General features: G+C 46.2%; 1 protein-coding gene across 4 annotated transcripts; it reads left to right on the top strand.

Moving 5' to 3' along the window:
• Nucleotides 1-19,175: 19,175 nt before the first annotated feature.
• Nucleotides 19,176-68,276, top strand: LGI2 (leucine rich repeat LGI family member 2). 4 transcript variants are annotated; one of them, XR_007125293.1, is made up of 9 exons: nucleotides 19,176-19,609; nucleotides 21,529-21,600; nucleotides 23,373-23,444; nucleotides 25,474-25,545; nucleotides 30,987-31,058; nucleotides 31,847-32,016; nucleotides 37,940-38,104; nucleotides 45,834-48,647; nucleotides 68,233-68,276. XR_007125293.1 is itself a non-coding variant. In XM_047719027.1 (8 exons), exons 1-8 carry the CDS (start codon nucleotides 19,413-19,415, stop codon nucleotides 46,649-46,651), a joined length of 1,638 nt encoding a protein of 545 aa, XP_047574983.1. In that variant the 5' UTR covers nucleotides 19,176-19,412; the 3' UTR covers nucleotides 46,652-51,812. The 4 variants fall into 4 exon arrangements, 2 of the variants coding, with proteins under 2 accessions (XP_047574983.1, XP_047574984.1); XR_007125292.1 differs by lacking the exon at nucleotides 68,233-68,276 and adding an exon at nucleotides 49,648-51,812; XM_047719027.1 differs by lacking the exon at nucleotides 68,233-68,276 and having other exon boundaries at nucleotides 45,834-51,812.
• The last annotated feature ends 3,484 nt before the right edge of the window (nucleotides 68,277-71,760 follow it).

The following is a 71,760-nucleotide window of genomic DNA, read 5'->3' as shown; positions in this document are numbered from 1 at the left end:
TCTTCTGGTGAAAGAGCATTCAGCTGACCAGCTGGACTATAGTTAAGGGTGAAATGGGCCTGGGTTCGATTTGGGTCTGCTGCTTACTAACTAGACTTCCAATGCTGTACTTGCTAACTTGGGGAGATTAGGACATACCCTGGAAGGCTGAAGTGAAGTTCAGAAATGACATAAGATGCTTAGACATAAGATGACATAAGTGCTTGCTTAGGATCTGTCCATGGGAAGCACTCAGTCAAGGTTGAAATGTATGTCGATCTCTCTGGCACGCTTTTAACTCACCTGGATTGCCTCCCGCCATCAGCGAATGGTCCTGTTCATGCAGTGTTCTTACTCCTCTCTATTGCAAGTGACTTCAAGATTGGTGAGACAAGGTGGGAATGTAAAATGTTGGGACTGCCTATTTTTCATAACTCTTTAAAGTGCAGGTTCCAATAAATACATAAATAAATAAACACAGCTTCCGGATACATACATACATACATATATACCTACATACATATATAAAAAGTACAGTTTCCAGATCGCAAACCTCCTGGTACCATGACTTGTCAGAGCACCCCCAGCACATCTTCCAGAGTCCCTTCTCCAGGCTTTTCCCACCCTCTTGCTTGCTGTGTACAGTATATTCTTTACATGCCAGACCTTGTCCTTCTGCTGCCTTCCAGAGGCTTCCCATTGCACTTAAAATGAACGTAAGCCTCCTACTGTGGCCTGAGAGAGCCCTGCTGGCTTCCTGGCCCTCGCACCTGACGTTTCCATGTGCTTCCACATACATAGTAGGACGTTCCCAGATCCCTCAACCACCCTGCCTTATTAAATGCTATGTCCTCAAAGGCAGTGCTCTGTTCCTACTCTCCAAGGTTTGCCTGCTTGCATTCCCTTCATGATACTGACGGCCGGGCGTTTACTTGTTTATTGTCTGTCTCCCACACTTACAGAAGTTCTAAGAACACTGACTGCTTTCTTCACTTCTGCATTTCCAGGACCTAGAGCAGAACCTACCCCATATCAGGTGTTCCATAAATATCTACTAAATAAATGAGCAAATTCTTCGCAACAGTGAGGGTTTTTTTTCCCCTTCAATTCAAGGAAACCCACTTCTATACTTCAATAACATATTATGAATATCTAATTTTTCATTGTGCATGCTTGAATTATAACTGTCTAACAACACCACCAAAAAAGCATTAGAGGGGCGCCTGGGTGGCTCAGTGGGTTAAGCCGCTGCCTTCGGCTCAGGTCATGATCCCAGGTCCTGGGTTCGAGCCCCACATCGGGCTTTCTGCTCAGCAGGGAGCCTGCTTCCTCCTCTCTCTCTGCCTGCCTCTCTGCTTACTTGTGATTTCTCTCTGTCAAATAAATAAATAAAATCTTTAAAAAAAAAAAAAGCATTAGAAACTTCCTATTCTCCCGTCCCATAGACCTGTGGGCCACAATGGACAGAATAGACAGAAGACAGGCGTTTATGCCCCACACCCCCAAAACACCAGTGAGGAAAACCTCCTTAAGCCCTATGATTGCCTGTGAAAAGCCCAGACAGACCAAATGAAGAAGAATTTCAGTGCCAAGGAAATTAAATCTATAGCCAGAAAAGACAGGCTCTATAACTCCACAAAGAGGTACAGTACGTGTAACCTACAACACGCACAAGGATGTGGCTTAGAGGTCTTCAGATTGGCCACCGTGTTCCCCAGGCATTTGAAGAAAGTGACTTGAAAGTAAAGTAGCCTGGGTAGCAAGTCTTAACACTGATGGTTTGTTCTGGAGACAGATGCATGATCCAGCGGCTCTGATCCAGCGGCTGATACGGAAGGATGGCATGAGGCGATGCTGCTCTCAGTGTGCAAACTAGTTCTTGGGTGATGAAAACATCCTATTTTTATGTATAAAGCACAGATACACAGACAGATTTCACAGAGGAGGCAGTTAGGAAGAAAAATGTCTAAACATTACCCAGATGTAATTCACCTAAACAACCACTGTGAGGTTGGGATTGTTTGAATACTTTACAGATGAGCAAATTGACTCTCACGAAGAGTAAGGGGAACACTCAGGCTCACCCAACTGTAACTGGGGAGCAGGGACTGGAAGTTCCGAAGTGCCATGTTGTTCCAGAAAAACGTATTTCTCATGAAACCCCGAGGAGGTTCTTAGGTTCACTCAGTGCTGTTGGAACACTCTGCTAACAGAGCAAAAAATAAATTTGGGAGCTAGGTGTCCTTTCAACTTCCCACCAGGAAGCTTTCTGATGTCTCAAGGGTTCCAGAGCTCCTGCTTTGGGGACCTGTTTGTCAACATGTCGGAGACCTCCCAATTATGTCATTAGTGTCTGTGTCTCCTTATGAGAATACAAGGTGGTGGGGCCTGGAGGAATTACGCAGACATAACGAAGCACTAGGGGAGATCTAAAGGAAAACAAGAAAGAAATGCAAAGTGAAAAACCATCAGGCTCTCTCCACGTAGGTCTTTGGGTCTATAAATGACAGTGAAGCCAAGCTCTGTTCCCTATGTGCTACATGACCCAGGCAAGTTACTTAACCTCAGTCTCTCCATCCAGGAGAAGGGTGTGAGGTTTCCCCATCCGGGAGAAGGATGTGAGGACTAATGAGATATTCTGTGAGAACGGACCTCCTAGGCTCTGCTAGGGAAGGGGCTTGCGTCTCCACGACTGGCCTGCTATCCTCTACGATGAACAGTTTCCTTTCTCTGGGGGTCCTTCCACTTCATTCCAATGTTTGGTGTGTCCCAAATGATTCATCAAGCAGGCAGGACAAAGCTCAGAGTCCCAGTGTAAATTTTCAAATGGATCCATTTTCTGTGGGCATCACAAGAAGTCATCAGCAAGCACAGAACTACTAGTTGGGCAAAGAGCAAATCCAGGGAGAATGGTAAAATCATGTAAAACCTCAAATTATTTTCAATACTCTTGAATGTTTTAAGAGCCTCTATTTATATGCAATTGACATAATAATTCCTAATTACTTTTCCCCACTCATTAAAGCACATCTCTTAAGAGTGTTTACTCAGCCTCCCTATTTTAGGACCAGTTCTTTTCGTTCCATGTACATGAATGTAGTTAATTTCCATTTTTTGATGCACAGGAAGTAAATCCCATCCCCCTCAACACACACACCACCTTACACTTCTGCAGTCTGATTTGCCATTTTGTTGACTTTCCTCCTTTGTCTGGTTGGTATGTGTCCTGCACTTAGGCGGCAGCAGGGACTGTTAGAAATGTTAACCCTACTGGAGTCAGAAAGAAATAGGTGAATCCTAGCGCTGTCACTTCCTGGCTGGGTGAACTTGGGAATGTTGCTCCAGCTCTCTAAGCCTCTCCTTATCTGTGGGATGAACATGGTGACTCCTGACGTGTGAATTCATGAGATCTCGTTGACTGTGATATCATTCTTCATAGCAGGTAGCAGAAAACTCAACTCAAATTAACAGAAACAAAATAATATACTTAATTGGCTTATGGAACAATGAAAAATAAATCCAGAAGTATGGAATGTCAGAGATTCAGCTGACAATGTGAGTAAAAGGGACATCCCTCATGTCCACGGTGGGATAGTCCACTGCCTTCAAGACGGAACACCAACTGTGTTCCTGCACTCTGCAAATACCAAAGGAAAATGATTCTTTTGGTACTTAATTCAGTTATTGTGAAACTCTTTAAGTCTGCTTTGTAAAATTTGGACACATGAGTCTACTTTCCACTGGAAATTTTATGAACTCTAAATATAGATAAAATATTTCTGATGAAAATTTAGTGCTGTAAGAATAAATTATTTGAGCTATAAAATGCACCAGTATATATATATATATAAGTGTAAAGTACATCACTGAATTCCAAAAGGCTGAGAATGGAGAAAAATGAATCAATAATTTTTATTTTGGCTATATGATGCAACAATAATATTTTAAATTTGTTCAAGAAGGTGACAGAATGAAAAGATGGAGAGAGAGAAGAAGAGTTATATATTGAGTTACAAATATAATTTATAAATTATATTTATAAATTAATATATGTTATGAATTGAACTGTTATATGTTATGAATTGAACTGTGTCCCTTCAAATTCTTATATCAAAGTCCTAGTCCTCAGTACTCAGAATGTGACTTTATTGGGAAATCGAGTTACTGCAAATGCAATTAGTTACAATGAGGTCATACCAAAGTAGGATAACCTTGTCGGGTGTCCTTATAAAAGGAACAGCATGTGGAGAGGAAGAGATACACACAAAGGGAAGATAATGTGAAGACCCAAGAAAGAATATCACCTGTAAGTTAAGAAATGCCAAAGATCGACTGCAAACTGCCAGAAGCAGGAGACTAACATGGACCACACCCTTCCTTCCTGGACCCCAGAGGGAACCAGCCCTCTGGATACTATGATTTTAGACTTCTCCTCCACAACTATGAGACAGAAAATTTCTGTTGTCTAAGCAACCCAGTTTGTGGTGCTTTGTTATAGTAACCTTGAGGAGCTAACACAGTCAAGTTGAATAAGATATATTATTAAGGTTAATTTCACCAGTTTTGTTCTTACTTTTTAAATACGTAGTTAATAAAAAGTTAAAATTACACACATAGCTTGCATTATCTTTCTACAGGACAGTGCTTCTCTGGGGGATAACACAGGTATTAAAAACACAAAGACAGGGCCACTTGACCTACCTAAGGGAGCTCAGGAAAAGCTTCTTGAAGAAGTGGTGTTTAGACTGAAGTCTGGACCATCTCTAGGGCTTTATTAAGTGAGGGAATGCTGAGTGGGGTGTGGAAAGACAGAGGACTCCAAGTAGAGGGAATGGTTTGCACAAACACTCAGGCAGAAAAAAGCATGGCTCTCGCCTGAGCTGTCCCTAGTAATGACATGCCCTCAATTGCCAAAACACTCCTTTGGTGCACTCAGCCCCCATGGGGGTAAATTCCTCCCTGTACTCCCACCCTGTTGCCACAGAGCAACACCATGGATGTGGAATAGTAAAGAAGAATCAAAAGAGAGTCAAAAGTTGATGGGGAACTTTGGGTGCAAATGAAAGTATGAGTAAATAATTTTAATAAACAGATGTAAATAAACCATTCAGACACACATGGAAGATAAGATGAGCCTGTTACCAAGTTTAATGATTTCAAATTACTAAAACATTCCCCCATCATCACTCAAACGCAACAACTCTAGTGTACCCACATGAGTCAGTGGTGACTGTGACTTCCAGGTGTCTTTTTCATGATAGTCAATAGGACCTGTTTGTATTGGGTAATTGGAGATAACAATCCCAATCACCCCACAAGGGTTTTATTGACTAGAAGCCAAACAAGACACCCCCAGATCTAATCTCTGTGCCCAGAAGAGGAACCCATCATCCATCCAAACAGAGGATGTAAACCCAATACATCAAGCCGAGAATATGGATGAGCTAGGATATTTGTTCAAGAAGGTGACAGAATGAAAAGATGGAGAGAGGAGTTATATATTGAGTTCCAAGCTCAGTCTTGAACCTTTAAATATATCTGATTTCTTGTGAAAGAATTTCCTCTATACTTTGAAAAATGAAAATGTAAATGGTTAACACTAGAAGAATATCTTGGAGTCAATCTAATCCCCCTTTCATGTTCTGTTGAAAGTTTGAACCACTGAAAGTTCCTACAGCATCATTCATTAATTGATTCAAATAACCATTTATGGAGCCCAAAGAAGTTCAGTGATTAAGGTCACAGAGCCAGTTGGTGACAGAGTCTATCCTTTTTGTCTGGAGCATCAGTCCCCATGATGATAGTGCAGCAACTTTCACACCATGTGACAGGAGCCTCCTCATCTTAGACCAGAGATCTGAGTAACTCCAGGTGTCTAGAGTGTTTTTGGTCCTCCATGACTTCTCTTTGAGGTTTTTCTCTTCATTAGGGTCCATTCCAAGTGCTCCAATCCCAACTCTGTGCAGGATGCTTCCTCAGTCACACAACAGGGATGCTGGCATGAACATTGGTCCTTCCTTCCTTCTTTCATGTATTCATCCAACAAATATTTGAGAATCTATGATTCAGAGATCATGTGAGGCACGGGGACCAGAAGAGCAAACCAAAGATGATCGTCTCTTTCCTTGGGCCCCAGAAATATACCATCTTAATGCCATCCATTCATCCGCTCAATCTTCATTATTTACTGAGTGACTAGTCAGTGCTAGGAGCTTTTCTAGACCCTTAGGAGATAGCAGAGAATAAGACAGGCAAGGTCTCTGCCTGTGTGGAGGTGACATTCTATGAGAAAAACAATATTAAACAAATAAACCAGCCAATGAATATATGCTATGGTGAGTAGTGGGAAGTGCTTATGAAGGAAAAGCTGTGTGAACAGATGGAGGGTCATGGAGATAACATTTTAGATGAGTGGAGGTGGGGAGGGCTTGGTGAAGACAGGATATGGGAGAAGATATGAGAATGAAGGGTGGGGGGAGCCTCTGATGACTGAGGACGAGTGATGGGCTATTAGTCCACCCAAGGGCAGATGTGACAATGAAGGAGTCCTGTGTTGTCTCGGTACCTGGGGTGCCTGAGTGGGGGAGGGGCTTCTCAGAGAGGAGTGGGTCTTCCCAGAATCCCTCTGCCTGCCTCCTGGCTGATGAAGTTGTATGTGATGTTGCCCAGTGTCCTCTTTGGCTGGAGACAGGACAGCCTGGGGACTGAGGAGAGCCAGCTGGAAGAGTCAAAGTCAGAGTAACAGAAGGGACACTGACTGCCACTGGAGATCACAGTCCTCCCGGCCCTTGGAAGCCCTTTATCCGTTTAGGAGAGGGGAGCATCATTTCCCAGAGCTGCATGATTGGAACCTGCTTATCCCTGGAGCCATGAGTTTAAGCTGTGGGGTTCCTGTCACCTGGCTTTGTGAAATGGGTCAGCAGCCAGGACAGAATGTGCCGCCTGCCATGTGGGCAGGCTTACCCAGGACGCACCGCAGGGTCACAACCCTGGTACACAGACACTTTCCAAACTGGACACACCTTATTAAAAAGGGATTCATGGACATTTGATCTCCTAGGCTGGAAAACGGCCACCTGGTCCTACTACTTACTCTCCCAGAAGGCATCCCCCTCCACCAAGCCCAGGGGGCAGCTCTTAGCTTGTGACCTTCTCAGTCTCAGCCATGGACATTGCCTCCTCTAATGTCCTTCTGTCTGTCCAGCACATGCAGCTCTTTATGCTGCTCCTACCTTCCTATTTGATCTTCTGGAAAGCCCACGTGTCATAAAGTGAACAGCTCTGGGTGCTGGGGTTGCTGGAGCTTCTACATGGAGACACGAGACCCAGATTTCCAGTGCTCAGCAATCGGTTCAGGGCAGAGCCAGGCCCCAGGCTTTTCCCTCTGCTCAAAGTCACCTCCATCCTGTCTCTAGTTTGCCCTTTGCTGTCTTCTTCCCTGGATTGACCCCTGTTATAGCTCCTTAAAGGGTGACTACAGTTCCAGTCTCATCCAGTTCTTGCTCAAGCAAGGCCTCCCTGTTCCATAGAGAATTTGGTATGTCTGACTTGAACCTTCAGCTTGTGAAAGGCCAGAGCTCTCCCCACGATTGCTGCAAGTTCCCAGGGCTTGGGTTGTCAAGGTCTCTCCATCTTGGGTCCCTGCTCTGAGCCAGAGTCTCTGTGTCACCCAGTGTGGGTGACATGAAAGCTTCTTCTGTTGCCTTTTACAAAAAAAAAAAAAAAAAAAAAATCCTCATCCTGAAACCTGTGTATTTTGGGTAGTTATTCCAAAGATCAAGGAGTTTTGAGGAAGGGCTCCTAGTTAGCAGGAACTTCCTCATCTCTCTGTCTCCATCCTTCCTTCTCTAGTCTGCTTTAACCCCAGCAAAACATATTCTGCTCCTCTCCTCCCATAAGGCATTTAGCCAACCTCTGTAGTCTCATACTCATACTATTTTTACAAGCAGACCCCTAGATGTCCACCTCCACACAACAGTGATCTCTCCTTCATCTCTCCCAAACCCCTCCCTGACCCCACTGTCTTCCCTGCATTTCAGATGCAAATTTCCACCTGGCCCTTGGGCACATCCACCCAGATGTTCCAGTGCTAGACCCTCAGAGGGTCTCTCTGAGAGGCTCTCTGAGCCTCAGACTCTCCCTCTGCATGTTGGGGATCCCAACACCTCCTCGGTGGAGATACATCAAGTCTTAAGTAAGATAAACTTATTTGAAGTTCCTGGTATAAATAGGCATTAGAATAGTGCTAGCTGTTATTCCTGCTTTTGTTAATTATAAGTGGCTTTGCTCATTCTATTCCCTCCAGGGAGAACGTCCCTCTCTTCATATCTGTCTGTTCAGATCCTACCCATTCGTCATGGCCCAGCTCTGGCGATCGTGGCCCTGGGAAGCCGGTCCTGGGAAGCCTTCCAAGTTAGAAGAAATCACTCTCTCTTGTGCGCATTTCCAGCTCTCTGAGTTATTAACTCCTGTTAAGCAGTGAATGCGTAAGAAGAAATCACTGATAATAGTCTCTTGGGTTCAGAAAGACCTGAAGATCTCCTATAGCAATTTTTCTGGAATTCCTCTCAGTTTCTGTTAACTGATCAAGCCCAAATGTCATTCCTTTCAATAGCAATTGTCATATGATTTCTTTCATTTCTCCTATTATTTATTTGTTGCTTAAGTGTCAGCTCTTTCTTTTTTTTAAAGATTTTATTTATTTATTTGAGAGCGAAAGAGAACGAGAGCACGAGAAAGCAAGAGAGTGAGAGAGAGCACCCTGGGGGGAGGGGCAAAGGGGGAGGAGCAAAGGGGGAGGGAGAGGGACTCGCAGACTCAGCACTGAGTGCAGAGCCCAACATGGGGCTCAATCTCAATCTCAAGAACCCTGAGATTATGACCCTGAGATCATGACCTCATGACTGGAGCAGAAATCAGTCAGACTCTGAACTGGTGGAGTCACCCAGACGCCCCTAAGTACCAGCTCTTGGAGGGCGCGGCTTCAGTGTCAGCAAACTTCATAGCCTTAGTCCTTCACCCAGGCTTTGCCATATGCAAGCAGCTCAATAGATAGACGCTGAAAGTTGCCCCATGTACGTTTATCGAATCAACTGATGACGTATGAAAGGATGGAATCTAATAAGCGGCAGACATCAGCCCCTGCTAGGCAACAAATTTCTAGGAAGCAATCACTGCTAATATTCTCTTGCATCCAGAAAGGCCTAGAGATCTTCTGTAACAACTGTGTACCACATTCCCCGCTTGGCTCATGTCAACTGTCAAAGCCCAGATGTCTCTTTTACTATTTTTAGCTGACCCTGAGAATCACAGCCCAGGTATCTCCTTGTGAAAGGCCAGGAGTGTGCTTTGCTGACAGGTCTGCAGCTGTTAGGTCCTTTGGGATCCTCCTCGGCTTGCAAGCCAGGTCACTCTTCCCTCCAGAAACTCCTGGATTTGGCTGAGCTGGGCGGTGGTAGGAGGGCTGGCTATTTCTGCCTCTGGGAGACTCCAGTAACAGCTAGCTCTGTTTCAGAGCCCCCTGCCAGGGGTTGGCTGATCTTTGTGGGGTCTACATCACAATCTAATGGCTCTCCGGCCCCAACCTGTTCCCTATCTTTTCTTTTATGGCATTACCCATCCCCCTCCACACACCAAAAAAAAAAAAAAAAAAAAAAAAAGCCTTTGCACTTTTTTCTATTCCAGCTCAGCTTCTGCCTTGCAAAGATTCCAAATAGCATGCCACTGCAGACCAGCACCCCAAGAGAGCTTAGAAGGAGCCAGAAGGGAGGCTGACCTCATTTTCTGGGAGCCATGAGCATTTATGGCACGTGAGGAGATACAGAATCCTGAGGGGAGACGACAGCACCAATTACAGCCTTTGGAAGGCTTGTCCAGTGGCCTGTCCATATACCAGGAAGGACAGTAGCAATCCTTTGGTTTTTATGGGGGAGATCCAGCTGTAATTACATTGTCCAGAATATTATAGTAAAATCGATCAGAATGTACGCTATTCTTGCGGAAAATTTTCTGATTTCCCAAATGAGTCCAAGAAACAAGACATTATTGATGAATCCCATTATTCCTCTCAGATGAGATATAGATAAAAATAAATAGTGCTGTCTTGGCGTGTCCACCCCGGGGACCTGCGGGTTGGGGAAGGATGCAGAGGCTGGCTAGGGATGGCTTTTCCAGCTGGCCGTGTGGTGGTCTACAGTCTCCATAACTTGCCCTGCTCTCCAAGGGTGACTATGTCTGTTCCTCCCTCTGTCCTTGTCTCCCTTCAGCAGCTCTCTCATGGTTCCTGGGAATTCTTTTTTTTTTTAAGATTTTATTTATTTATTTGACAGACAGATATCACAAATAGGCAGAGAGGCAGGCAGGGGTGGGGGGAGCAGGCTCCCCGCTGAGCAGAGAGCCCGATGCGGGGCTCGATCCCAGGACCCTGAGACCATGACCTGAGCCGAAGGCAGCGGCTTAACCCACTGAGCCACCCAGGTGCCCCAGTTCCTGGGAATTCTTGCCACAAGCCGGGCCTCCTTGGCAACAAAAGGACTTTTTTAGGGGGCCTTCATTCTGCCCACTGCTCTTTTGCCCTCAGCTAGTGCTTCTGGGCATATTTGGAGAGGTTCATCATATAAGGTCACATATATCATCTAGAAATCATCTAGACCTGCCTCTTGAAGGCTTGAAGAATGGTCCTATTCACCACAGCTCTTGGACAATTGTCCAACATGAGAGAGAAGATTGCATCAAAGACACCTAGGTAGTTTCCAAATCTTGGCTATGGTGAATAATATGACAATAAATATCTCTTTGAGATTCTGATTTCATTTCCCTTGGCCATACGCCCACTAGTGGGACGGCTATTTTCCATAATAGCTGTACCAATTTATATTCCCACCAACAGTGGAAAAGGGGGGAAAAAAAAGATGTCTTCAAATAACTTGGCAAGATAGAGGAAGGAATATCATGGCTTCTGCTTTCTAGACTCTCGTGGAAAGCATTGATCCGTTTATTTCCAACTTATCCCTAATCCCTGCCCCAACTCCTCCAGCAGGATTGTGATGCGGTAGGACAGTTCTATTCAGTGCAGTCTTTGACACATGGACATTGGCTGCTTGATCTTGGGTAGGCCCTGTAACCTGTCAGGGCCTCAGTTTCTCCTTCTGAAAATGTCTTCTGTTGCAGGGTTACTGGGGGACTGCAGCTGAGATCATGGGGGTGAAAAGGCCTTCTTAACTGTGAAACCTCTACGTGAACGTCAGACCTCATCATGGCGCCCTTTAGAACTACTTCAGTTGTCTTGCCAGTTCTTCTGCCAAGAGAAATAACCCAGCAGGGATGCTTGAGATAGAAACCCTCCCCATACTTTGTTTCTGGGCCTTTGCCTGACATGAACCAAGACCGCCTGCTGAGGGCAATCGTGGGATTTACAACTGCCCTTCTCCTGAAATAACCACGCTTGAGTGTCAGCATTCAGGTGGACAAATCCTTTTTCCCTTCCTTAAATGATGGATCACCTACTCTCCTACTAAACTAGCAGTCTCTGGAGCCACACAAATTCTAAGCTCTTAACGATCAAGAACAAGGAGGCATGAGATTGGTTTAAAGGATGGATATTTGTCCTAGCATGAGCCTGGAGCTGGTCTTGCCGGTGTAAGGGGAGTACTCTGAGAGGGGGACTGGGCTGGAGATGCCACCCTCTCACCCCTTGGTGAGGATCCTGAGATCCTGCCCAGTTGTGGGTGGGTGGGGGCTGCTAATCCAAGGGCATAGGATGTCACCTGGACTTGCTGTATGCACAGGGCAGACCAACGGCAGCAGGAATCCACAGCTAGACCATAGTTTCCATGGCTGTCATTGTATTCCCAGAGCCTAGCACAGTGCCTGGCCCATGGGAGGCACAGAGTAAATATTCCCTGAACAATTAAACCAGTCTTTCCAGCTTTTGGATAAATGCATGGATTCTGTTTCTTGGGGGCTATGGAGAGAAAGTATTGGGGAAGAACCAAGACATTTCTAAGGTACTAGCAGGCTTTCTTGACATAGAAACGTCTTATTTCTTGGGGGTACATTTTAAGCTTCCTGAAGAGGATCTATTTATACCTGTAGCCATATCTATAGCCACAGATCTGGTCCTCAGTGAACAGATAGAGACCAATGAGCAAAATGCTTAATTAACAAACTTGCACTGCTTAGAAGAATTTTCACATTCTTCAACTGATTTCATGATTCAAGCCACCCAGGGTGATGTGCCCTGTCCTTTCCTGTTTACAGAGAGGAAATCAAGGCTCTCGAAGGTGACCAGATAAGGTCTCTTTGGTGATAAATGATGAAGCTGGGATTCTAATCAGGCCCTCCAACAACACATTCCATGATGTCTCCCACTGCCTCCCCGCTTCTTAGCACAGGATTCTGAAGAGTGTGGGAAAGGAGGCATGGGGAGGGCTCTGAAGACAAGTTCTGGACACTTTTCCTTGGAAACGCTCTTCCTGGAAGACATGGGTGGGGTGAAGAGGAGGCCCATAGCTAGGCCTGCGGATATCAGGGGAAGCCGTGGTCCATTTTCTGACTTCCAGACTCTGTCTAAAATTTCCCCATTGGTGTTTAGCCTATGCCTGCGAGCTACACTCAAACACAAAGGTCCCTGGGATTGACAGCCCAATGAATAAACAGCCATTGAGATGAAATGTGGATGCATTTCAGGTACTTCTGTCGGAACACATTTTGATGTGGGCTAGCCCGGTTGAGCAGAAAGGCAGGAGACCACAGATTAACTCAGATGCTATGGAATGGGAAAATTATAAGCCCCAAATATCTTTAATTTAGTCTTGATTAAAATTAAGTTGAGATGAGAGGCCACAGGCTTCAATAGCAGGAATCTGGAAAGGATATATATCCTCTGAGAATACGAAGCATTGAATTAACCATTGTTAATGGATAACAGAAGAGCTTAGAGGATATTTACAGATCCATTATTAAACATTTTAGTTAAATCTGTACTCATTTGGTAACTTGTCCTCTTAAAGTAGAATTTCTGTCTAGTCTGTTTGTTAAGAAGAGCAAAGAGATTTCCCGTAAAATTATCATACTGACTTACACACTTGAGATCGTGAAAGTTTGTTACGCAGAAAACTGTCCTTGTCTTAGGGGATAGACTTCACAGATCCACTGACTGTGACTCACAGATGTACTTCTAATTAGCTCAACCTAACTCAAAGATGGACTCATGCTCCTGGAACTAGAAATGGAGTTTCAGGCAGTTTGTTTTGTAAATGTAAACAAAGAGATATATTAGTCACTGTTCTCCAGAGAAACAGGACCAATAAGATACATACGAGAAGATTTATTATAGAAATTGGCTGACACAGTTTTGGAGGCTGAGAAGTCCCATGATCTGCTGTCTACAAGCCAGAGACTCAGGAAACCTGTAATTCAGCTTTGTCTGAAGGCCCAAGAATTGCGGGTGGGGGATGGGGAGTAGGAGAGGGACACAAGAACACAGGGTTAAGTCCCAATTTGAGTCTACAAGCCTGAGAAACAAGACAGCCAGTTTCCCAATTCATTCTCCCTCCTCCTTTTTGTTGTGTTCAGGCCCTCAGTGGATTGGATGAAGCCCACAAGCATTGGTGAGGGTGATCTTTACTCATTCAACCAGTTCACATCCTCATCTCTTCCTGAAACACCTTTGGACAGACATACCCAGCAATATTTTATCAACTATCTGCCATCTCATGGCCCAGTCAAGTCAGCACAAAAAGTTAGCCCTTACAAGGGACTCTTGTCAAATAAAGTGACTTGTAAAATAAATTTACTCTAACTGATTAACTTTGTATAAAAAAAAAGGCATAACATTGCATCATAGGTAGAAGAAAACAGATAATGAAGATGAGAACATATAGTAATGAGGGAGAAAACGAAGACAGAGTAGAGAGAATCAACACAGGCATAACGTGATTTCTGGAAAAAACTAAAAAAACAGACGAAATTCTGGCAGTATTGAGCAAGAAGAAAAATGACCCAAACGATGCAAAAATTAAAAATTTTCCTTGCAAAGGGAAAGAAAAAGGACATCACAAAGTTGGGGAATGAGGTCAAAGAGCATTGAAGGACCCAGCTAGAGACACGGAGATTTACCTGCTTCCTGGTTTCATCTTAGCACGACGGCATGCGGCCTGATGTCTGAATGGGGTGGTTGAGATTTGTTTGGTTGCAATAGAGCAAGACCCATACTGTGAGTAAAGAAGCAAGTAAGGGAATTTACGGTTCTACCTCACTGCAGAGTTGAACCAGGTAGTTTAATAGGAGGTCCAAACAAAGCCATAGAGATCTCTCCCCTAGGTGGATGTCTTTCTCAGGATAGGCAGGTTCTCAGGTTCAGTTCTCAGGCTTGTGACCACAATTCCTAGGCAAGTGGGAAAGCAAGACTCCTTCCTGATGTTTCAAGCAAAAACCCTGACAAGGGATTTTTGTTAGCCCTGATTGCTCCAGCAGGGTAATGTGTTCACTAAGCCAGTCAGTGAAGCTGGAAGGATGGAATGTTCTGGAAAGCTCTAGTCCTGACATTCGCCACAGGAGATGGAAGTATTTATCAAATAAGTCACATGGATTGAAGGTTGAGAAGGAGTCATTTCCTCCAAAGCGAAATCATGACCTACTGTCAGAAGAGGGAGCAGTTGGTGCTGGGTGAGAAACGTCCCATACTGGTGTTGGGGTAGAGGTGATAAGGGTCACCAGACACCACGGGCAGGGTCTTGAGGGCCTTTCCTTTGATTTAGGAAGTCGAATGAGATATCCACAGGCAGCCCTTCGAGAACATGACGGAATTCAAGAGGCCAGTAGGGGCAAATTTGGAATGAATTCCAGACTTGCAATACCTACTGAGTTTATGAAAAGAGGAAATGGCGAAAGGCAGAAACGGCATCCACATTTGACCAGCAGCCAACCACAAGAGCGGTATATTGGGGTGATGTGGTCAAAGAGGGATTGGCACACTCTTTGATTAAAAAAAAAAAAAAGGATGAGACTTTTTAAAATTTTTACTCCAGGGAATCCAATTTGTAGCCATTCAAACCAAGTGCTTTTGAGGTTTGGATGAATAATTTTTCTTCCTTTGCTGACAGCAAGCCTCCGAGCCAGAAATGTTTGACATTAGGGAAGCCTTTCCAAAGCTTAGGGTTCTGGGGAGAAGACCAGCTGGGGGGTGGGTAGGGTTTGGTTGGAAATAAGGGAGGGGGATTAGAAGCATGATGAGGTCTCTGAGATTCTTACAAGATTTACAGTTCGGCTTAGGATTTGAAGATCATTTGGGGTCTAAAAATAGATCCTCAAACAGCAATATTCTTAGATTCACACCCTCTGTAAGATTTCTCGAGCTCCTTGCTGATTGTACCTGAGAGATATTTTTCTCTTGAATGTTGGTATGTGCAAAATGTCATTCATCCACTCCCTCATCCAATCAACCAACTTTACGTTGAATGCTTGCTGAGATGGAATCAATGTTCATCCAGGGTATGAAGATTTCCCATCCCCCCCATCATTTCCTTGCTATCCCCACTGGTCAGTGAGCTGCCAATTTAGCCACATGTGGGTATCCGCTGGACATTTCAGAGTCAGCATCTCCAATACTAAACTGTGGCATCACTCTCCCAGCCAAGCTCTCTTCTTGGCTTTCTCATCTCAAGAAATGGTGCCTTCCATCCACCACTTGCTCAAGCTAGAACCTGGAAGGCATTCTTGACATTTCTTCAATTCTACGCCTAAATCCAACCCAGCATGTAGGGAGCTCTCAATCAACATTGACCAAAGGAACTGGCAGGTGGTTGAATGAGAAGGGGAATGAATGAACAATGCCTTGAGCTGCCTACACCTGCCATTCCAACCCCCGCAGGAATCCCTCATGTCAGGAAGCCTCAGCTTGAGTAAGTGTACATCTGAACAAGGATTTTTACATTTTGAAAAACTCTTGCTATTTCCTGGAAACAGACTGTGTCTCTCTGATTGTCTGTTGGGTTTTTTTTTTTTTTTTCTTTTTAACTGCTGAAGATCTTGGAACCAAACCAAAGTAATCTGCATTTCCATTTTTATATCTTAATTTATAAACTGCACCTTATAATTTACAAGCTTTCATTCGGTGTCTCTAACAGAGCCGAAACAAAGTCTTACCCTGCCAGCTTTGCTACCCTACCCGAGTCTTCTCTCTGCACTCTTCCCTCTCAGGAACTTTCTAGTTTTTCAGATTAGGGAAAGGAAGGACAATACTAATGATGATATGTCACATTTACTTAGGAAAGAGAGAAGGTCTGATTACCACCACCACCCCATTTTACAGATGAAAAGATAGAAAGATAGAAAGATAGAAAATGCTTGCTTACAAATAGTGAAGTCAGGTTCAGAATCTTAATTTCCAGAATTCCTCATGCCAAGGGTCTTTCCAGGACACTAGGCGAGGGTCTCTCCACCTCAGTATCAGTAACATTTTGGTCTGGATCATTCTTTGCTGTGCATTATGGGGTGTTTACTAGCATCTCTGGCCTCGACGCATTAGCTACCAGTAGCACCCTCCCCACTGTGACAACCCAGAAGGGCCAAGTGTCACCACTGACTGAGAACCACGGTGCTAGACCGTGTCCTTGTCCTTGATGACAATGGAGGCACAAAAATCAGGAAAATTCCTCTCTTTTTAGGGCCCCTCTTGGCCTCTGTCTCTCACCTCCAGACCCAGGGTTTTGCTGAGAACTGCACTGCCCACAAGATCACAGAGATTCCTGGACAAACATCCAGTCCCTCCTGAGCGGAATCGGGTGCTGAGCATTCTTGGTCACCATTCACTCCCAAAGGTGGATACCAGCTCCCATTTTACAGGTGAGGAAATTGAGGCTTAGAGAGGTTATCACTTGCCCACAGTTACACCCTGTGGGGGGCAGGTTGGTGATGGAGGGTTTACCTTCTAGACCCTTCCCCCCTTGCTCCACTCCGCAGGGCTGAGAACCCAAGTTTCTTCTCCTAGGACAGCAGGAAGACCCCACGCTAGGAAAGCCTCATCCCTCCTCTCCATAAAGCAGTAGCCCATCCCTCCCAAGCCTGGTGTCTTTCAGATGTGCAGCACAAACAGCCGTGATGGTGGGTCCACATGCCTGTTGCCTTTCTGAGAGTCTGTGTCCTCAGCTCCCAGCACTGGGCCCTGCTGAGGAAAGTCTCCATCCAAGGTCTGCCAACATGGCAGTGAGGGCCTGACACAGCAAAGGAGACACCTTCTGGCTATGTCCTATGTGAGCTTGGCCACGAGAAGACTGTCTCAGAGCTCCGTTTTCCCATCTTTTAAATGGGAAGACCCCCTTCTTGGAGTACATGTCACAGTGAGACGGTGATGAATGGAAACTGATGGACAGGGATGCTGGTGCGGGAGAAACCATGCCCTCCAATGAACGTCCAGCTCCCTCTGTGAAGCTGTCCATAACAAACCCGCTCTTAGCTCCCGAACTTCTCCTGGTCAGCCTGGAACCCCCAGGCATCGTGTGGAGTGACTTCTTTAGGGTTCTTTGCCCAGCTGGACTTCAAGCTCCCTGGGGATCCCTAGGGCCCGTCCTCTTGTCCCCTCCCACAGTGGCCAGCCCAGTTTGCACTTAAAATATTTGTGAGGGATCGATAATTGATGATTCCAATAGTAATAACCTTTTCCATTAGGTACCGCCTTTTCTGTGTATCTCTCTCTCTCTTTTTAAAGATTTTGTTTATTTATTTTATTTTAAAGAACAGGGAAGGGTAGAGGGCGAAGGGGATGAGAGAATCTTAAGCAGGCTCCATGTTCCACACTGAGCCGGATGCAGGGCTGGATCTCACCCCCCTGAGACGAGGACCTGGGGCAAAACCCAGAGTCCCACGCTCAGCCACTGAGCCACCCAGGCACCCCTCAGGGTACATCTTAACATACAAAATGATCTTCCTTGGCTAGTCGCCCGGATGGTGCCCTTGATACTTTAGCCCCAGCAGTTTGGGCTCTTTGCCATTATTTTACTTCTGCTTTGGCCATTTTCTTTGCTTTCCCCGGGTCACACCACCTTGTGGTAAGATTCAAGCTCAGTGTATCAAACGTGCTGAGTGGAAAGAGGGGCTCCGTAGGGTCCCAGTCCCCATCCTGCTCTGGTCCCTATCCCTGCCCAGCCATTCACTCCTCCACCTCCAGCCAGCTACTGTGCCTCGGTTTCCACATCAGTGAATTGGGGAGATGAACAGGACCTGCCTCAAAAAAGTTAGCAGAGGGGCGCCTGGGTGGCTCAGTGGGTTAAAGCCTCTGCCTCCGGCTCAGGTCATGATCCCAGGGTCCTGGGATCGAGCCCCACATCGGGCTCTCTGCTCTGCAGGGAGCCTGCTTCCTCCTCTCTCTCTCTCTGCCTGCCTCTCTGCCTACTTGTGATCTCTGTCTGTCAAATAAATAAATAAAATCTTTAAAAAAAAAAAAAAAAGTTAGCAGAAGACGAAATGCACCGCGCCTCGGATGTACCGGGCCGCCAATCTCCACTAACCCTTTCACTGGGGTCGGTGCGCTGCCCCCGAGCCTGCTGAGCGATGGAAAACTTTCCCGGCCTCTGTTGGTTGCTCTGTAGCAAGCCAGAGGCCGGCCCCGGAGCAGCAGGCAGGGGCGCGCACTGCTGCAGCCGCTCTCAGATCCTGCGTTCCTCCAGCAGGGAAAGGTGGCTGCCTTCAGTCACCCCCGGGTGCTGCGGGAACCCGCGCCAGATCCCGCCGAACTCAAGGGCAAAAATTCACTTCATTTCGTCTCTTAAAAATTAGTGAAGGCTGCTCAGAATTCTGTACTCTTCAAAGCACCCAGCCATCAAGGAAGGTCCCCCGGTGCTACTTTTTTTTTTTTTTTTTTTTTTTTGGCTTCACACTTTGTCCCAGCTGAAAGGAGCCCAGCGTCTTCTCTCCCAAATCATTTGCAGCTCTAGGAAGGACTGCGGGGCTCTGAGCCCCCCGCCGCCCAGCCGGGCCCCCGGGAGAGTGGGCGGGGGGTGTCTCCGTCCAGGGCGGCCCCTCCCCCAAGGTGACCCAACTTTGCCCCCCAGCGGGTCCGCGGCTCCCAGGAGGGTCGGGAGGGTCCGGGCGGGGCGCGGCGGGGGCGGGCACCCGCCCGGCATTATTCATTGGCCAGAGCGGGCTGCGGGCGCGAGTGCTGATGTCAGGCGGGCGCGAGTGCGGCGGGCGCAGCGGCGGCGGCCGCCCAGCAGCCCGGGCTCGGGTGGGGGGGCGCGAGTGGGGGTGGCGGCCAGCATGCTGCTCGGCTGCGGCTCGGCCTCCCACACCCGCGGCGCCCTCGTCCCAGCCAGCAGCGGCGGCGGCGGCGGCGGAGCAGCGAGCGGTGGCGGTGTCTGCAGCGGCTCGGGGTCCGAGCGCGCGGCGCGGCGGCGGCAGTGGGCGCCCGGGCGGGGAGCGGGCGGCGGGGACCCGGCATGGCGCTGCGGCGGGGCGGCGGCGGGGCGCTGGGGTGGCTGCTGCTGCTGCTCAGCGCCGCGTGCTTGATCCCGCCGGGCGCGCAGGTGAGGCGGCTGGCGCGCTGCCCCGCCACTTGCAGCTGTACCAAGGAGTCCATCATCTGCGTGGGCTCCTCCTGGGTGCCCAGGATCGTGCCGGGCGACATCAGCTCCCTGTGAGTGAGTGGGACCCCTCCTGTCCCCGCCCCACCCGGCGCCCGGCGCCGCTGGGGAGTTGCCTCTGGCGCTGGACCTTGCGACCCTGACCCCTACTTCCAAGCCTCTTTTCGGCGTTTGGGTGGGGGCGCGCCGTGGGACGTGGGTGGAGTCTCGGGCCCCGGGGAGGGTAGAGGGAACCCGAGCCCCAGAGCCTGAGAACCCAGATAAGTCCCCGTGGCAGTGTTTCTTAAAGTGTGGCCCGCGGGCCACCCGCCTCAGACCCATCTGGGGGAGCTCGTGCCAATGCAGATTCCCGGGCCCGCGTTAAATGAAGCGGGGTCTTAGGAGTGGAGCCTTAGAGTCTGCATTTGGCGTCCCAGGTGATTCTGGGGACGCATTAAAGTTTGAGAGGAGGGGTGTGTGTGGGGGGGAAGGGTGGTTGGGTGGGGGCGTGAATGTGCGGCCCAGCGTGAGTGGAGTGAACGTAAACAGGGGAGGGATGAGGCCTCACCGTCCCACCTCGCGACTGAGGCGGTGGTTTACACTGTGGCCTCCTCCTGACCCGTCCACCCAGCAGGTTGGGAGGAACCCGAGTAAAGGCAGGCAGCCTCTGGAAGTGGGGGGCCACCTCCTGAGGCCTGGAAGAGGGGAGCACAGGGCTGGCAGAGCTTTGGGGCATGTGGGGCACCCAGGCCACTGGCCAAGCTCTGGAAGCTCTGGAAGGGAGCCTGACTTCTTGCCCGGAGTTCACAAGCTTCTTGCCCCTCTCCCCACCACACATTAGGGTGGCTGCTTTTTCAGCGCTGCAGGAATTGACAGGAAGGGTTCACCTTACTTCTTCACCTGCTAAGAGATGCTTTCCACCTGCCCTCAAACAACCATTCAGGCCCTCCAGTGGGCTCTCCTAATGGCAGTGGAAGGGCTACTGGGCCATAGCTTTACTGCTGGGAAATGTTTCCTGCTGAAAGAACCTCCTCCTTCCAGGGCTGGGTGCTGGGGTGATGCCCACTCAGTCAGAGACAGGGAATCCCAGGGTGAAGTTGCTCAGGTCCCTGGACTATACAGATCCCCCGCCTCCCACCCCAGGCAAGGCCCAGGAGTGAAGGGGTTCCCATTTGCACTATAGAAACTCTGGATGACCTGGCTGGCAGGAAAGGAGGGCCTTTTTTATGCCTAATGTTGCTAAGTCGTGTGACATGGAGGATTCCAGCAACTGGAATTCCCCTTGTTAAATCCTTTAGAACAGCAGCTGCTTAATTGATCTGCATGTTAACTGAAATAATTTCGAACTAATGTGTGGAGGTCCTGCTGTGGCCAGAAAGGATAGCGGACCTGGTCACAAAAATAGTCAAGCAGCTTGCCCCCCGCATTGACCATTATATCTGGCAGATGGCATCACCTCCCATCGCACATTCAAGTTCAGGTGTCTCTTGAGTTTTCCCCCAAGGCTTTCACAGTACATTTAATCAGAAGTGCTCTGAGTGTCTTTCAAAGATGTGCTCCCAAGGGGAATGCTTAATCCTACCCCGGAGTTTCCCCTGCCAACATTAATGCTGTGTCTACACAAACAGAATCATGGCCAGAGGTGAAGCAATTATCCATTTTCAGCCAGGGCCTCCTGTAGTTAAGAAAAGGAAGTGAGGGGATTGATTTAAACTTGCTGAGATAATGTCTGTGGAAGGAGCTAGGCTGATGGTAAAGGTTTCTATTATTCAGACTAGTTTTCATATTGATCCAGTTCATTGGAAGAAGGCTTGGCTCTTCTCATTTCTACCCCTGAGAAGCTCCTGGTTGACTATTTTAAGCCTCATCCTGCATGGAGGAGTTTGAAATACAGGTGGAGGATAATACTGGTTGCCCAGACTGCAATCCCTTCTAAAAAAAAAAAAAAAAAAAAAAAAACCCAGGCCTTGTTTTGTTTCTCTCTTGCCTATAGGAGCCTGGTAAATGGAACATTTTCGGAAATCAAGGACCGAATGTTTTCCCATCTGCCTTCCCTGCAGCTGCTGTGAGTATGGGAAGTTCTCTCTGAAAATGGGGATCCTGAAGGTGCAGTCCTGGGAGAAGCCATCTCTGCCTCTTCCGTGTCAGTCCTTCCTTAAATACCCCAATAAACTCTTGGTGTTAACTGTCCTGTGGTGTCCCCACCTAACTGAGTCTCAGGCTCTTTGCTCAGTGTCCCCTTCTTCTTCTGACACATGTTTTCCTCGAGGATTTTATCATAGATCCCAACACTCATATTTGGCAACTGGGGGATGTGATTACACTGAGCAATGGCCTGAATTTCACCTAAATGAAGTGTTTCCCAGACACCTCACTCTAAAAGAAAACCTACATTTTAAACTCTTTATGTGTCTTTGGAAATAGAAGCATTTGTAGTTGACTGAGTATGTAAACGATTAGGCAGCATACTATACGTTTATATGGAAAATTTTATTTAATCATCCCTCCAAGAGTATTTTTATTCCCCCCTTTGACAGACAAGAAAACTAAGGCTCAGAGAAGTTGAGTAACTTTTCCAAAATCCCAGCCAGAATTCTTTTTTGTTTTTTTTTAAGATTTTTTTATTTATTTGAGAGAAAGAGAGAGTACGCACACAGGCACATGAGTTGGGGGAGGGGCAAAGGGAGAGGGAAAGAGAGAATCTCAAGAAGTCTCCCCACTGAGCGCGGAGCGCCTCACAGGGCTCCATGTCAGGACCCTGAGATCATGATTTGAGCCAAACAAAATCAAGGAAATCAAGAGTCAGACACTCAACCGCTCAACAAACTGAGCCACCCAGGCAGCCCCCTCCCCACACTCATAGCTGCTCCGCATCTAGCCACTCTTGGTGAGTACTCCTGTCATGCCTGGTATCCCAGTTCAGTGATTGTTTGCTGAAGAAAAGAAATGTCCAAAAAGCAGTTTTCAAAAGCAAGTTAGTGATAGGCAAAGTCATGAGTACATACCTCATTCTGTTTGTCCTGTTTCTTAAATTGGACATGAGATTAAAAATCAGCAATGCACTATAGAAAAATATGAGGAAATAGCCATCAGGAGGTCACTTCTCCTCCTAACTAAACTTAGTGTTGATATTTTTGTTCTTGAAATGTTATGGACCTACTTATAACATTGTACTTAGCATTTTAAAATCTATAATTTCTTGGTAATTGTAGTTCTATTAAAACATATTTTCCATATGCTGGAAATACAATTTTAGGTATCTCACCAAATAGACTTAAGTGGTGACTAATAGAAACCTATGTGCTGAAAAAGGAGGCTTCTGAAGATTTCTTAGGCTTTTTTATTATTTCCCATGGGAACGTATAATATAGAAGAAAGGATTTTTTAATATTTTAAATTTTTATTGTTTTGGTCTCAGCTGTGTGACTTTGGTCAAGTCACTTAACTTCTCTGGGTACAAATATCCCCCCAAAATAGAGTCGGATTAGGTTATTTTCCATCTCTGATTCCATGGTTACTTGTGCATGATAAAGCATTCACTGGCTGATCAGTTGTGCTGAGCATTGGAATGTTTTGAGAGAACAGCTTTCAGGTCTTATTTACTGAGACCCACAGGGGAGAAAGAGTGAAGCAATGGGGGTGACCAGAAAATCTAGCCAAAAGGAATCCACTTGCCACTGTCCATCAGCATCTGTGAGTTCGGGGAAAGGAGCCAGTCTTAGGCTCAGAAGAGCCCATGTTTGCCCTGGATCTGAACACAACAAAAGAAACAGAAAGGGTTTCACTATGTTGCTTAAGGTATCCATCTCTGCGCTGAGATCTGTCCTCTCCTTTCAGATTGCTGAACTCTAACTCATTTACCGTCATCCGGGATGATGCTTTTGCTGGACTTTTCCATCTTGAATACCTGTAAGTTCAGGGCTTTGTCTCTTTGCTGAGCATCTGGTATGTCCATAGAGTCTCTGTATTGCTCTCCAAGCAGAACAGCATCTCCCAGAGAGCTTAGGGGTGGAGAAAATGGAGAAAACCCCCCTCTCTTTTCAGCACTGACCTTTTATAGTTTACTTGTGTATAAACATGCTGGGACAGTAGGGTGTTGGAGACAAAGCGGGTGAAAGCAAACAAAGAAGGAAAGATATTCATTCATTCTCTGCTGACATTTAATTTGGCATGTAGTAAGCACAATTGGAAATTGCGTTGGATATTTTTACCTCTCATAACTAGGCATGGATTTGCTGATCAGCCAGAAATAAAGCTGAAGGATTCTGAGCGTTATTTATTTTTAAGGAAAATCTCCCTATATGGGGATACACCTTCATGTTTTTAATTTGACTCTCCTCTATCCCATTTGCAGTATCTCCTGTGAGCTGCTGATGAGAGTCTAATTTTATTTTTTCTTCTTTAAAAGAAGAGAGTGTTTTTTTTTTTTTTTTTTTTCCTTTTCAGGTGTGCAGTTTTCTTCCCTTAGCAATGAGCTTTGCCCATGTTCTGATTTCAGTTTCCTGATTTCCTTTCCGATTTGCCCCTCCCCTCCCCCTTCTTGTCCGTTTCCCCCTGAAATGCTTTCATCCTTGTCTTTTGTAACTTTGTAATAATATTAATCCCACTATCAGATGGGATTTCCTTACTTAGCCTTCAGAAGGATTTTTAAAGCCTCCTCTCTGCTTTCTTATCTGAGGTTAACAGGTAGATGTTTGAATTCTAAATGCATCCTGGGTCTAAGAAAACTCTGCTGATTTTATGTCCTTAGGAAGGAGGTCTCTGAAGGAATTCTTCCTCCCGAGTACGCATAATATGTATACTTTCACAGAGCCTGATATTATATGTAATATGGAAAGTGGGGTATGACTGAAATTCTAAGCCCTACTGGGTTCTATCAAAACACGGGCACAGCCGATGGTGGTAGCGAATGTAAAGCTATCAGTTTTCTCTCATGAGCAGTTCATTTTACTGCCAAGGTTATTGGGGGGAAGTTCGCTTATCAGTCTATTCTGAATTCTATTACTGAATAGGCCCCCGATTAAAAAAAAAAATAGACATCAAAGAATGTCAGTACAAGAATCAAGAACTATTTCACTAACGAGTGGCATCGTGTTGTGTTGCAAAGCCTTTCCCCTGGACCATCTCACCAAAGACCCTCTTACATTTGCTGTCATGCGATGCCCTAAACTAAAATGTAGCTCCCTGTGGTCCTAGGGAATAGTTGGGAGTGAATTCGCTTCATGTATTTCCCGTAAAGTCTTGAAGCATGGTCAGAGTTATTACTGCAAGATCCTGTGTGCTAGCCCTGAGCAATGTTAGCACAGAGCCAGAAGTCTGGCCCATGCTCAACTTCATTATATTTCCTATTTTCTAGTGGCTTAGAGATCTTGAGAGAATCCTTGCCTTGTTATCCATTTGTTCAGAGATTAGACTGTGTAGGACATGCTGAAGTCAAGTTTGCCGGAATCTGCGCTTAATGGAATTCTCCTTCGGCAAAAACTTGAAGGCAGAGATGTAAAACAATGGGCTCCCCCCAAGAGACAACGATATTAATGAAAGTATTAATAGCCAGGCACTGTGAAATGTAAGAAGGTTGGAGTGGTGGGGAAGATGTCTGGAAGCATTCCAGTCTTGCAGAGGTTTAAGACTTTCTTGCCTTTGTATAGGGCTTTCTTTCTTTTTTTTTCCCCTTTCCCCCGAGATGTTTTTACCCGCATTGCCAGCTCTGAATGTGAAGCCTTCCATGCCGCTTCTGGAAGGAGTGCCGAACATACCTTTGTGTGCGCGCATTCTTGTGCACAAACCCAGCTCCCGCTTGGCCGCCACTGCGGCGACCTAACCCTCAGAGGCGGATATTTCAAATTCATGCATGCTTTCAGATTTTGTTTTGAATGTCATTTTTTAGAGATACCAAGTGGAGAAAAATTCACTTCAATGCTACTGTTCTTCTCTTTAGGTTCATCGAAGGGAACAAAATAGAAACCATTTCAAGAAATGCCTTTCGTGGCCTCCGTGACCTGACTCACCTGTAAGTCCCATGAAACATGGTGCAGGCTCTTCCATGGGTGGAATAAAGTCCACTTCCTGGTGCCTTGCTCTTTCTTGACTGCGCTGTCCATATTGGTAACATTCTCTCAAGGGAACTAATTTCCAGGTGGCCCCAAAGGTTTCTGTGTTGGTGATGGGCAGCAGCCCCGTGTCATTACTCATGGACTTGGCTTTATGATCTTTTCCATCATCCTGATTGGCTGGTGTGGACGACGTGCCTGTATGGGCCATAAGGAACCCACTGAGCTGCTAAGGGTCGGGGGCAGCTTAGGAAGGAGGTGGGGTGGAAACCTTTACACACCTACTTCTGCTGACTTCCCTCCTGGGCACAGGCTCACTTGCTTCGTGAGCCTTCTTTTCTTATCTTTCATGATACTTAAAAAAATCTCCATTTTACAGATTTGGGAACTGAGGCTTCCATGACTCACTGAAGAATGTTGAATGCGGGATCAAAATTAGGAAGAGGTGGAATAGAGACATTTCTGTGGTGGCTCTAATTTGAATGCAAATAGCTTTTTTTCTTTTATGTTGGATTAATCTGCAGCTTAAGCTAAGCTCTCTGGCTTCTTTAATAGCTTTCTGGAGGAAAAAAAATTAAGCAAATTGATTTGAATTGGCATATCAGAATGAAGCAAGTGCACACACTTGGCAACTTAGGAAACCGGAAAAAATTGTGGCTGTGTTTAGGGAAATGCAAAAATAGTCATTGTCTTGGTAGGAGCAGTTTATTAGCCAGAAGCCAGGTCCCATGTGCATGATAGATACTTTGTGATTGAGTAAGATAATGTGTCTCATTTTGGTAATAAAAAGAAAACTGGGGGCACCTGGGTGGCTCAGTCATTAAGCGTCTGCCTTTGGCTCAGGTCACGATCCCAGGGTCCTGGGCTAGAGCCCCACATCGGGCTCCCTGCTCAGTGGGAAGCCTGCTTCTCCCTCTTCTACTCCCCCTGCTTGTGTTCCCTCTCTCACTGTCTCTCTGTCAAATAAACAAATAAAATATAAAAAAAAAAAAAAAGAAAATTGGGAGAATCAGACGATGTTGGGTGGGGTTTGGGGCAGGGTTGCTAGAAACTTCAGCAGGTGCAGCCTTGACTGCATACATCTAAGGAGATAAACATTTCAGTCCTGATACAGCAAAAGGTGTCCATCAGCAAGCTCAGGGAGCCCTTGATTCTGGAATCCTACCAAGCAGAAGTCCTATCGAGATAAATAAAGCTTGCAGACTAAGGAGATGAGGGAGGCGCCTGGGAGGGAGGTCCAAACATCTGGACTGGCACCATCGATGCCAGAGAGTATCAGCCTCTTGTTGCCATTATTGCTGCAGGTTTTCCTTCCTTTCTGGAAAAGTCTTGTTTTGTTGTAGTTGTTTTGTTTTCAGATTGAACTCAGATACCAAATCCCCATATTCCTGTAAAGGTTAAGATAATGGATTTGGAGTTATGTAGACTTGGGTTCAAATCTCAAGGCCATCACGTATTAACATGGCTTAGCCTTTCTGAGCCACAGTTTCCTTATCCCAACGATGCAGGTGATTATACTGACCCCACAGGACTATTGTACATGGTGGGTTAATGCTTGCCTGCCATTATCTGGACCGTTATCCTTGGAAAATGCTCAAGGGCTCAAGGTATGGTTGGGGTTGTTACCATCATCATCAACAGCAACATCATTGCCCCCCCTCCACTCATTAAGCAGTCTCTCCTTTCTTCATGGACTGCTGAGGATCCTTGGCAGTGCCAGTGGCCAGACAGGGTCTGCTAAAAAGACAGCTGGGGGTGTCCGGAGCACAGACAACAGGAACAGCTATGGCCAGATAGATCTGGTTGCCAGAAGTCAGGAATGAGGGGCTTTGTTTTTGAGCATTAGCTCTTGGCAGATCATGAACCTGAGCAAAGACCATGTGACTGGCTGAGTTAAACCAGAGGTCAATTTTTATTTGACCAGTTGGCTATAGGTCCTTGGTTTGAACAGAGGTGTGACTGTGCAGGTATTGTGCATGTGTAATTGCATATCTTTGCACACATTTGCTCTGATGCATGATCTCTGATACGTGGGTAGATATGTGTATATACTGTGTGTGTACATAACTGTGTGCGTGCTTGTTATCTGTCCACACGACCCCATGTGTATGTAATGTGTGCATATGTAGAGGCATCTCCTATTCTGTGTGACATGTAGAAAGCAAGAGCCCTTCGGGTACTTTTTTTTTTTTTTTTTTTGAGAGAGAGAGAGAGAGAGAGAGAGAGAGAGGACATGCACTGTGGGATGGCAGGGAGAGATAATGGGAGAGGGAGAGAGGACTCAAGTAGGCTCCATGCCCAGTGCTGAGCTCGACACAGGGCTCGATCCCATGACCCTGAGATCATAACCTGAGCTGAAATCAAGAGTCAGATGCTTAACTGACTGAGCCACCCAGGCGCTCCAGGTCCAGAGTACTCCTGATGCAATAATACACCTGTCCCAGTGTACAATGCCATCCTACAGTCAAACCTATGGAACCCGCCTCTCCCCAGCTCTCCGGCCTCATTTTCTGAAATGTCTGCAAAACACTGATCTCTCTGTGGACCCCTATGCACACCCAACTCATCCTATTACTCACATCCCTCCCTTGCCCCAGATGTTATTTCTTCTACCCCCCCACCTCCTGTAATCTGCTTTTCCTTCAAAGTCCAGGTTAAGTTCTGTCTCCCCTCGGAGCCATTCTTAATCTCCCCTCTGCCCTTCCTGTAGCCCTTGCTCTGACTCCACACCCCCAACTCCCGACCATGGCAGGGGCTGTACCTGTTGGTACTGTTCCATGATGTCAGTTTGATTCCCCCTCTGGCTGCACTGAAAGTTCCCTGAGGGCAGGGCCCAGGCAGATGGTTCATTAGCGCTGCTCTTCCCCGGCATCTAGCTCAGGGCTGAAAGCCAGCACGACATTCTTTCTGATTCCCTGGTTGATCAATGGGTTCCTTACTGAGCTGGATTTTCCTTATGTACTGTGCTTCTGGACAAGCTAAGGGTTTTTCAAAATTGACTCCTCAGGTTGGAGTTATAGATAGTAATTAAAGCATTTAATACACTGTTTAAAGAATGAACCAGTGCTCCCCACTTCATCCCAGTTTATGTAAACTTCTAAGCAAAGAGAGCAAGAATTCACTATCTGGAATTTGCTTGTATAATTATCTGGTTTTTATCTTTTATGGCTTTTTCCAACACCTACAGGCTCACATTCTTGTTCTCAAGAAACACATATCAGGTTTCAAAGCATTGAGGAAGCAATCCCAATCGGTAACGAAAATCTAGGCCATTTGTTTTCCAGCAGTCCTATGAAGCCCAAGGGGCAGGTTGCCGTTAAGTAGTTTTAGAAATGAAGTAAGTGCCATAAATTTGTAGACAAAATGAAGTGGAAAGTGAGATGTTATGCACTTAGCGTGAGTGCAGTGAATAGTCCATCTAAATAATGTGGCTTTCTGAAATCTAAATTGAACACTTGGAAAGATTGCTAAACATACCGCTTTTCTTAGCTTTGACCAGCCTATCTATTCTTGTCCCTTCAGTACAATACGTTTCAATTAACTAAAAATGTTTAGCTAAATAATTAACCTTTAATTAGCTAAAAAAGCTGTTTGGGCTTTCCAGAAGAAGCGACCATCAACCAACAAAAAAGCAAAACAAAACATTTTTTTTTTTTTTAATTTTAGAAAGCTACTTCTAGGACATGTTCAGTCTGATCCCATATTCAGCCTATTTTCCAACATCTTTTAAAAATGTACCGATAAATCATTTAGGAAAGGAAGATAAAAGAGTAGATGAAATTGTATTTTAATCCATTTGTGGTTACCTAGGTGGGAAGGCACATAATTCTGAAATGATGAGGTCTCCCCAGAGTCTCTTGGTACCTTGTAGGAGGCATGTGCGGGTTAAAATGGGCTCAGAGCTTTCTCTGCGAGCTGATGCTGAGGAGAGAGGAAGGCCCATTTCCATAATTTCTCTTTCTGCCATGGATCACTATGAGGCTACAAAAGGCTAATTTCATACATATATTTTAAAGAGGTTGGCGCTTGACTTGCCTGTGCGTTTATGATTTATGTGTCTTGCTGTTTGCACTCACCCATATAAAAGAAAACAAAAGCAGGCATTGGTTTCCTGGCTGATTCCCGTTAGAACATGATGCCCAGGAGGGAAGCACAGATTTGATGTGTGTCTTTCAACACCCAACGCCTCGCTACATCAACAGCCCAGCACCACGGACATCCGTCTTCAGCAGGATGATGACAGGGCACTGCATGATCCTGAATCATCAGAAAAAAGGGTTGACGATATTTGTTCTTCCTGGTGAGGGAGAACAGACTAGGAGGTTTTGAAAAGATCTTCAACAGAAAGAGCAAAAAATGCAAAATGGCTTCTGGTCAACCTTAGTGAAAAGATGAAATTCATCACAGTCAGCTGTTCTCTAAACATTTTAGTTCATGGCGATTTTTATCTTATCATGAGGTTACAGCTGAGCATCTTTATGTGAAAGAGTAATTTACTGAATCCTTTATAGAGTCACAAGTCATAGAATTCACTTAGACTGTGAGGGAGCTTCTTGGACAAGACTGTACACCTTTTCTTTTATCTTTCTCACTTGAGTGCTTCCTTCATTCACTCAACGAAGACTTCGTGCGCACCAGCTATGTTCCAGGCACTGTTTAGATGCTAGGGATGAAATGTGGACAAACCCAAAAATCTCTGTCACTGTGTTGCTTATGTACAAGGAGAACACACAGCCAATAAACGAATAGATCATTAAAATAGGTAGTATGCCAAGGGACAGCTGTGCAGTGAGGATCAACAGAACAGGGAAGGGAGATGGTAGAGGTCAGGGAATGGGGGATTGCTGAGGGCGGACCTAAAGGAGAGCGAGCTGTGTGTTGGAATGAGCTGTGTGGGTAGCTGGAGGAAAAATGTTCAGGCAGACAAATCACAAGTTCGGAGGCTCGGGGTGGAAGCGTTCCTTGAACATTTGAGCTATAGCGGGGGGACCAGTGTGGGTGTTCGGAGAAGTCAGAGATTTAGTCCATCAGTAAGTGGGAATCGGGGTAACTTGACAATGGAGAGTCTTGTATGCCATCAAAGAGATTTGGCTTTTATTCTGAGAAACACAAGATGCCATCCAAAGTTTCAGAAATGTATATAAACAAAGAGCTTAATAAATGCTTCCTTAGAAAACAAAGCAAAAAATACTTACATTGTACTCTAGCATCTCTAATGCTGTCTTTGTACAACAAAACTCATTTCCTTATCTCAGTACCAACGTGCAAAGCCAGAAATTGAACCGTGTTGTGCCGAAGGGGGTCAGAGCTTTGTTTTAAATCATTAGCTTTGTTTCAGGGACTTCGGAATGACAGGGCATGAGGATAATAACCCCATTAAAATATGACTTTCTTGTTCTAGTTCTTTGGCCAATAACCACATAAAAGCACTCCCAAGGGACGTCTTCAGTGATTTGGACTCGCTGATTGAACTGTAAGTAAGGAAAATTAAGTTTATGTGTGCCTGTCATTGTGCCTCAGTTAATCTTGTCTTTAAGCCCTCTCTCCCCATTGCTGCATTTCTTTTATGTTGTGGTTAGAAATCGGTGACGAAGAGTGCATGGTGGGAAACAGCATACAGTTGATATTGTATTCGTTAGGTCTTGCCCTATTGGAATACACTTAGTGGCATTAGGCCACTGGTAAGGTAGGATTGCTGGTGTGAGGTTTCCTTTCTCAAGATGGCGGATCCCTCTGCTTTATCTTTATCTTCTTACTGGACATTGTTTTTATCTTTATCTTCTTACTGGACATTGTTTTTATCTTTATCTTCTTACTGTCACTTCTTACTGGACATTGTTTAACAAGATCTTAATGCTTCGATCATGTTCATGAAAACTACCTTCTTAGAATGTTCTGATTTTGTTTGTGAGAACCTGCATCTTGGGGCATGGTGTTCTTCTGTCAACCCTGTCCCCACTTCCCCATCTCCAGCATGGCCTGGTGACAGTTTCAGAAGAGTTTGGGGATACGGTGATAGGTTAACTCTGTGAGCTCTCTGTGGGCTCTAGTTAAAATCATGGGCACCGAAGATCATTAAATACAGTCAGTGATAAGTACAAGAAATAGGATGCATTAAAAACAATTTTTTTTTATTTCATTTTTTGGGGGTATTTAATACATGAGGATGTTAAATCATGCTGGAGTGTCATACGACTGCTGAAACATGTCAGGCCTGTCTGTTTCTCCGTCTATGTGTTTGCATTTTGTTTTGTTTTCTAGCGATTTAAGGGGCAATAAATTTGAATGTGACTGCAAAGCCAAGTGGTTGTATCTGTGGTTGAAGATGACCAATTCCACGGTCTCCGATGTCCTCTGTATTGGTCCGCCAGAGTATCAGGAGAAGAAGCTAAATGATGTGCCCAGCTTCGACTATGAATGTACCACTACAGGTATTCCGCACCTCTGTCACTGGAGACCGTTACGGAGGATAATCACTCTGTTCTTCTTCTAGGTCATCCACGGGGAATGGAGAAAAGTGGGTGTAGAGGTGTTCTACCCAAATTATTTTAGGCGACATTTAAACGTTCTAAAAGAAATGACATGGTCAGGAAAATATCCCAGAAGTTTGCAAGGATTTTTGTTAACTGTCCTTTGCCTTAATTTTGGTTCCTTACAAAATTGCAATTTCTCTGAAGTTTTTATTTGTTTTTTTTTAAGGGTCAAAGTATAAACTGGTGAGTTGGGAAGAGGTACACACACAAGTCAGGTGGAGCACAGAGAGGCCCGCGCTCCTGCTTTCGGGGTCCGTGGTGGCCACACCACTCCTGATTGAATTATGTGAAGTTTACTGAACATCCAGCTAGTAAATGCCAGCCTTTAAAGATTTTTTTTTTTTAATTTATTTGACAGAGAGAAAGAGATCACAAGTAGGCAGAGAGGCAGGCAGAGAGAGAGAGGGGAGGAAGCAGGATCCCTGTGGAGCAGAGACGCGGGGCTCGATCCCAGGACCCTGGGGTCATGACCTGAGCCGAAGGCAGAAGCTTTAACCCACTGAGCCACCCAGGCGCCCTGTAAATGCCAGCCTTTAACATCCATAAATTCCTTTTGTGGTTCTACGTACCAAGAGATAACTTGGTGAATTAGAAGCAATGGCACAATAGAAATGGAAGGGAACAACTAGCTATCGAAAGAAAAACACTCCTGTTAAGGAAAAATGTAAAGAAATTTTGATTTTACATTTTTCCACAGCCTGCCTCAAGGTTTCCATTTATGCATTTTACAGGTTATAAGACAAAATTAGAATACTAACGGCCTCCCCTGTCACATCTTGTGGGGGAGCAGGGGAGTGTCTCTGTCCGAAAGGCCTTGGTGAAGTCTCTCCAGCTTCTAAGCCAGCTTTTAAAGGAAAGCAGATCAATCCCCAGTATGAAACCTGCTTCCCAAACTTATAAAAATAAACATTTCAGCTGAGAGCCGATATCTGCGAAGCCTCAAGGCACGTCAGTGGGAACAGCAGGCAGGAGAACTCAGAAAACAGCGACAGAAACTCAAAAGGCAAAAACAAAACAAACCTCCAAGAACAAACTGTGACATTTAGGCCAGTCCTACTGCTACCCTCCAAGCAAATAAACAAACAAGAACTCACGGAGTAAAAACTATTTCTAGAGATCTGAGTAAATAAGGGACCTGACAAGTTCTGTCTTTACCGGGAGAAAAAGTGCAGGTGTGTGCCTGCCCTTGTCTCCCAGCATTGCCAAGGGCCTTATTCAGCTGTGTAATTGGCCGGTGCCCGTTGGCCAGCAGAGGCCATGAGCAGGATATTTATTATATCGCAGAGCAGTGCAATAAATCAGAGGTCATAGTCAATGACATTTGCACCGAAAGGTGGCATTCAAGGCCATTTGGTGTGAAATGCCAAGTCACAGCTCACTGGGGTGCCTTTCTGTCTCCGCTCCAGTTTTTCTAGAGAGTTCTCTATCTAAACCCCGGGTGAGGTGAGCCGCTTTTTCATTGTTCTCTTCACGCCTGGCCAGAGTGGCTGAAAATTTGGCCAGTCTCTGGGAGACGTGCCATGGGCTATCCAGGGCCTGGAACAGGGAATAATTTATATGAGAAAACATGATTTCTGATTTTTGCATCCTGGGGACGGTTATGAAAATGATCTGGGCTGTCAGAATTGTCACGAGAGGAAAGGGGGCTTGGAACCAAGGTAGCCATGTCTGGAAACCTGTCCTAAACCCAGAGAACCCATGGGGCAGCATGAGCCTGCTAACATTTTAGGGCATCCTCCCTCTCTTATATATATTTGTCTTTGCTAGAAACCTTCCTACTAAAATTTAGATCGTCAGCACTTCTCCCTGGTAATAGGCAGGTGATGACTCTATCTTTGCTACCATCTTCTCCCTTTAATACTGACGAACAAATTCGCTTTTGCTCAAGGTTTCCTCCATCAAGAATAAATGGTGTGCCCCAGCGGGACCTACCCCCAGATGTAGTCTGGAAGAACAAAGTCAATAAATTCTGAGTCTTTTTGGTTCCAGTCTTCCGCTCATATCAAGCCTTGTCCTTTGGTGCCTTATTAAAGGCCGGGAGGGAAACGCGTGAGGACGTATGGCAGCTAGAAAGCCCAATGTAAGAGCCTGGGGACTAGTGAGGACAGCGTCCTTCCTACATTTTTGGTAAGAAGTACACTGTCTGAGGGCATTATTTTTCTCTTAGCTCAGATTTTCAGGAAAGGTGTAAATCCTTCAGGTAGAGGAAAATCTTATTCTTCCCAGAGAGAGGGAGACTCTCTTGCCATTGTGTTCTGGCGTCCGGGTATAATTAACAAGGCAAAACCACCGCTGGACTGTTTCAGCTTCTAGATTAATCACCGTCCTTCCCTAACCCTCCGCTTTCAAGTCTATTTTTAACCACCTCAAAAATCCCTGTTACCTACTCATGATTCCCCATGTTAGGTGGATAATTTGCTAAATTCCTTAGAGGGAGAGAATTTTGCATCCTAATTGTCCTGTTAGCCTCCCTATTGCTGGGCTGATGAAATGCAAAGAGAAATAATGCATTAATGTGCAGTTTCTCTCCCAATAGGATCCGCATCATGTATAATTTATTTTCTGCAAGGGCTATAAATAGCTATGTAAAAATCTGTTGATTCCAGTGGGAGCAAGGACTAAATTGTAAGCGTCCCACTGACATCATGAACTTAATCCAACGTGAATGGAAGTGGCCAAGCTTTGTGCGGAGAATGCCATTAATATTTTAACACTCGTAAATTGATGTCATATCAATATGTATATTGTTGAAGATCTTTGCATGAACAAATGTGCTTTTGCTGGTTGTGAAAGATGAATTAAAATGGAGATGGTAGAGTATCTTAAATTCCTCCAGCACCTCCCCTTGCACACCCCACCCAATACAGGGTGATCCGTCATTTTCTTTTAGACATTTCTTCCTCCCTCTCCTCCTTCTCCACTCTTTTGGGGGTGGGGGTGGAGGACGGGGAGAAGGACTCTCCTATTAAGAATTAGATTTATAATTCAAATGATTTAACAGTCTGTGTTGTACCAGATAGTCAGCATATAGAAAATATTATGAAACCAATGTTTTGGGAAAACAAATGAAAATAGTACCGTTAAAAGCTAGATTTGTAAAATGCTCTCTAATTTTGGCAGCTCTCTTTCGTTCTGGGATTTTTTTTTAATAAAAAATGGAAACTTTCTAGTCTGCCCTTTAAACAGCCTGCATTTGTCAGGGAATGCTCGTGTTTCTGAGATGTCAGCGTGCAGGCGGGAGACACGGATCGGAGGCAAGGCAGAGGTGTTCAGACACTTCCAGGCTTGCGTTAGCAGAAGGCAGCCCAAGAAGTAGAAGGGGCCTGTGGCTGTCTCAGAATTAAAAGAATGCAGCCGTATTGTCAGAGTCCTTTTCTGTCTCCAGAAAAGGGAAGCGGACAATGACGGCTTACCATTTTCCTTTTTCTGTTTATCTACTGGTTGAGTTTTGTCCGTTTTTACTCTTTGATAGAGCAGCAGCTGGGGGGCGGGGGGTGGTGTTGACAAAGGGGTGGGGCTGGGAGCCGTTGTGATCCTAAGTGTTCATGCGCCAACTCAACACGGCCATTGTTCAACAGCATACAAAGCTAGCACATAAAGCTACGGTATCAGACTCCCCATACACGAGGCTCTGCTGCTAACACTTGACGCTCTCTTACGTAGTCTCTAGGGCAACCTCACGACATAGGTGTCGCCCTTACTGATGTGGACCCTGAGGCTCGAGTTTCTTGCCCAAGGGCACAGAGCTGCAAATAGAAGCGGAACCAGAAGCCCAGCAGGTCTTACCTAAAGCCTCAGCACTTGCGGATGCTCTGCTCCTGGCTGTGGTGGTGAGGGGATCCCCATCCACTACTGTCATTTGTCCCTGCTCTTCCTTGGCCACGTCTTGCTGTCAGGTGCAGAGGTAGCCTCCTCTTTGCTTCTCCCTCTTGTCCCTGCACCTACCTGCGTGCATCATTCGTTCATCCCCAACCTCCTTCCCACACCATCTTCAGAGTATTTATTAAGCACCTACTGTGTATTCAGAATAGGGATAGGGACAGCTCCAAAAGTGAACATGTATTGAGCCCTTACTGTGTGTGACACACAACTCCGAGTAGAATTAAACTATCCGATGAGGACACTAGGTCAGACAGAAGTGGGATAACTTCTCCAGGGTCACTCAGCAAGTGATTTTGGAGTCACAGCTCTGCCGTGTTGTCTTAGATGCTATTAGGATGGACACTTCCTCAAGAAACAGCACAGGGTTGGGTGGGACAGGGGAGGCAGGCTGTCCTTTCTCAGACCTCAATTCCATATTTATGAAGCATCTACTTCATGCCAAGCCCTGAGATGGGCATTTCCACCAACATTACCGGTATAGCCCTGCCATCAAGCGTGGTAGGTAAGAATCATCCCCATGTTACCGAAGTAAACTGAGGCCTTGTCAGGGAAAGGGCACAGCCCTGGGCCTCAAGTGCAGCGAGTGGTTTCAGGGGGTCTGAATCCAGGAACAGGGCTCTTTCCTGTGTCTCATGCTGCCCTCATTCCCTCAGCCCTGCTCCCTTTTCCCCCATCCCTGATATCATCAGGGATCATCAGGGATACCTGCTTTTCTCATCCCCGTTCTACTCTTCTCACCTCTCAGTGTCTCTCGGTCTCTCCCCTCCTTTCCTGCATCTGCCCCATCTGCCTTGTCTTGCCTCTGCTCACCAGGGTTTTCTCAGAGGAGCGACTTCCCTTAGCCAGACACCCACCACCATTTGACCCTGGGTGCGTTCAGCCTGCCAAGAAACCAGAAATTGAAGAATTTCTAGCCCTAGAAATCACTTACCTTAAACTTTCTTAGTGTTTGGTTTGTTTGTTTTTTTTAATTCCTTCTTCATTGCTTCTCCAGCTCCCCCCACACTAACTCTCCTTGCATCCCAGGGCACCGCTCACCCGGTTCCTTGGTAAAATGGTACCTCCTTACCAAAAGAACACAGTGAGTCAGCGGTAGCTCAGGGGGCCTTTGGATGAGGAGTGTTGACTTAAGGTTAAGCGTAGGAATAGAACACATGCTCAGATGGGACGGTCCCATGTGGCATGACAATCCCGCAGAACTGTAATTATTCATGGAGCCGTGGGACACTGTCCAGATCACAGACATAGCTGTTGTTCGCCCCTGAGTCTAACAACCAATAAACGTGCTTCGGTTAACTTCCCTGCTCTCCGGGCTTCATAAATCTCTGGGTCTGTATCAGAGGGCTTGGTTTGGTTCCCACAAGCGCAGTGTGCCCTGCGGGGAGTTTACTTTTGGTTTTGAACCTGGAGTAGGGGAGCGTGGGACTTTCACAGCTGCTGAAACAATCGCTTGGGCAGGTAAGCTTGAGGAACGCCCCAGCAAGCAAACCGAGACAGGCTTTTTGCTTCCAGGGCCATCCTGAGATGGCTAGAAATAACATCATCTCCCAAACCAATGAGACCTCCACAGCGCTTCCCCCAGAGTGATTTTCATGATTGTTTCTGGAACGTTGTTCCATGGCATCTTTTCGCTGGTGTTTTTGAAAGCCAGATTTCACCAAATTTGATTAAAATGTTGAGATCCGGTAGCCAAGCCGTGAGCTAGTGGTCTCAAAGAAGCTGCGTTCAAAGCTGTGCATTCATTATCCTCTCCAAGGCAGGACCCTTCTGGAATCGTCCAGAGTAAAACATGCTGTGATGTGTGTGTTGCTTCTCTCTGGTCCTCCCTCCTCCCCAGTCCTCTTCCAATCCAATGCTACAAAGGGTAGAAGGGTAATGGTGGGCGATAATTCCCGCAAGGGATCTCATGGAAACTTTTTTTTTTAATACCCATTCCCAGATTTTGTTGTTCATCAGACTTTGCCCTACCAATCGGTTTCAGTGGATACGTTCAACTCCAAGAATGACGTGTATGTGGCCATTGCTCAGCCCAGCATGGAGAACTGCATGGTACTGGAATGGGACCACATTGAAATGAATTTCCGGAGCTATGACAACATTACAGGTGTGTTGTGACTTTGATCAGATGTCTTGACCTCGTTTCATTATGGTCTCAAGCTGGTGAGTGAAGCAGAATTCTGGCATCCCAGGGAGGGAAGGTGTGGCTCTCAGACTTGGTTCCAACCCACCCTCTTCTCTCTGATTCCTTCTCAACTTGGTCAGTTATTGGTGAGAACGAAACTGGGGGTGGTGATCTTATTTATCCTTTGTGATCCTTTGAAGAGGGAGAGAGGATGGGTTGGATACGTAGGGGGCATTTTCCAGTAGTGGTGAGAAGTCACCTGAGAATGCCTTAATCCTGAGCACTTCAGGCAGCCTAAGACTGCAATAGCATTTTAGTAGCTAAATGATACCTTAGACTTTTGCTATGCTGATAGTTAACTAAAATGCTAACATGTGCTCATGTGCACATGCTCATGCACACACGTGCATGCACAGACACACATCCATCCATGCACAGACAGACACACATCCATGCTCACACACAGATACACATCCATGAATGCACACATAGACACACATCCATGCACACACACAGACACACATCCATGCACATACACAAACACATGCATGCAAGCACACACAGGCACACATCCATGAATGCACACACAGACACACATCCATGAATGCACACATACACAGACACACATCCATGCACACACATAGACACACGTCCATGCACATACACACATAGACACATTCATGCAAGCACACACAGGCACACATCCACGAGTGTGTACAATACACAGACACACATCCATGCACATACACACAGAGACACCTGCATGCAAAAGCACACACAGGCACACATCCATCCATGCATACACACAGAGAGACACGTCTATGCGTATACACACAGACACACACGCATGCACTCACACACAGACACACATTCATGCATGCAGGCACACACAGGCACGCATCCATCCATGCACACATGCACAGGCACACATCCATGCATGTATGCACATACAGACACGCGCCCATGCGTGCACACACAGGCATACACCCATGCACACACACACGTATGCATGCACACAGAGACACACATCCAAGTATGTATGCACACATAGACACACATCCAAGTATGTATGCACACATAGACACACGTCCATGCACGCACACACAGGCACACATTCATGCATGCACACATAGACACATGTTCATGCACATACACACATGCGCACATCCATGCATGTACACACACATAGACCACAGAGACACACATCCATGCATGCACACACAGACACATGTCCATGCAAGCACACAAGGCACACATGTACACACGTGTATGCATGCACGCAGAGACACACATCCAAGCATGTACGCACACATAGACACATGTCCATACATGCACACACAGACACATGTCCATGCAAGCACACAAGGCACGCATGTACACACGTGTATGCATGCACGCAGAGACACACATCCAAGCATGTACGCACACATAGACACACGTCCATGCATGCACACACAGGCACACTCTATGGCTTGTTTCGGCTACCCTCTTGCCAGGTCTTGGTGATCACTGTTTCCTTTAAATAAATACAAAAAAAATAAGAATAAATGGCTCTCTAAATTCATGCCTTTGGGTTAAGACCTAGTTAATGCTTCTCAGGAACCCAGTGTCTCAACGCTACTAAAAATGGGCTGTCTACTTGGTTTTTATTTTTCTAATTTTTTTTTACTTGCTTTTTAAATAAGTGGGTAAAGTCAATAATCTTTTAAAGACTTCTCATTTATCAAGTACAATCTGATAGTAATATTGACTTCAAAGACAGCACCACAGTAGCCTAACTGTGACTCCATGAGAGGATTTCCCACGGTGGATCCCGATTTGGAGTTAGAGCAGTACTTTGCTGTTGCAGTGAGAAGCGTGTCAGGTCAACATTCTGGATCGGGAAGCTCCTAGGAAACTCGCAGGCACAATGTTTTGCCGCAGGTGCAGGGGTGGGGGGAGGCAGGGAGAGTGTGGTTTGGGCACTCCCAGAGCAGAGATGCTCATGGAGCCTGATCTCAGCAGTACAGGGAGCTCTGTGAAGTGGACATACACCCCGGAAGTCCTGAAGATGCCCTGTCAGATGTCCCTTGGCTGTGTGGCCCCTGGCCTCCTAGTGCTGAGCTCACACTCCCGCAAGCAGCCCCGCCCCCATCAAGCACACAGGCGGTGCAGAGCACTCAGGTGAACCTGGCGAGGAAGCCCAGGCCTTTGGACCCTAAACCTGGTCCATATTAAAGGGGACAAGGAAGGGAAGACCCGCTATCCACATACTCTTTGCTTCCCTCTTTTTCCAGACCTGGGAGATAGGCTAGCCCCTCGGCCTCCCCTCCTCCTACCCCATGCTGGGTGATGGGACCAGAGGGAAGCTTTGCTTTCTGCCAGGCAGGGGAGGGAGGTCCACACCAGGGCCGGTTGCCAAGCTGGTGAGGTCCTGGATGCTGGTTTATCTTGTGGGAAATTCACAGCCCCTGGAGATCTCAGCATGGGGTGCCTGCCTACAGGTAGAGGACAGAAGCTCTGTGCGGTGCGGGGGGCATATGGATAGAGAGATGATGAAGAGCTCGGGTTATGGAAACTGATGAACATGGATTGTACTCCGGACTCTGCCAGGCACTGAGATATAATATGGACTGTGGCCCCTGGGGCTCAGTTTCCTCATCTGCAGAATGCGCAGCACATGTATTTTATATGGCTGCTGTGAGGAATCAGGGAGTGCCAGGCACCGAGTGAGCAGTTCTTAATGAATGCTGGCTTCCTTCTCCCACCTTTACACATGGAGCGATCAAGGCCCAGGCGTGCTGAATCACTTCAGAAGCAGAGCCCAGGGCCTGTCGCTACTGCTTCCACCCCTTTCCTCTCTCAGGTTGACCTCGGTAGGAAGGGACGGCACTGCCCTCCACTTGCCCTTCTGACTGACTGCAGCTGATCGCATTCCATGTTCATCAAGTTCTTCGTTTGTTCATTCATTCATTCATTCATTTACAAGGGTTTCTTGAGCCCTTACTCAGTGCTAGGCACAGTCTTGGTGCTGGGGCCATTGCTGTGCCCAGGCCAGATGAAACCTCCACCCTCAATGGGTTCACATTATAATGGGAGTGAGAGACAACAAAAAAAGATAATTATAATACAGCTAACACATCAGATAGAAACACACTAAGAAGGGAAAGGAAGGGGGCGATGGGAGTTTTGAAGAGCTGGTCATGGTTGACATTTTAGACTGTGTCTGGTAAAGTCCTCATGAGCAAGGTTGTTTGGAGAAGCTGAGTGGGACATGAGGGGTTGATCCATAGCAACAGTTTGGGGAGGAAACGTTCCAGACAGAGGCAACAGCAAGTGTAAAGGTCCTGCGGCAGAAAGCTATCTTTCCTGTCTGGCTCTTCCAGGGGGCCGTTTTGGCCTGAACAAAATGCTCCAGAGGGAAAGCTGCAAGGAACAAAGTCAGAGAGGTAGGGAGGGCTGAGTACAGGAGCCTTGCAGGTCCTGGGAAGGACATGGGTTTTTAATCTGAGTGCTCTATGGAACAAAGCAGGCTTTGTCCCAAGGTCAGCAGGGTTGCCCAGGATGAGGCAGGGGCCTGGCACAGGTGCTGGGCTGTGAGCAGCCTGGGTTGGGCACAGGGGACAAAGGCCGAAGCAGAGCGACTAGCTGAGAAGCTCATAGGGGTTCCGAGTAAGCGATGATGGCAAGGGTCCTGGGAAGGCTACCGCCATGGTGTGTAGGAAGCCTGCAATGAGGGAGCACTGGGTGTGGCCAGGGCCAGAGCCAAGGCTGGGCCTTGCTAGCTTCTAGTGACTCGTTCTCAATCTTCCGAGTCGTGGGAAGCTTCCCACGATGCCCACCTAGATCCTCTTCACAACCAAGCCTGAGGAAAAGTTACAATAGTGGGGTCGTTCAGCCTGTGAGCTCCAAAAACATCAGGCTGGTTTTTGAAAGAACTGACTCCAGCTCTTTCTAGCTGGTGAACTTGGCCAAGTTACTTACTTTCCACGAGCCCCTTCCATCTGTAAAATGGAAGTATCATGAAATCTCATTTCATCTGTAAAATGGGATCGTCATACTTTCAGACCCATGAGAGTTTAATGGGGATCATGTGTATAAGGCTTTGCACAGGGCCGGGCCTATAGTAAATCTGCAACAAATGTCAGTTTTATTACCTGGGGATAAATAAAGGAGCAGCCCTCGTTCTCCCTGCTCCCAGTCCCTAAATCTTTCACTTCAGGTAAACTTCTCCACAACTCTCATCAGCACAGGAAAGGAGGGGCCAGCACGGAAAGCACACTACCCTCCACCCCCTGCCCCCAGCACGGGAGCGAGGGAAGAGGGTGTTCTTAGAAGCTGCAAGGATCCCTCTACACAGAAGGGAGTATAGCTGGCTGGGATTGAGCCCCACGTGAAGGAGAGCCCGAGGCAACCCATGCCCGGCAAGACCAAGGCTCTGAGCCATGGGAGGGGCACATATGTGCATCTTCCTTTGCCTTTCGGAGGAGCCAGGGGTGTGGTGCCAAAGGGACAGCTCCAGCCACGCCTCCACTTCTGGGCTTCTTCCAGGAGAGGGAAAGCCCCGATCAGGGTCACCCTGAGGTTTTGCATTTCCCATCTCCTTTCTTTCCTCTTCTCAGCTCTCCTGTTTTGGGTTTTATTTTGTTTGCCTTTGATTTCTCCATGCCAGGTATGTTCCAGCCTATCATCTCTCTTCCTGCATTAAAACACGCACACACACATGCACGTGCGTGGTGATCTCTGTTGCTACTGACAGTTCTATAGACTAAAAGTGTTTACTGGATGGAGGGGTTCTGGCACATCTCTGTCTTACACAGCCCCTTCTCTGAGACAGGAAGGCAGGCAGGCCTGTAGGACACTCCTGGGTGGCAGGGGCCTCCCTAGCTAGGCCACTCAGGAAGGGGGCCGGAATATGCACTGGCACTTAGCATTGGCAGGGAGGGAGGCAGTGCGGCTTCCAAAGAGCAGTTTGGTAGTTTAAATCCAGAAGCCTTTGAAGTGTGCACAACGTTTACCCCGGCAACGCCTACATTTAAGAACACGGCCAGATGGTTTTCGAAAAAGATTTCTCTACAAGGAAACATGTTACGCAAAATAATGAAAAGCTAGAAATAACCGCAATGTCCAACAATAGGGGATTTGTTAAAAATAGGATACACCCATAAACGAAATGTCTGATAGTATTAAAAAATCAAGTTGTAGAAGGTGCAGTAAACGGGGGGCGGGGCGATGTTTACAAGGTAATGGTCAAACGAAAAGAAAAGTAGGTCGTAAAAAGCTCCTGTATCTCTGTAAGCCCAGCTTTATTTATTTATTTATTTACTTTTAAAGATTTTATTTCATTATTTGAGAGAGAGCATGAGTTGGGGGTGGGGTGAGAGGTTAGAGGGAGAGGGACGAACAGTGCAGGGAGCCCCATGCAGGGTTCAATCCCAGGACCCCAGGACCATGACCTGAGCCGAAGGCAGGTCAACTTAACCGACTGAGCCACCCAAGTGCCCCCCACCTCCAAATTTATTTTTAAAAAGCACATTTGAGTATGTGTGTAGAATAACGATTAAGGAAATATATCAAGACATTGAGCATTATTTCAGGTTTGCGGTACAAGTCATTTCTTTTTGGCACATTGGCAGTTGAGTATAGACTGGAGCCAGACTACCCAGATTTAGATCCCAGCCTCCACCACATACTAGCTGTGTGGCTTTGTAAAAGTTCCTTCACTTCTCTGTGCCTCAGTTTTACCCTTTATAAAATGGGGATGATGGTGGTGATGGTGATGATGGTACCGGTCTCATCAGGTTGTTGTAAGGATTAAACGAGTGAATACATGTAAAATGCTTAGTGTAGTGCTGGTCATAGTCATAGTACACACTAGAAATGTGATCTGTTATTTTTAAAATTTGCTTTGGGAAACATTGAAAACTTTTTATACTCAGAAAAAAGGAATAGTTAGTTTTAAACAAAAGAAAGGAAACAAGTTCTTGCAAGAAGCCAAAATAGTGAAAGAGAAAAGGAAGTATCACTCTAAAAACTACCCACTGGCTGCCCCCAAAATTAAAACTGAGGACAGGAATTGAATAATTATCCTTGTAATTTACAGACCAACTTCACTTTGGTCCAAATCGCCTAGAAAAACCAGGGGAAGAAAGAACTTTTAATCCAATGACCTACATGGAGGGTCAATACTTTTTGTGTTGTAAGTGATTCTACTGCTTGCTGGTGGGCTGAGGAGGTTGGGGGACAGTCTGGGGGTCCGGCTGTGGTGTGGGGGAAGACAGTAGGAGGTGGTCCCTTGTCCAGCAGAGGTCCGGTTCCCGGCTGCCTGAGTTGGATCATTCCGGTCATTGATCATTCTACAGGTATTTACACTGTGGCTGCTGTGGAAGATTTTTAAAGGGGCGAGTTCTTTTCATTATCAAGACAATTGTTTCAATTCTCCAGTAATGATAGCTACTAATTGTTGACTACTTTCTGTTTTGGGGTGCTCTGTTCTAAAAACACTGTGAATTTTCTCACTTAGTCTTTACTAACCCTGGGAGGTCAATGCTAATAGCATCCTCATTTTATAGATGGGGAGCCTGAGCACAGACAGTTAACTGGCTCAGGGTCAGAAAGCTTATAAAGTACAGGCCGCATTTCAACCCCTGGGCCACCTGGTCTAGAGTTACACGGCTTAACTCTCCTCTGTTCAACTTCCCCCTCTGTTTAGCTTCTTTTGGCTCTGGAAACCAGAAGGGGCTGAATGTCTTCACGAGCCCCTCATTACATTCTTTTCCTTCTGTCTCTGAGACCTGACTCCCACCTTTTTACCCTTTCTTACCCCCAGCACCCCAAACAGAAGCCCATTGGTTTCATTCCACTGTCTGGAGTTGGGAAACAACTTTTTTGAATAGGCTGAAGACAGTTCCTTTGGTGTTGGTGCCTTTCCTGAATTGTGCTCCTGCCTCTAAAGATACCAGAGGCTAGGAGATCAGCATGTAATGGAGACACATTTTTTTAAAGTTTTTAAATATGTTTTAATTATGGGAAGATATGCAGAACATGAAACTTACGATCTTAACCATTTTTAAGTTCAGTAGCATTAAGTGCATTCACAGTGTTGTACAAACAATCTCTGGAACTCTTCATCTTGAAAAATTAAAACTCTGTATCCATCAAATACTAACTCTCCATTCTCCCCCAGCCCCTCATCCCCATCATTATGTTTTCTGTCTTGATGAATCTACTTTAGGGACCTCATATAAGTGGAGTCATGTATTATTTATCTTTTTGTGACCTTATTTCACTTAGGATAATGCCCTCAATGTTCATCCATGTTGTCATGTGTCCTCTGTGAGGATTTCCTTCCTTTTTAGGGCTGAGGAATGTTCCTTTGTGTCTACACCACATTTTGGTTATCTATCCATCAGTGGAAACAGGTCACTTCTACCTCTTGGCTATTGTGAATAATGCTGCTATGAACATGCGTATGCAAATTCTCTTAGAGACTCTCTTTTGGTACTTTTGGGTACTTTTGGTACTTTTGGGAAGTGGAATTGCTCGATCATATGGTATTTCTATGTTCAATTTGTCCAGAAGCCGCCATGCTGTTCCCCACATTGGCTGCCCCATTTCTCACATTTCTTTACATCTGTCCCCGTTTTCCAGTTCACTGGGGTTCCAGTTTTGCTACAGAGGGGCATTTCCACCTGCGGTGCCCTAATCCCCTCTCATTTCTCTTGGGGCACAGGTCAGTCCATTGTGGGCTGTAAGGCCATCCTCATTGACGACCAGGTTTTCGTGGTGGTGGCCCAGCTCTTCGGCGGCTCTCACATCTACAAATACGACGAGAGCTGGACCAAATTCGTCAAATTCCAAGACATCGAAGTCTCTCGCATTTCCAAGCCCAACGACATTGAGCTGTTTCAGATCGAGGACGAGACGTTCTTCATCATCGCAGACAGCTCCAAAGCTGGTCTGTCCACGGTATATAAATGGAACAGCAAAGGGTTCTACTCCTACCAGTCTCTGCATGAGTGGTTCAGGGACACGGATGCAGAGTTTGTTGACATAGATGGGAAGTCACATCTGATTCTGTCCAGCCGCTCCCAGGTCCCCATCATCCTCCAGTGGAATAAAAGCTCTAAGAAGTTTGTCCCCCACAGTGATATCCCCAACATGGAGGACGTACTGGCCGTGAAAAGCTTTAGGATGCAGAACGCCCTCTACCTCTCCCTCACTCGCTTCATCGGGGACTCCAGGGTCATGAGGTGGAACAATAAGCAATTTGTGGAGATCCAGGCTCTTCCGTCCCGGGGGGCCATGACGCTGCAGCCCTTTTCTTTTAAAGATAACCACTACCTGGCCCTGGGGAGTGACTACACATTCTCCCAGATCTACCAGTGGGATAAAGAAAAGCAGCTATTCAAAAAATTCAAGGAGATTTACGTTCAGGCACCTCGTTCCTTTACAGCTGTCTCCACCGACAGGAGAGATTTCTTTTTTGCATCCAGTTTCAAAGGGAAAACAAAGATTTTTGAACATATAGTCGTTGACTTAAGTTTGTGAGGGGGTGATTGGTGAATTTAAAGACACGTAGAGCTAGCTTTCACAAGAGAGGACCAAGAAGCAGATACAAAGCCAAGTTCAGGGCTCTGCAATTAAAAATGCACTGGGGAACTAGTTAGAAGTTTTCAACATTTTAGAACTCCCATTTTGGTCAGGGACTGCATTTATTGGCTAACTGCATGACATGTCCATTCTCCCATTTAAAAAGACATCTTGAAGCCTGTTATCTCTGAGAAAAGAGAACAGCATTAACTCTTACCATCTAGGAAAGTAATGTGCTTTTTTCTTTTTTCTTTTTTTTAAGTGAGGAAGGAGGAAATCGGATAAGATGGGACAGTTCTTATAACGGAAATAATAAACAAACAAACAAACAAACAAACAAAAAGACCAAACTATGGGCCCTTCTCATTCCATTTTAGCAGTCTTTTTTGGTAAGAACTCTTAAAGCCAAAGAAAGCTAAAAAGATTTGCTGATGATTCGTTTAAAAATCTGATAACACTCAGCAATGCTATTTTTGAGTCCTTTCAGTTTCCTGAATCCCCCTTCCCAGCAGAAAGTTGGCTATTCCATCGGCTCCTATGGAGAGATACTTGTCATGGGAATGTTAACAAAATAATGCTGGACATCGCTTCCTTTGCCGCAAAGAAAATACTCTGCTGACACGCGTCCAGGCCCCGCATAGGCTGTAGGCCCATGAGTGAGACAAATTTTCCCCTCTTCCTTGTGGTTCAGAGCTGACCCTGTGGCAGCCGGAACAATATTGCTTGTTAGATGCCCTCCATGGCTTGGCTGCTTCCCTGAACCCACTCTTTGAGTGTGTGGGTAGTCAGCAGACAGGCCAAAGACTGAACGGTGCTTTTCATCCCATCCTTTAAAGTAATAGAACAGGTCTTTCCATCCGATGAGCATTTGGTAGGATTTCAGAAGCAAGATTTTGTGGGATCAAAGAGGACTTTACACAAGTCTTGCTGTACTTTGATACCTAGAGGTGGCCCTTTGATTTGTGCATGGCCGTGCCCTCTGGGCAGCTTCCTATTTCGAGTCATTGAGTACCAGCCTACCTTCCTGCCCACCTGCCTTCCTCCCTACTCCCACATCAGTCCTGCTTTGTGGATATGCCGTTGCTGCCACCGCCAATGAGGGGCTGAGGCACCAGACAGCAGAACCTGGGGTCCCCTTGATGCTAGTGCCCCTTCTTTCCCAGTAGTTTAGCAAAGGAAAGCCCCCTGGAGGGCTCACACTGTGACGTGGGACCACGTACTGGCAGGGGGCTCATCCTGAATAGGCTGGTGGGGGGTGGGCCGATCATCGGGGACCCACTTTGGAGCTTGACCCACTGCATCCCACAGACCAGGTCTGTGCTGGGGGGGCTAGAGGGTCTATTTCAAACTGGGCTTCTCTGGTGTAGATTATCAGGGAGCCCATGGGGTCTGGTTTTGCAGAAGCTTCCCAGTGGATGTTCTGCCTGTTTAGTGGGTTCTCCTGAAGTGGAATTTAGGAGTGGCTCTCAAAGAGCCACCCAACAGCGTCTCTGGGAGCCCCCAAACCAGCACAATCATGTGGTACTAGCGCATTATTTTTTAATGATCGTTTGCCAAGTCATGAGTAGGTAGAGGTTTTGCCACACGTTTGGGTGTAGTGTTGTTTCTGCTTTAAGCGATGTAGGTCAAGGCAACCAATAGCATGGACACCAGGGAGTTCGGTGAACTCAGTCACCCACACGTAGTACAACATTGCTGCTTGAAGCTTTCTTGCTAGGCACCAACCAAACAGGAGAAGTGGTTTGTTTTCATTTCTGAAGCACAAAATCACCCTTCCGTGTTCTTTTGCCTTCCTGGTTCATTTGAATTGACTACAAATGCCCAGATCCCCGCATCAGCAGCAGAAAGTGGGACAGCTCTGCTCTTCCTCTATTAGGATGGGCAAGCAATTCTCTCTGGCACATGGAACTCCTCAGACAAGCCTGGGCAGAAAGACGGGCCCTTGGCAAACAAGGTAGGGGACATTTCGACAGTCTTAGCACTCATGCCAGTTTGAAATGATGTTCCTGAGCCAGCCGCTTGTTGGGAAGGCAACCGGGGCATCTTTTCACAGGGCTGCCTCTAGGGAATGGGGCACCGGCCCCCCAGCTTCCCCTCTGAGGGAGAAGTGCCTGTAGAAACCATCTGCATTCACCATGCTGGTAACCATTGCCTAGAATCCAGAAAACCAGGAAACCCGGGGAGCGGAGCTGGGGACAGGGGCGCTTTCTGGGTCCAGGGGAGACATCGGCCGGTGGAAGAAAGATCTAAGGAACTACGGGCGAGGCGAGGGCAAGAGGGTGGGTAGTCCACACGGCTACAGTCAGGCTCTCTTTTTCTTCTTAAGAAATTAGACAAGAGCAGAGTCTGCAGCCTACAAGAGTCTTGGCTCTGAGGGAGGAGATATTTGTTCTGGCCGACTTGCTAAAGGAGCGGAGATGTTCTTGGCATGAGGTTGTGGAAGCTTTGCTTCATTAATCTCGCTGCTCCATCCCAAGAAACCCTCTAGTTTTGAACAATTTCTGAAAGAAGCTTTTTCCCAGTAATAATGTAAGACAAAAAAAAAAAAAAAAGACAACAGTAACAGAAACCCAAAAGCTGAGAGACACGTGGGACCATCCACTGTGGAGAGAGTTCTGGGAAGGGCTGCTCTTGTCCATTCCTTCCCATCCCCCATGGGTTGCCTTCCAGTCAGCTTGTTTCTTCTTTGCAATCTCCGTAGTGAGGCTAGGTCGCTCCACGTAGCCAAGTGGCCACGCCACACAGCCTTAAAGCGTGGGATCTGGAACAGATCTCTCACAAAGACTAAAAACAAGCCTTAGATGTGAATGGCACGGTGTTCTCAGGCAATGGAGAGTAAGCCCACCCTGCATCTCAGCAGAGCTTTACGATTTTTTTCAGTGTGCATTTGTGTCCATCTCATTTGTCCATAAGTAGTTCTTCAGTGTATTGGTGGGTGGGTATTCTAATTTCAGAGAGCATGAAACCAGTACGAAGATCGAAGTCGATTGCCTGCTCAAGATCATCTTGTAGTGAATGGCGAAGGCAGAGTTTACCCCTGCATGGCGGGCTGTGATTTGTGACTCTCTGACATGCCTTCCGAATAAAGACTTCTTTTTTTTAATCATGATTCAGAATGTAGCAACACCTTGAGATAAAATAAAAAACACAACAACATATGCATAGCCAGGAGGAAAATAGAGCTGAATAGACACCATCTTATGAACTGGTCCCTTTTCCAATTAAACGCTACGAGACCCCTACTCCACGTGAGGCCCCACTCTTGAAAGTCTTCCAGAAGTTTCAGATAATTTTCTGTTCTAAAGAGGATTGCTAGCTGGCACGGTTGCTTCTCCACACACACCGACCCCTCCAATAGCGATGGGGCAATGTTGAGGTCGAGACACATCTGGTTCTTGTCACAACGTCCACAAGATAAACAAGAGAGTTCTGTGAGGGAACAACTACAAACTCGAAGGCACGAGTGGTGATGAATTGCTCCAGGTCATAATCAGCCTTTGGGGAGCACGCTGGAAATGCCAGTGTTGCATTTTTCTTCCCCAACGGAGAGAGAGGCTGTGTATTTTTAGGAAAGAAGTCAGTGTGGGATGCTGGAGGTTTGGCTGCCAGGAACACTCAGCATGAAAATTTCTTGGACTGGGGGTCTAATGAAAGAGAGATGAAGGTCTGCTGGAGGGGAATCTGTTTGCATGCCACCTAAAGGAAATCCTTTAGCCAGGCTTCCGGATTCTTCCGCAGATATCGGTCCCTCCCTCTGCTCCACAGTTTTGGAAGAGAGTTCTTTAATTAGGCAGTGGCCAAAGATTCTTTTGAGCAGGGCTCCGGAGTAGAATGCAGTCATCTAGCTGTTGGTGATGTAAGGTTGTCCAGACTTAGGACAGTCTAAAGGGAATGGGCAGAAAAGCCAGGCTGATGGCCATGGAGGGAACTCTTTGGGAACGTAGAAATAAACTGGAAGGAAAAAGGTCATCAGGACTTCCTTTGTGTCAGCCAGGCCAGTAGAGGTTGGAAGGAGGAGAAAAATTTAACAGCCAATTAATAGCGAAGAGAGCCCACTGTAATGCTAATTGAAATAAGAATTGTGTTGTAAAGTTAACTGAGATCTAAACCTAGAGAGGCACTCTTATCCTTAACGTTATTCCATTACTTGTATAGAATCTACCTTTTTTCTAGTAGACTATGCATTCCCTATCAATCCCTTTGACTATCAGGAATGTATAAGAACTGTGATAAAATAAGCCAATATGCCATTTGGTACCATTTTTATGTATCTTAGATGCATAACTTAGGTAAAATAAGAATAGTTTCTATGTATATGAAAGCAAATTTTGCAGTATGCAAGCTACAATGGATGCATTTTAAGGCTGAATATATATTTAGATCTCTTTTGGTAAATACAGTTAACAAAAAACATGCCTCTTAATTCGATATATCCTGTAAGTCTATGAATAAAAAGTAGCTCATGCCTAATGTGGCTTTGATCTCTGGTCTGCTTGAATACGGATATGCCCACTCGAGTCACGGAATTGAGGGCTCACAGGCTATTGTGGAAGGGCGGAGTATGCCCATTTATCTTTGTGGCTTACTCCTGGTTTAAATGGAAAATGAGCCCCCGTAGGGGACTTTTGCTTCTACTTGCAAATCGAAAAGTCGCTAAAAAGTCACTGAGGGACTTTACAGCTATACCTCTACCTGATCTGCAGAATCATAATCTTGACAAACTGACAAAAAAAAGTCTAGGGATCTTTGGGCATCCTCTGATTCTGCGTGGTGGGAAGATGAGGTTACAAGATCCCATCGATTGGGAGGAACCATGAACAAACTGAGGGTAAGACTTTTGTCTTGTTCTCTGCATGTCTTGGCTCGTGTCTCTATCTATGTATTTAGACCCATCTGGTTTCACTGGAGAGAGGAGAGGTCAAAAACTCAAATCACATTTGACTGTGTACTTAACTGTGTGTCAATTACTTTAATATGCTGTGGAGTTTTTGAAAAAGTACAAGAGCAGAGGGGTGCCTGGGTGGCTGAGTCAGCTAAGCTTCTGCCTTCAACTCATGTCGTGATCCCAGGCTCCTGGGATAGAATTCGTGCATCAGGCTCCTTGTTCAGCAGGTAGCCTATTCTCCCTCTCCCTCTGTCCCTCCCCCTGCTCAAGGGCTCATACTCTCTCTCTCAAATAAATAAATAAAGTCTTTTAAAAAGTACAAAAGCAGAATTCTTGCTCTCCGGAGACTTAAAGCTAGTTAAAAGGAAAAGTCATAGGTCTTGCAGTCACTCAAAGGGAGAAGATTATAGGGGCCCCTGGGTGGCTCAGTCGTTAAGCGTCTGCCTTCAGCTCAGGTCATGGTCCCAGGGTCCTAGGATAGAGCTCCGCATCAGGTTCCCTGCTCAACAGGAAGCCTCCTCCTCCCTCTCCCTCTCCCCCTGCTTATGTTCCCTCTCTCACTGTCAAATAAATAAGTAAAATATTTTTTTAAAGGGAGGGGATTATAAAGGACCCATGGGGTGGGGGAGTCACCTTATGGTGTGTCCATCATAAGCACCAACCAAAGAGAATAGACGCCCAGCTGGTCAGGTAGGTGTTAACCATAAACAACCATTGACCTGGACCCAGTGCATTCCAGTGAAATACAAACTGTGAATACCAATAATAAATTCATAGGAGGAAGGGTCACTTCAGGCCAGAGCAAGTACTCTTTTGACCAGGAGAGGGGAGAATGGCCTGGTTCCTTTTCATTATCGTTCTACCACTAAATTGTTGTTTTGTATTTGTGGAGAAGTACAGAAAAGAACTTAATTTTTCCAGACCTGCAAGTCAGAAACTCATTAATCCCAATATTTCAGCACATTTCATCTTGCAGCTAAAATGGTGGGTAAATTGCTCAGTCCTGACCGTGTGGTCATTAGCAAGGCAAGTACACTCTATTTCTCGGAGAGCTAATTGAGGACTGTCTAGGAAGAATTGGAGGCATGAGTAATGTGTCACTTTTCATTGATCACCTGTTCTTACGATTGGTTCTTCTACCTGCCTCCCAGATGGGACAACCCTCTACTACCCAGAGCCTAATTGGCACAGATGACTTTTTCTAGCAAATTGGTAGCAGAGCTGAGACTCCAAGCCTGGGGTGAGACCCACCTCTTGGCCTCGGTTCCAGGCAGACTCTCATTAAACCTCAGCCTCTGCCTTCAGCCAGGCAACAAACCAAGGCAACACAGGGAGAGACCTATAGGGTTTTAAGTGCTACCCCCAAATTCCCAGCACTTTCTGAAATCTGTATGCGAGCCCTGAAGAACATTCTCCCGTGTATGTCTCCAGGTGTCTATTCCAGGAAGTCTACTAGAAATCAAGGGGAAAAAAAACTTCTTTCATTTTGCAAGAAACAATTGTTAGGGCAGAGGGAAACCTGTCCAGCTTTCCTTGCCCCACCTCAGCCCATGTGTCATCCCCAGAACTGACCCAGAGCCCTGATTGGCACCTCCAACAGTAGGGCTGAGAGATCCCTGGTTGTGTCCCTGTTTGCTTTCAAGGGTTGTGTGGTCTAAAGAGCATGTAAAAGTCAGGTTGGGGTCTCAAGAGAAAATAGTAGTCTTGACACTTGTCCTGGAACCCAGGCTCCACTCTATTCATTCCTGGCAGAGTCACCCTGTATCTCCTGCACTTGTTTCTTCTAACCCATCTAGGCACTCTGGACACTTGGCAACCTCAAAATATTTTTATTACAAGTTCACATAGTTCCTCTGTCCCTTTGGATCATAGCATCTTCTTGACACATAAATCATGTGAAAATCCAAATTAACTATTTTGCTTGATTCTTCCCAGTACCCACTGTGTGAACAGTGCTGTGCTAGGTCCCGAGAATACAAAACTCTTAAAGAAGATACAAAAGCATTTGAGAAGGTTTAAAAACAGTGCTTCCTTGCTATTTACATTTGTGGCGGAAATTCTCAGGGAATGTGAATGTAACCTGAGTAAATAATAAGACCCAGGTGATCTAGTTTCACCACAGTGTAGAGTTTAAAGAAACAACCCCTAAACCAGGGAGTAATTACAAGTAGTTCTGGTCTCTCCTTGTGTCCCTGAAATAAGAGGAAAGCTTGGTCATAACCCTCCACATGTTGCTTCTATTTTTTTTTTTTTTAAGATTTTATTTTGAGAGAAAGAGAGAGAGAGTGATAACGAGCAGGGTTGGGGGGGCAGAGGAAGAGGGAAAAGTACGCCAGGCATGATCCCAGGACCCTGACATCATGACTTGAGCTGAAGGCAGTTGCTTAACCGACTAAGCCACCCAGGTGCCCCCCGACTTGATGCTTCTTAAAGCCAGTTTCCCCCAAGCTTCCTGCTCTCTAACATCTCACATTCTGCAGCAGCTCCTCTTTATCCTCCAGTGTTCAAAACCCCCTCCCATATGCCACCACTCCATCTGCTGCCTGGCCTCTGTCCCTTCTCTCCACATCAGTTTTCCTGGGGAAACAGTGGAGGGGAAGGTGTCTAAATCCTCAATTGTTACTATATTTTATTCCTGCCTTAGTACCTTCAGTAAATTTTAAGATTCTTCTGCTTCTCTTTTTCTGAACTGTCTTACCCATGGTGGTTTCAAAATATGTTCACAAGTTCTTTGGGGCCCCGCCTTTGGGAGGTGGAGACTGACTTCCCTCCCATGAATGAAAGCTGCATTCACTGACTTGTTTCCAAGGAATAGAATGTGGCAGAAATGTTGGGTAACTTCTGAGAATAGGCTTTCAAAGGCAGGGTCTTCCCCCTGGCTCTCTCTTAGATAGCTCACTGGAAGTGGTGCCTGGTTAGCTCAGTAGGTTAAGCACTGAGTTCATCTCAATTCGTGATCCCAGAGTTCTGGGATTGCGCCCCACATAGGGCTCTTTGCTCCGCAGGAGCCCGCTTCCCCCTCTGCCTGTTGCTCCCCTGCTTGTGCTCACTCTCTCTCTCTCTCTGACAAATAAATAAATCTTAAAAAAAACAAAAAAGAGGGGAGAGGCCAGCGTCAAGCTGTGAGGCTGTTGAGAGGGCCACATGGAAGGGCTTGAATCTTCATGCCGACAACCAGCACCGCATGAGTGAACCATCTAACAGGTGGATCTGTCAGCCCCAGTCAGGCCTTCAGATGACAGCAGCTCTGGCCAGCATCTCGACTATAGCCTTATGAGAAACCCGGTGTCACTAAGCCACTCGTGGGTTTCTGGACACAGAGGCTGAGATAATAAGTGTTTACTATTTTAAGCTGCTCAGTTTTGGAGTGATTTGTTGTGCAGTGATGAATGACCTGTACACCATCTTTAATGTCTTGTAGGAATGAGATTGCTGCCAAATGAACCCTTAATTGGAGAAAGTTTAGGAACCAACATGCAGCACCCCCCACCCTCCACACATAAGCCACATCACACACACACTCTACACATACAGGTGCACACATATGCCCCCCACTACACCCCACAGTACACACAGCCACTGCGCCCTCTACCACACACACACACACACACACACACACCACACTATACTATGTACCACACTTGTACACCCCCTTCATTCCCCACCACACCAACCCTACACTACACCACACTCCTACCACACCCCTTACCACACACACACTATACCATACACTACACACCCCCTTCACTCCCCACAGCTCACACTACACCACACACCACATATACCCCTACCACCCCCCACCACACACACACACACACACACACACTATACTATACCACACATACATCCTCTTCACTCCCTACTACACATACACATACCACACTACACACACCCTTTACCACACACATACACACACACTACACACACCCCTTACCACACACATCCACATACTACATGATACCACATACCACAAATACATCCCCTTCACTCCCTACCACACACACACACACACACACACACTACACCCCCCCTTACCACACACCACACACTGCCATTGCAATCCCACTCCCCACACACATACACACATACACACACCACACTATGCCACACACCACACATACATGTACACACCACAAGCATACATACATGCACACCCTACCACTCCTCTCCCTCCATACACATTGTTTGAGGGTCAGGCACCATTTCCGCAGTACTCAGGGGAGGGTGAAGGCATTTAAGTGAAGTCTTGACCGGGAATTGAATATGGCAAAGAAATGTAATTGCCTTAGCTTCCTTAACCATTCCCAAGAAGATTTCTTAGTGACAAAGCAGCATCTGGCCTATATTTCGTGGGTTGTGGCTGATGCAGAGAAATATAATGATGCTCTGAAGACCATCCACGGTTCCTCAGAGACAGCTAGGTCAACCCCCCAGCTTGGAGGTTAACTCTGTCACTAGCTTCTGTGGACTGAATGTTTCTTTCTTCTAAAATTTGTATATTGAAGGCTAACCCCCAAAGTGAGGGTATTTAAGGATGGAGTCTTTGGAGGTGATTACTAGATTTTGAGGATGAAACCCTTATAAATGGAATTGGGGTTCCTATGAAAAGAGGACGAGACATAGGATCTCTTTTTCTCTCTCTGTTCTCTGCCGTGTGAGGATATAGGAGAAGGTGGCTAACTGTGAGCTTGGATCCTCACCAGATACCAAACCTTCCAGCACTTTGATCTTGGATGCCCAGCCTCCAGGACAATGAGAGAAATAAATGTTAAGCCACCCAGTCTATGGTATTCTTTGATAGCAGTGCAATTAGGCTAAGACACAAGCTCATGTTCTCCTTCTGAAAAGTGTACCTATTGAAAAACAGTTAAATGCCAGAACAGCACCTTTATTCCTGATGGGGTTTACATCATAGTCTGTGACAGAGTCAGAGTCTGCAGGCAGGTGGGTTTCCTAACATTGAACCCTGAAACAGACAGACATCGCCGGTGACAGACAGACAGTATGGAGGAGCAGGGGACAGCCCTTTGCGGGCGGAACAAGAAGGGGAGGGGGAGGTTGGCTTTGGTATGCCCATTTCTCTGTGCAAACTCACCAGTCACATCAGGACGTTCCACCTCCTCTCAGTGGAGGGAGGGAAGCATACAGTTCTGTGTGGGAAGTATGATGCTCCTGGGGTTCCCTCCGTGTGGAAGGAAACAACAGGAGTAGGCAAGAAGTCTTTTTCCTGCCCATATCAACAACTCAGGACACCACAGTGTTTCTGTATCCACGAGCAGACCTGGGGAACACGAGCTCCCTATTTCCTACCTCTGTGTGTAAGTCATCCATGGAGACCAGGAGAATATATTTTTTCCCACTTGGCAAAGATCTTTCTGGGATGAAATATACCTATAGAAAAGGGAAATTGGCCAGGCCTGAGAGAGGGTCTTTTCTGTGGGTGATGGAAGTTGGTAGAGTTTAGCAGACCTCTCTTCTCCCCCATACCCCCCTTCTAGTGTGTTATTCGCTACCTCATCAGCCTTTTCACACTGAATAGCACCAAATACAGTGAAATAGAATGTCATTCTGGGGTCCTGAAAGAAGAAGCAGGTCAACTTCAAGTGTCTTTCAGTAACATAGGAAGTCAGGAGAATTTTCTGGCATTTCATATTTTCAGCAAAGTGGAGTATCTGCTCTACTTACTAAAAATGACACTCTCTCCCCACCGTTTCCATCTGCATTTACGTTCTGTGCATACTGCTGAGGTAGCTTTTTTCCCCTTATGTTTACTGCCAACCCATTTGCATTTTCTGTCACAATAAATAACCCAGTAAAACCCTCCAATGAGTAGGTTCTAGCCCTGGCTCTTTCTAAGCATGGAATCACAAGACAGTGATTTATAGTCGTGATGGCCCAGGGGAAAGAAAAAGTGGACATTTGCAAAGCAATAATAAGTGAATTCAAACAAACACTCAGTGGATGTTAGGAAATTAAAGACATGCAATTTCTATGACCATTAAAGTCATGTGTGGTTAAAGGAGGCCATGGCAGGAGGCCCTTAAAAAGAGGGCTAGGTCTATGTGGGTCACCACTGTTTCCCCAGTACCCAGTGTGTCGCCTACCCAAAAAAGCGTCTCAATCCATATTCGCCGAAAGAATGCTGTTTGAATGATGGTTGGTGTCTGGTGAGCGTTGAGCTGAATGTTACCTGCATTAACTCATTTATTCTCCTAACTCTTCTGTGAGGCAGGCACCCTCCTCTCCCTGTTTTACGAATGAGAAAATGAGGGTACAAAGAGATTGAGGGCTTCTCTGGTCACACAGCTTAAGACTGGCAAAGCCAGGAAACCATGCATGGCCCAGAGCGGTTGGGTAACTTGTTCAGGTTTGAACAGCGAATAAGACCTGAGATACGAACACGATTAGTTCGCCACCAGAATCGGATTTAAAATGCAGGGTGTCAAGTTAAATTAGAATTTCAAATAATCAAGTTTTGTTTTTTTTGTTTGTTTGTTTTGTTTTTTTAGTCTAAGAATGTCCCAAATATTGCATGGGACATATGCTAAAAAAATTATTCTTTGTTTTTCTAAAATTCAAAACAATCCCGTGGTTTTTGTTTGCTAAATCTGGCCACCCTAATCCAGAACCCACTCTTTTAACCACTGCACCATCTTCAAAATGCTCAAAGTACAGTCAGGGAACACGAGCCCCATTCTCATTTTAGTTTATATGTCATATACATGGCATATAACATTTTTGCATCTGATCCTCATAACCGAGGGGCAAGGCTAACATTATTATCTTCTTTTACAGATGAAGAAACCAAGACTCGTAGCTCACATCACTTGCCCAAGATCATGTTGAAAAATATGAATCCTATCTAACCCTTATGTGGCACTTGCCCATGCCAGGTGCTTTCTAAGAGCTTCTACCTGTTTTTTTCGTTTCATCCTCACTAATTCTGCAAGGAAGTCCAATCATTCTCCTCCTTTTACAGATGAAGCAGCAGAGGCACAGAGGGGTTAAGGAACTCACCCGAGTCCACAGACCTGGTTCATGTGGGCCTGACATTCTTTGGAAACCTGTGGTTCCAACGTCGTTGTTTTAGGTGGGAAGCCAAGGCCCAGAAATACACTCATGTGTATTAGCCAGGAGTCTCCAGAGTAGCTGAACCAATTGGAGAGAGAGAGCTGATAGATTTATTATAAGAAATTGGTTCACGCCATAAAAAAGGCTGAGAACTCTCTAGATCTGTAGTCTGAACACCTGAAAACTGGGAGAGCCAGTGGTGAGAGCTCCAGTCTGGGTCTAAAGGCTGGAGAAGAACGGTGTCCCAGCTCCAGGACCATCAGGCAGAGAGCGTGAATTCTCCCTCCGTTAGTCTTTTGTTCTGTGCAGGCCCTCAAGGAATGGGATGACGTCCCTCCTTAACTGGGGAGGGCAGGCACTTTTCTCAGTTTACTAATTCAAATGCAATTCTTATTCTGAAGCACCATCACAGACACACCCAGAGATAATATCTAACCGTATATCTGGGCACCCCATGATACATAAAATTAACCATCACAATGTGTGTTGCCCAAGGGTCATAGACCCAGCAATTTCCTGCTTTTATTTTGTCTTCGAAGAGAAGATTTTGATCGTGGCAGCCCCTTGGAATTTGCAGCTTTAACCATCTCGGTTCCAAGTCACAAAGACTGTAACAGCCTCTGCCTTTGTGATTGACTGAAGCACGACCAGGAGGCCCCGTGGCTCTGTGGCCCCTTGAACTGGGGCTGAGTCAGCTGTGCCCATCCCTCCATCTCCTTTTGGCTCTGTTGCTCTCTCAGTCTCACGTGGTGGCAGCTCCAAAGTAAAAGCTGTACGTCTGCTTGGAAGGTCACACAAACACTTGGTTATTGGCAGACTCTGTGTTAGCTGCTACACAATCCATGGCCTTGCGTGTTTGTATTTTGTTGGGGAAATTCATTCACCTGTTTGTTTGTTCATTCACTCAACAAATACTTGTTTAAGAGCCAGCCGTGTGTCAGGCATTGTGCTAAGCACTGGAGACTCAGAATCTAACAAAATAGATTTGGTACCTACTTGTGTGGACCCATTTGCTATTAGGATGCCTGGAAACTGGTTCCCTGAAGTCTGTGGTCACATCCCAAATGTGTCAGTGATTTGTAATTTTTTGGAGGATCAACTTTGGATAAGATGAATAAAGTCATGCATCTTCCCAGAAAAAAAAGGGGGGGGCACATTTCCATTTAAAAATATGTCCAGAATCTAACCATCTAACCATTCCTTGTTACTATTTATTGTCTCCTGACTCAGTGTTTGCAGTGGTCACCTCGCTGGTCCCCTCCTGCCTCCGTAACTACCTCCAGACCCCTGTCCACACAGTGGCTGAAGGGATCCTGTTCAAATTTCGTTCAGATCAGTTGGCTCTAAGAAAAGTAAGGGATGCTTTCACTCACAGAGCAGAAGTCATGTCCTACCAGCAGCCTGTAAGACCCTAAACTACTCTGTGTTCCTGTCTGTCAGTCTGTTTATCTGTCTCTCTCTCTCTTTCTCTCTCTCTCTCTCACACACACACACACACAATCTCTCCTGCCCTATTCAGCTTTCTGGCTCAGCTTCAGCCCCTCCAGCCTTGTCCTTCCTACTCCTGAAATACTCCTTAGGCATGGAGGAAAGAAGGATGGAACGAACCTGGATCCCCAAAGTGGCTCACCTCCAGATTGTTAACAGAGGAGTATGTAAGCTTTTGTCTTAACTAAGACACTATATTTGGGGGATTCTTTGTTATTCTGTAGCTCCATGCTCTAACACAGGCACCAGTATATTAAGACTCTTAGGTCAAATCTGGCTCTGGTTTTTGTAAATAAAGTTTTATTAGAACACAGCCGTTCTCATCCATTTATGGATTGTCTGTGGCTGCTCTCATGCATCAGGAGCAGAGTGGAATAGTTGCAAAAGAGAGTTTATGACCTGCAAAGTCTAAATTATTTATTTTCTGGCCTCTTTTGGAAAATGTTTACTGGTCTCTGGCTCAAACAATATTTACTTGCGATTGTCATTTAACATGTGAAGAAGATGAAGCCTGAGAGGGTTGTTTAAAGTCCAATACCGAATGAAGAGCTCAGCTGGAGTTCAGACCCACAACTTTCTGATTCTCAAATTGCTCCTTCGATATAAACCAGGCTAAGAAAAAAAGTCAAGTCATGGATTGATTTACATTCCCCTCAAACATGCAAAAAATTAAGCTTCTTTAGTTTTCCTCTAATTGACCTAACATTTTTTTATGGACCCCCTCCCCACTGGGTGGGCAATGAGTCAATGTAGGCCAATTCCACAAACTCAGTTAAACCAACTATTTAAATGGTCTAGTGAGATCATTCAGGCCGTGGCAAGTAAAATGCACAGTGTTTCAGATATCCCCCATCTTGGCCTCTCCTTCAGGAGAACTTTCAAGGTCCTTGTGGCAGTGGGAGTCAGACAGAAAGGGTCCTCACGTGCATTCAGAATGCCTGCAGAATAGATACTCCCCCCACCAGCCTCTGCCCTGCCCTGGTTTGCTCCCTGGCTTTGGGACTGCTAAGGTCTGGCTGATTCTATCTAACCTTGCTGAGGAGCCTCAGACAGGTTTCCTTATCATTGCAGTAGTACCTACCTCACAAGATGAATTTCAAAGACTAAATGTGGTAACAGTAAGGTCTTACAGCAACACCTCACTTTCACTAAGTGGTCACTATGGGTCAGATGTTGTTAGCCAGGCCTGACACGGTCTTGGCCATTTGCCCCAGTCTTAGGTGCCTACCTGTAGTGGCCTCTTTGTCCCCCTACAGGCCACTCTTCCAGCCCTCCACAGCACCCCCTGGTCTCCTCACCAAGGCACATAAACTCTGAGAGCCCCAGGCGCCAGAAGTGCTGCTCTGTCGAACTTACTGTCCCTGACCTTGCGCCATGTTGGAAGAGGCCACTCAGTGGGCTGTTCCTAGATCCTGGCAGTCTCTGCCTGGATGCATGGGGGAAGTGTGTCATGGCTCTGCAGAGTTCTTGGTCCTCCCCTTGACCTCCGCAACACCCTCCCACCCCACGCCCCTGCATCCAGAACCTTGGCCAGCCTCTCTGCTTCTCCTGCCTCTCTCTCTTCTCCCTAACCATCACCTCCCAAAGTAGAAAGAATGGTCTTCGCATTGTCCCCGCCTCAGACCATGGCTTCTTCCTCTTCTGTCTCTAGGTAAAACTCTTGGGTCTAGTCAGCCAAACTCTAATATCATAATGACAGTGGAGGAATTTAGAAAATCCTTCTCTTCTGACAGTGCCGGACTGTCAAGGCTATTGTCTTACTAAAGAGGTCAAGGAAAGCAGCTTAGAGATTCAAGCTGAAGAATGGCCTCTTTCTTCTGGATAGAACCTTTCCTTTCCTTCCCTGGGGCAACTGGAAGTTATGACTATCCCCACTGGAGAAGCACTCTGGCAGGCCCACTAGGTGGGGATGTTGTAGAAGGGAACTGAGCCCCAGATGTCTGCTTGGCCGGAATGTCCTCCCAGGCCCTTCCTAACTGGAGGCACTAGAAACAGGGAGGGGCCTAGCTAAGGACCAGACTCTTTCCAATGCCATTTCTCATGGTGCCAAGGCACACACTTCCAGTCCACTCACTACGATCATGTTTCCCCAGGCTCAACCAATGGATCCAGCCACTAGGAGCAGCAAAGGTGGGATGAGGGAAAAATCTATAAAAATTTTTAAAATGTTTCTATCATCTATCAAGGCATCATGAGAAAATGTTTGACTGGAGAGTCATCAAATGTGGGCAGCATGTTTGGAAAAGCCTGTTTTATAATACATAGAGGGATTGTGACACCCGCTGGTGTGTGTCTCCTTAAAGGAAGAGACAGACATCCTCCAGGGGGGGCTCAAATGGGCCTCAGTAGAAGCCCACGTGAGGACCAATTGGAGAACACACACAGTGTCAATAACATTGATGTAGATGCAGGAAGCAAGCTACGGTTTCACATATGAGCCATGAATTAAAATTCAACGATGCAGGTGCCACAGGCTGTATTTTCCAAATCTGGCTGCTGCAATACCTCTGGTCCCATTATTTGAATTTGGGTGGGGTTATGGCTCACTTGCACCCAAATGAAACACAGCAGAGGTTGTGCTGTAACTTTCCAGGCTGGATCATAAACCACGGGTGTGGTTTCCATACTGCATAACAGATGACCATACACTTACTGGCTTCCCACAACATGTGTTATCATCTCACACTTTTTGTGGGTCAGAAGTCCAGGCAGGGCTTGGCAGAATTCTCTGCCCAGGTCTCTCAAGGATGAAGTCAAGGTGATGGCTGGGTGGTGGTCTTATCTGGAGGCTCAACCGGGTAAGGATCCACTTCCAAGCATCCTCGGGTTTTTGGTAGAATTCATGTCCTGTGACGGCAGCCAACTTCTTCCAAGGCAAGTGTATTCATTTGCTAAGGCTGCCAAAACAAAATGTTACAGATCCGGTTGCTTATACCACACAAATTTATTTTCTCACAGTTTTGGAAGCTGGGAACCTGAGATTGAGGTATTGGTTTGGTTTGGTTTCTGCTGACGGTTGGCCTCTCCCTTTGGCTTGCAGACAGCTTCCTTGTTGTTGTGTCCCCACATGGTCCTTTCTCTCTACACATGCCTCCTGGTATCTCTTTGGGTGTCCTAATTTCCTCTTCTTATCATCATTAGTTAGGTTGATATGGGGACCACTTTAATGGTCTCATTTTTATAAGACTTGTGTCTTCTTCTTCTTTTTTTTTTTTTATTAACATATAATGTATTATTAGCCCCAGGGGTACAGGTCTGTGAATTGACAGGTTTAGACACTTCACAGCACTCACCATAGCACATACCTTCCCCAATGTCCATAACCCCACCACCCTCTCCCTACCACCCTGCCCCTGGCAACCCTCAGTTTGTTTTGTGAGATTAAGAGTCTCTTATGGTTTGTTTTCCTCCTGATCCCATCTTGTTTCATTTTTTCCTTCCCTACCCCTCAAGCCCCCCACTATGCCTCTCAATGTGTGTTCTTTTTAAAAAGATTTTATTTATTTGAGAGAGAGAGAGAGCACAAGAGGGGTGAGGGACAGAGAGAGAAGCAGACTCCCCCAGAGTAGGGAACCAAATGCAGGACTTGAAGCCAGGCCCCTGGGATCATGACCTGAGCCGAAGGCAGTGTTTAACTGACTGAGCCACCCAGGTGTCCCTCCCCCAAGCTTCTGAAGCCCTTACCTGTTTTATGTATCTCCACTGCTCTCGCCTTCCGGCACACACTATGTTTATTGTTTGCCTGTTGTCTGTTCCCCAGCCCACCCCTCTCCCCCTCAGGTACGAGCTCCATAATGGCAAGCCCTTGGCCTGGCAGGAACAGAAGCTCAGTACAAACTTTACTAGTTCAACTGTGGACGGCTGATCTAACAGCTGCAGGGAGGCCAGAACAAGAAAGCAAGTGTCCAGAAGAGGTCAGGAGGCCAGAAAATAGAGCAGAAATAGAGCAGGACTGGTCCTTAGTGAGCATACAGTTCAATGACACATTTTATCCTTGAGAGAACAGCTGCCCGGAGAAAAGGACCTGAGTGGACCTACTGGGAGGTTAATGGCGGGGCTGACTCTGAGCACCCAGGCCCCTGACCCTACTTCTTCAGTTCTCAGTGCTGGGTCACATTCACGGTGAATTGACATAAAGCCTCCGTATCTACACCACTTCCTTAGGCTTCTGGTAAAATTTTGCCTAAACCTATACCAATTGGAAGGTACTTAATTTCTTTTAATGTAGATCACTTCTTTTTATTTCTCCATTAAAATACAGTTAGAGCATTATATTGATTTTTTAAAATACTACATGTGGAGGCAGGTTATTATAAATGAATGGATGGATGGATGGATGAATGAATTTCAGGAAAGTCTACGGAGGTTGGATGAGCCTGGGACCCCTGGCTCCCCAGGACCTGAGACAAAGCCCTCCTTGCAAGGAGCTCCAATCAGGGAGCATGACCCATGGGGGCAGGATTGAGGAGCAGGGGAAGGAAATGAGTTCGCTGATGAGCTGGGGGGCTGCGGCCCAGTCCCAGTAGGTCCTTCCAAGTGGCCCATGAACTGTACTTCAGAGCTGCCTGCTGAGGGAGTGAAACGTTAAGCATTAATGCTTCAACTCTCATCCCCTATTAGCCAAGAGGTAGCCTTGCAGGCATCTATTGCTGTCCCCTTCTGGGGGTGCCCAGCCTTTGAGGGTGCTCTGCAGGATGGCATCAGGATGCATGTCCTCCCAAGCCTGGAGGACACAGGTGTAGGGTGAATCCCACTCAGGGTGCCTGGTTGCACACATGTCAAGCTGGTCAGGGGCTGCTGGGGAGCAAGGGTTAAGAGGTGAGGCCCTGGGAATCATAAGGGGTATTCAAGAGAGCTTGGTCTGATCTCCCAACCTCAGTTTTTTCCAGCATGTCAGTAAGTCAGCAGTGGGAGGTTGCTCCCCCGGAGCCTCTGCTGTGAGCCCATGGTATTTCTGGCTAATCACATGGCCGGGATTTGTCACCATCAAGTCCTCTAGGAAATTCCATCCACGGCATCAAAGTCATAGAGAAGTTCAATGTGCCTTTATATTTGGACAGAACTGAAACAAAATCCCACTTCTGGGAATTCTTGGTTGCCTAAGGTTTCCAACAACCTTGCTGCCGCCTTGGGTGTCAAATTTGTCCCCATGCAGGCTCTGATATGTGGAGGTTAGTGAAGCAGAGCTAGAATCCAGCTTGCTAGCCAGGGAAGACGCCATGAGAAAAGTCACCTGCTCCAACAGGTAACAGTCATCAGTAGCTGAGAACATGCTCTTTCCAGGTCCTGGGTTGAGCTCCCAAGAGCTGTTTCCTCAGTTAATTCTCACCACAAACCTCAGAAGTCAATATTATTCCCCTTTTATAGAGGAGCAGGATGGGCTACATAATTTGCAAGGCTCTGTGCAAAGTGAAAATGCAGGGCCCCTTGCCCCAAAATTGAGAATTTCAGGGCACCTGGGTGCCTCAGGTTGTGATCTCGGGCTCATGAGATTGAGCCCTGCATCAGGCTCCACACTCAACTGGGAGTCTGTTTGGGATTCTCTCTCTTTCCTCTCCCTCTGCCCCTTCCTCCTCCCCCTCCTCTAAAATAAATAAATAAATAAATAAATAAATCTTTATAAAATACTGAGAATTTCAAGATGGCAACAGCAAAGCCTGAAACTAAGTCCTGGGGCACTCTAAGTCGACAGGGTCCTATGTGACTGCACAGGTCACAGGAGCACAAACCAGCCCCGCAGAGGAGGAAACCAAAGCTCCCAGTGATTAAGCAAGCTGCCTAAGGTCGTAGAGTGAGGAGGTGTTGGTACAGTGGCTGGAGTCCTGTTGTCTAACTCTATATACACTTTCTTAGGCTGAGGCAGGAGACTGGGGCTTGAACAACTCCTCACTCCTCACAGAGGTCTGGTCTCTGCCTATTTTCCTCCTCAGTGCTTTCAACCCCAGAAGCCCTGCACTGGGCAGGGGGACTCTGGAAATGAGATGGGTGGAAGTCATAGGAGCTGTCTGGCATTTTGCCCACGCCACAGAGGCTGGGCTGCTCCTGCTAAAGGCTCAGGGTCTTTCCTTGGGGACTGGAATTGAACCGGAGACTGTGGAGGGGTGTGATGGTTGCCAAGTTCACAGCCACTTGCATCAGGCCTCTGGGTTATGGGTGAAAAACACTGCTGACATGGGCTGGTCAAGGGAAAAGCTGCTTTTTAAAAGACGGCTGGGCACACCACCTGCATCCCCCTCTGGGGTTTCTCCGAAGTGAAGCCTCCCTTCCAATGGTCTGATCAGCAGAGCCTTGTGCTGGGAGGAAACTGGCATTTGTGTTTTCTGAGCTGTGCCACGGAGAGGCCCAACTCTTAGGGTTGGAATTTCCTCAAATATAGCAAGGATGCTCCTCTGTTCAGGGCAGACTGAGAATGTGCTAAGTATCCACAGCATGGACTCCAAAATGAAATGATGCTGACCAGTTAGACTCATGTTCAACTCATGTAACAGAAGCCCAACTGCAGGGGAATAACCCAGAGGTGTTCATTCTGCTCATATCATGAAGAGTCTGGGGGTGGGCAGGGCGGGCCGGTGACACTGCTCAAGCAAAGGATCTCCTTCCTCCCCGCCACCATTCCTAGAGTATGACTGTCAACACCTGTGGTTCCAAAAAGGCTGCTCTACCTCCAGATGTTGTGTCTGCATTCCAGGCAGGAAAAGGGGGGAAGAGCCATATGCAAAAGGCACATGCCAGCCAAGTCCCCTTTTTCTCACCTTAACGATGGCTTTCCTAGAGGCCCATCCAGTAGACTTCCATTTGTACTGTTTGGGCAAGAACTGGTTTACATGGGAAGCCAAGGAAAGGCTAACACAAGGCCATCTGAAACAACAACCAGGATTTTGTCCGTCCAGAAGAAATGGAACCCAGATATTGGTCGGGCTGGTCTAGCAGCGTTCGGTCCCGCAGCTCTAAGGTAGGGCTCCAAAACCTTCCCTCCACGCCAGCTCTGTCTGGTTAGGAATAGAACACAAACCACAAACTCAAGCTGCAGGGGGACTTAGACAGTTTCTAGTGGCCAAATTAAAAAAAAAAAAGTAAAAAAGAAAAAGGTGAAATTAATTTAAATATCTTAGTTAACACAGCATACCCAAGGCATCATGATTTCACCATGTAGTCAATATTTTAAAATATTCCTAATATACTTCAAGGTTTTTTTTTTTCCCCTATTCCAAGTCTTCAAAATCCAGGGTATGTTATTGTAATACATACAGCACATCTCAGTTTGGACAAGCTTCATTTAGAGCTCCCCAAAGCCCCGGGGTGGCCAGCTTCCGTCCTGCACAGCACCCCCCTGGGCTTTCAGAAACTGGTTCTCGCTGGGTATTTTTAAAAGCGCAGGGGAGTCAGAAGTCCTAAGTGAGGGTGCGCTCGCTGCGCTCTTTCGGTTGAGATGCTGAGGGTCCGGCAAGCCCGTTGCCAATCATACGCTGCCAGAACAGTCCCAAAGAGGATATAGAATTGCTCTCCTGAACGCCAAAGGCGCTGCTAGTGGGGGTCACTGCTTTCATACGTGCAGAGTGCGCAGAACGGTGTGTGGCTCGTCGTGAGCGCTCAGGGCAAGTTTACTGTTATTGTTATCATTAGCCAGTCAAGGCCAGATGTCATCTCCTGGCACATAAGAAACACACACACATCATACCCACAGTAATATAGGAGGGTAGTTGACCTATCTACTGTACCTATTACAGACATGTATGTGTTTGTATATGTCTATCTACCTCCAGGATCCTCCTATTTCATTTCATTGGCCCTCCAGTCTGATTTGGGAAGGGGTAAGCATGATTAGTCCCGTTGTACGGGTGAGAAAATGGAGGCCAGAGAAGCTGAGCTCATTGCGGAAGTTCGCACAGCCAGCGAGTGTGACTTCCACCCTTTCTGTTAGCGGTTATCCATAAGTCTGGGTGTCATCCTGATGCTGAGGCTGCGGGCATTGTGGCCGGACCAGGGCATTTTCCATCTCCAGAGATCTGCCAAGCCCTAGATGGGGCGACATACTGGAAAAACCGTTCTCCCCACCTTGGGCCTCGGACTCACCACCGTTTCACTCCTATCCTAGAAATGAGCTTGGAGCGGGCGGCAAAGAGAAGCATCCCAGCGCAACTGCGGCCTTGACAATGACACTGATGAGGCACAATAGCGCGATCTGGCCTGTAATCAGTCTGAAGCTAGACTCAGCTATTCCGACGTCCATTCTGCTCGCTCCAGAGAGGGCTCGGGGAGAGGCACACACCCCTCAGGTTGGGTTCCTTGCTCATCATCACAGCGCACCATGCAGAAAAAGGACCCCTTTGTGACAGCACCGCAAATTACAGCCCAGGCAATCTGGAGTCGCGGCTGGAGCAGCCTCTTCTCTCTCTCCTAAAAGAAAAATCTGTTTTAAGCTTAATTATAGTCTGTCATTACCCGCAATCTTGTAATGATCCAAAGTCTCTGGCAAAATGATAACAATAAAAAAGAGAGAGAGAGAGAAAGAGAGAAAGAGAGAGAATCAGTTCAAACAGGACTTGAAAAGGCTCAGACAAGTGTGGGGAAGGGAGGTGATAGTGGCATTCTTCAGAAACCATTGTGAAACGAAGATCAGAGCTTTAGAATGGTAAATAGTTATTCTGGCTCGATTGTCAATTTATCAGACCCAGGGGCTCAGTGTTAACCTTACCCACTTTCTGAATCTTTAATATTGTTGTTCCAGAATTCACCTTGTAAAACGTAGGAGCAGCTCCCAAGAAAAAATGATGCCCAAAATCAAATGACCTAGATTTAATAGAACAGTGCTTCTCAGATCCCAGGAGGAGGCACTGAACAGACTAAAAGTGTTCAGTGATTGTTTTTGGCATGTTAGCGAGAAGATGCTGAGGTTTATCAGAAGACACCTTTTAAATCAAGTTTTCTTTGTCAGTTTCCATGGCCTGGACTAGAATTCCTTTCCAGGTACAGCCAACCATTGGGAGCTCCCTCTTGTGACCATGTTGGGTATGGAAACGTAGGTATCTCTTCCCACCTCCCCACCCACCCTTGAAAGCAAAACGGAGAAGACCAATTGACCCAAGCTGATGCATCTAGAATTGGATCCTAGAGAGGCAGGCTTTCTGGGAGTGTCAGATGTTATTCTAAATCTACCTGGAGGCTGGATGTCCTCCTGAATCCATGAAGCCTTGTGAAATGATGTGAATGTCAGGAGAAATTTCTTCCTTTCTTTTCCCATTTACCTTCCTCCTTGGTGGTTTTTCATAAATAACTTGTGGAAATAATTATTGTACATTGCATATAAAAGAACTCCTTCATTATTTTTTATTGATTGCTCTGTGAGAATTTGTGGAGCGTCGAAGAAAAATTTAAACCTTTGTGCTCCCCCAGGAGGATTCTTGGTGTGAATTTAGTTTTCTGGAATAAACATCATTGCATTAGACATAGAAATTGGTTTGAAACATGGAGCGGACTGTGTTGAGAGACCGTTGAATTGAGTTCCCTAGTAAGATGCCCTTCACAGGAATGGCCACCGGGTCACAAAAAGAACTTGGCCATGAGCTCATGTGGCTCCTCATTCTCTTACCATTGTGTTCTGGTTTCAGGAAGGAAGAGATAGCGTAACTTACCCATCAGCCCCGTTTCCTGGTTTTGAAGCCACAGGAAGTCTTCTCAGTTAATGGGAACAAAGCTAGCAAAGAAATGAGTTAAGAATTATTCTTATAAGTAACAGAAAACTCAGCTCAAGCCCGATTAAACAGTATATGAAATTTATAGGTGCAGGTAGATAAGAAGTCTAGAGATAGGCTTCAGGTAAGGCTTGATCCAACAGACCAGAACTATCTTGTTTAACTATCTTAAGATCTTGCTCCCTTCCACTTCTCCTCTCTGTCTTCTATGTAGCACCCACCTTCTCTATGTTCTGTCCATTTTCCTCATTTCAATCTTTTAAAAGGTCACCTGCAGAAATTTCTTGTATGCTCTTGAGTTTCCTTTTATCTTTCTACCTGTGGAAAATAATTTTAATAATAAATTGTATTGAACTAATATATCACAAATATCCTTTCCGCAGGTAATCACTATAAAAATTGCTAATGTGATAGTTACATTATTTTTTAAAAAATACTTAGTCTTAGAAAGCTACCATGCACTTTACACTTACACCACATTTCAGTTTGGACTAGCCCTGTTTTATTTTATTTATTTATTTTCCATTTTATTTTATTTTATTTCTTTTCAGTGTTCCAAAATTCATTGCTTATGCACCACACCTAGTGCTCCATGCAATACATGCCCTCCGTAATACCCACCACCAGGCTCTATTTTAAAATGCTTAGTAGCCACCTGTGGCTACTGTGTAAGACAGCACAGATTTAGAATGTAACTTGTTGCTATGTTTGTCTTGGGCTTCAGAATTGCAAAATGCTTTCATATGGATGTTATCATTTGGTCAGTATTCCTAAAAGGCAGACCCCTGGGGTATCATCATCCCCATATTGATAATAGCTTGGGGAAAGGTATTATCAGGAGTGGTTAAGCTGTTTCCTACCCCTTGGGGATAGCAGGACAGGCACTTGAACCAGAATCCAGTGCTGTGTGCCTTCATATACAAGCATTTCATCTGGGCTCATACCATCTTTTTTTAATCCTCTTCAGTATCAAGTAGTTGCTAGAGATATTTTTTTGATTACCAGAGGATATTATTCAGGATTTATTTGACCACAAATAACAGAAACACAATTCAAAATGGCTTAAATTGAGAGGGTAGGGAGTGAGAGAAAATATTGGTTTATAAAATGAATGCAGTGGTTTCAGGAATGGTTGGATCAAGGGGTAAAAACTGATGGTTTCTGACTCATCACTCTGCTTTTGTCTATGCTTAGTATCATTCTCAGGCAGGTTCTCTCCCACAAGATGACAAAGATGATCACCATCCTGCCAGCTTGACAGTCTCAGTGGAAAAAGTATACCTCTTCCCTAATAGTTACAGTAAAAATCTTTTGGAGGGATGTCCTTAGTCTGGTATGGGCTCATGCCCGTCCTTGACCCAGTGACCATACACTAGTACTGACATGTGTCCACTAAGTTATAGAGTGAGATAGGAACACCAGAGCTCCCCCAAAGAAAAAGAGAATAATGAGAGCTGGCCAGGCAGAATCCATAGATACCTCTCCTGTAGATCTCACAAGCCTGTCTTAGGATTTGTATAATTAAGAATGCATTACTTCTGGTCAGGGTCCTCAGTTAACTCAAGCCTGGAGAGGAGTAACTGGAAGTACATGGGTTCCACTCTGGGGTGATCCATGGATATTTCTTTAGCAGCCAGATGTCCCCATATCTGACATCACTTCCAAATGCCCCCATGGCTCAGAGCCCATATGAATTACATAGCACAGTTGACAATCCTTTGGGCAGGACACAGTACCAGCAGAGACCCAATGATAGCACATTTTGGGTAACTGTGTCCTGGTGATCCTCTAACCCACTACCATTTCCACCTTCCCTCTCTTTAGAGTCACACTTCTACCATCCAGTCTCTCCACACAGACCCAGTTCCAGGGTCAAACTATCCAAGCAGGGAGGATAACTACAGCGAGGGACTGCACTGCTTCCCATGTTG

The sequence above is a fragment of the Lutra lutra genome, chromosome 2 (assembly GCF_902655055.1).
Source record: "Lutra lutra chromosome 2, mLutLut1.2, whole genome shotgun sequence".
Taxonomy (NCBI): Eukaryota; Metazoa; Chordata; class Mammalia; order Carnivora; family Mustelidae; genus Lutra; species Lutra lutra.
Note: the sequence above shows the minus strand (reverse complement) of the source record. Positions and strands in the feature narration are given on the sequence as shown.

Bases quoted from the DNA above. Each gene is read 5' to 3' on its own strand.
- LGI2 (XM_047719027.1), top strand. From the start codon at position 19,413: ATGGCGCTGCGGCGGGGCGGCGGCGGGGCGCTGGGGTGGCTGCTGCTG. The intron at 25,546-30,986 runs GTAAGTCCCATG...TTCTTGTTCTAG, and splicing joins CTCCGTGACCTGACTCACCT to TTCTTTGGCCAATAACCACA. The intron at 32,017-37,939 runs GTATTCCGCACC...ACCCATTCCCAG, and splicing joins CTATGAATGTACCACTACAG to ATTTTGTTGTTCATCAGACT.